Raw genomic sequence first — 71,581 nt, 5'->3', positions numbered from 1 at the left:
CTCACCTCCAGACACTGAGTGGTACTGGCAAAGGGCTCCAAGTGCCTGCCTGGAAGACCCTGCAGAAGTGTGTTGTTCTGCACCCAGTGCCCACAGAGCCCTGAAACAGGGAGGGGAGCAATGCTGTTCTTGGATCTGTAACACTTCATTCAACACAGACAAAAATGCTAAGGAGAAACAGGCAGTTCAAATTTTAAAAATAGCTTTTCGTAAAAGTGTAACAATTTCCTTTTTTTAAATTTAATTAAAATGAAAGTTTAATTACATCTGAGTAACTCAAGGCAATTTTCAAGAAGCTGGGGAGTTTTTGTTCACTGTTTTTGGAGTATTCAAGATTCAGCATCTCAGTCTTTTAAATTTATCTGGTTTCCAGTAAAAAATAATTTATGGCTACAACCATTTGATTAAATCGTGCTCTGGAGAGTTTACCTGCAACCAGTCCTGAAAGAGGTGTCTTGTAAGGTTTTAATTTTCCACAAATCCCACAGTGTTGGATCATTCATCCAACAACTGAAGTGCCTGCAACAGAATACAGCAAATAGAAAAGCCTACACTTCATGCAGTCAGAAAATTTTTTAAAATGTAGATAATTTTTTTAATTGGCTTCTCTCTCCAGAGAACACGGAAAGAAACACCAATAAGACCACTGCTGCTTCCCCAGAATTACACAGTCTTTGCTTTTGTAGCAGCCATAGCATCTGGGGAATGTTTTCAAACCCTGTTAAATAGATAGTGACCTTTTCTTTCTTGCAGTTTGATGGGTATTCCCCAAAAAAGAAACTAATTTTGATTTCTTGACATTCCTTCTGCTGTGTGCCCAGGTTACCCAAAGGCCATATCTACATGGTCGAGAAAGAAGGAAGAAAACAAACCTGAGCAATGCAAAGCTCTGAGGCTTTGCATTAACCCAGCTTGGAATGACAATGGCCTCTCTCCTGCACTCTGCAACACCTAACAGTGCTTCCCATCTTTGGTTTCTGAAATTAAAATCCTAAAGATTTTTGGCCTAGTTTTGCTTGCTCTTTCTGGCCTTTATTTCACTATGAGTCTTTATTTCCACTAACTTGAAACTGGAAGAAAATCAAACCATATGCCCAGACTGGAATGCAGGAATCCTTGCCTCTTTAAGAAAGGCTTTCTATTTCTATTCATGTTGCTGGAAGTGATTATTTGCTAAGGATAAAAAAGACTAGAGTTTTTGCATAAATGTAAATACTCATTTAGCAACTATAACACCCCTTTCATTTAATACAGGTTCAAAAGACGTTTTACCCAGAGGAAACTACCCAATAATAGTAGTGTCCAGGTTTCTTGTTCTTTCTTGAAAGCAGCTGTTCTAGGCTTCTTTTAGGGAGAGGCTACAGCTCAGGAGAGAATGCCAGCTCAGTGTCGCCAGTCTTCTGCTTCTTGCTAATAACTGGTGCTTTATACTCTGTCTTCTGTATTTTTCCTTTTTATTTCAAAGCAGGTGTATGTAGGTAGACATGGGATCCCAACAGGTCTTCCACTCTTTCCCATCCGTTCTCCACCCCAAATTCCATACTGTCAGAAAGTTGCCTTTAGCAATGTTTACTCAGCCACAGCAAGGAACAGCTAGATGGAAATAAGGCTGAGGCAGATGCCAGGGAAACCCAGCCAAAATCCAGCTCTCCTAACCACATGGCTGGGCTCTCAGGACAGGCAGGAAGCAGATGTACTGCCTGCAGTGGAAATGGGGCTGCAGGTGCGCTCATGAGCCCAAGCATGGCACTGGGAACACCACCACCACTCTGCAGGAATATCTCTACCAGAGACAGGTGCAGCTGCACCAGAGCAGCACCACCGGCTGTACCAGCACTCAGCAGTATCATCAGGCAGGCAGCATGGCAGCATCTCTTGTTTTCCACACCCCACAACATGAATTAGTCACATTTTTCTGGGTCTTCTGCAGGTAATCTTAAAAATATTTTCGCAGCCAATACTTGTTAAATTATGCATGGTGTTTACTTTCACTCCTCTGCAGTTCTGCCATCTTTCATGAATATGAAAAGGAGAGCTCTAGAGAGCTGTCTTTCTTTTGATGGCAAAATTTTCCAGGGTGTTCAGTCTGGTTATACAGTTCTATACTTGTGCTGCTGCTGATGTTTACTTGAGCAGGATTTCTTCAGTGAGTGGGAATCACCTGCAGGAATACAGGATAGGTCTGCACTGCCTGGAGATTGTTGTGGATGCCTGAATTGCCTCGAAGCACCTCAAAGAATCTAATAGAGCCCAACAAAATTAATGTTGAAGCCTCAAAAAAAAAGGCAAGGCTTTTTTGTAATGAGTAATGGCTGTCTGCTAGGGGACAGAGCTGGTGTTCCAGCAATTGTGAAGGAAGGGGCACAATTACAGTCAGGAATGTGAAACCTGTAATATACATTCTTTTCTTCTATTTTCCAAGAAAAACTGCCTGTAGCTTTCTCTTGGAAGCCCTGGTACATCTTCAGGACCTGGTCCTCAATATACAGGCTCCATGTCCTCAAATGTACTTGCTCTGGGATATGTGGGAAAGTGAATTTCCCAGCTCTGGAAGCGTTCAAGATCAGGTTGGATGGGGCTCTGTGTAACCTGGTCTAGTGAAAGGTGTCCCTACCCCTGGCAGGGGGATTGAAACTAGATGGTTTTTAAGGGCCTTTCCAACCCAATTGGATGATTCCAGGATTCTATGAGTCCATGAACAAACAGGTAGCATCAGCCCAGGAATGTGCCGGGTATCGTCCTGCTTTGCAAAACAGCCCTTCAACCACTTACGGGGCATGACTGAAACAGCAACTGAATTTTCTGCTGCTGGTGTAAAACCATGATAACAGATGTTAAATGAGATGCTTTTTCTCAGTTGTTGCCATACTGAAATTAAGAATGTGTCAGTCAAAATGAGGTCCAAAATCTGCAACTGGGATTCTCACAAACACTCAGAGCCAGCTTACTTAAATTAGATCAGGGCTAGAAATCCAAAATCCCTAATTGTCATATATTTTCTGAAAAAAAAATTCCAGTTTTCTAAAAGCAAGTGCACAAACTCCACAGTAATTAAAATCCTTGGGTTTTTTTTTATTTTTATTTTCAAAGAACTCTTTGAAAGAAGCTTCCAGCAAAAATACTTATTCTTAAGCAAGTAAGTATTTAAATTCATACTTGCAGTTCAAAATTCAAACTCAGAGTTCACCCCTTGAACTATTTAGAGATTCTGAACAAAAATAAAACTAAGTAAATAACACCCTCCTGAAAAGTAAATAAAATAGTAATATACAGAGTTCTGTTTAGCAGAACTTTCCCACAGTCAGCTGGCAGGGTGGAGCCCTCGGAGCAGATGTAGATGTCTAGCAACAGAGTGAAACAGGCACTTCCAGGACAAGATATGCCTTATCCCAGAGCAGCTGTCTAAAATAGATCAGACACAGCGCAGCTCCTAAAATACCTGCTCCTTTTCAACTTCGGAGCAAGCCTGGGTGGCAGGCGCTGACAAAGGAGTCTGGATGATGTAGGGGTTGTCCTTAAAGGCAGGTGGGGCAGATTCCAGCCAGGAACAAGATGGATCTCCATATCCAATCCACTGCAGTGGCACGCAGCTGTACCAGAAACAGGACAAACTCCACACCAAAGGCAGAGGAGAGTTTGCTGTGCTGCTCTATGTTTGGTCTCCATGTATTGATAATCTCTAACATTTATGATATTAATTAATAATTCATAGTATCAAACTATTATAGTGCCTTAAGTTAGCCACCGTCTCATATTTCCCTGCCTCTGGAAATACATCCCCAGGGACCATTTGAGGTCAGCACGTAGTCTGCCTGAGTTTGGCTGCTGTACCCAAGTGTTTCTCCTCCTCTGCAGTTTCCAGCCCATGTGCTGTGAGTTCACCATTTATTAGTCCCCTGATACCTGGTCCTCCACCTTGCTCTGCTGGATACAATTTGATTCCTGCTACTTCAGCCCTCTGGGTCACCTGATTGCCTCCCCACCATCTGTCCCTGGACCAACAAAACCTCATAAGTTTGTGTCAACACCAAATTTAATTGGCACCCTCACATACTGAGGTGATAACTGAAGGGCTGACCCCAGAACACATTTTAAAGAAGCTGTTGGATTCTTTTTCCCAAACTGTACCTTAAAAGTATTCTAGTTCTTAGACAGTCCCTGGCAAAGTATGCATTGTCATATAAAAAGAATAATTTTATGAATTGTTCTTTTTAAAAACAAATTCCATATAAATTACTTCAGTGTTATGCAGGATTATATCAGTAAAATTCTGTATTTGTTGTTTTATTAATGCATCAAACAGGTATTTCCCTATAGAAATCTTTCAGTATTGCAGTATGACACAAAAGTATTGTAGTACTGATTACTAACATCTTGCCAACCATCTCAGTATATTGAGATCATAATTATTTACCATTCAGCCTCCATAGCAACACTGAATGTAAATATATTTCCTAATATTCTTATAAATGGAGATTAAGGCTTTGCACATTCCAGCTGCGAACACGCCAGGAGAAGAAACAGGGACTCCATCTGCTATTGTGTTTGTTCAGTTGCCTGAAAAAAAATCAAACACCAATTTAAAGGAATACTGCAATAAAGAAAAAGGATTTTATTATTTGAAAAAATTCAAGGTTTTGGTCAGCTTCTGGTACTCTCCTAGTGCATGTAGAGCTCCTGCTGGGCAGAATAACAGCATCGATTTCTCTGGTTTTGCTGCAATTGCTGCTTTGTCCAAGCATATTAGTTGTCAGGATCAGGGTGGTACTGTCAGATTTCTGTCCGGGGTGTCCCCTGCAATGCCACACCTACCCTGCAGAGCCAGGCACTGCCAGTGCTCACCGTCAGCTGCTCGCAGCAGCAAAGGCAGCCTCACAGAAATGCTGAATTAGCATGGGAGATGGGAAGTGCTGAGTGCACTGAGAACAAACACTCATCCATCATCCTATAGGTCCAGCAAGGAGAGCCAGGCTCTCTGTTTCCTAGTTTATGCATTCCACCCTCTGTGTTTAACAAACACCAGAATCACATTAAGATATTTTATAAACCTTCCCAGCCCACCAGCATTATGTGAATTTTGGCTCCTTTGAGGAGGTGGCAGGAGGCTGTACTTTTAATGAGTTTCCCTGTGACTTCTGTCAGGAGCCGGGAACTTCTTGCAGCTTAGAAACAGAAAATCCAAAAGAGAAATTAGCTGTTAGCAAGAAAAAAATGGTACTGGAGTCTGTTTCTCTTCTTCCCTGCAGCTCTGTGCCAGGTTAACCCTTGCAGGCTCAGATGAGACACTCCTGATGCAAAGGGCTATAAAGGAGCTCTCAAGCAGGTTTTTGTTTCTCTCTCCTCTAATCTGAGTCTTTGCATAGCAAAGCAAGTGCTTGGTTTGGCAATGTGAACAGTACCTGGGTACTTCCTAAATGCAATTAAGAACCCAATTTAAGAACCATCAAACAGGCTCTGCCAATCCCCAGGAGGCAATGGTATTTAAGCATGTAAAGGCAAGATAGTTGTTTCCTCATCACATTCCAGAGATGGAATTAATAGTTCCAGATATTTGCCTTGACTGACAAAATCAGGAATAAAGCCTAACATATCCGGTCCCAACACTGGGAAATCTGACTTGTCTTGCATGCACCAGGAGGGTGAGTGCATGCAGGAGAAGCACGATGTTGTCACACATTAGGCCATTCTCTTTTCTTATTCTCTTCTGTGAATATCGTGAGGCAGATTAGGAATTTGCCTTGTCCTTTGGCAAGGTGCACCCAGATGCTCCCTGCTTCCCTCTAAGCACTGCTATTAGTGGTGTGTCTGATTCAGAAGCTGCAAGTAAGGTACAATCTGCAGCCAATGTGCTTACACTTTTGCAAAGAGAACACCTGGTGCACATTCAGGTATCAGTGGCTTCCATAATCCTTTCTAGGCAAGAAGGATAGTCAAAAGAAGTAACAGGTCTTTTCCATTTGGAGTATCTATAAGCCTGCAAATGGTGCTGCATTGATATGCTAAAATAGTACTTTGGGACATTACCAGGCATGACCAAGCAGTGGAGCAAGGTGCGGATGTGGCACCTTGTCACCACATGCAGTCTCATGCCTGGGAGGCTCCCAGGGAGGTGGCTGTGCCTGCCAGCTGCCTGCAGCCCGCTCAGCACCGTGCCAGGCACAGCTGAGGAGGTCCCAGTTCTGGAACAGGGTCAACGGGAGCTCAGGATTGCTGGGTGTTATAGATGGATAATGAGACGATTGGCTCTCGCAATTAAGGGATAACCACTGTGTGAATATTAAGAAAAGCTTTAGTGATGTATAGTTATGTTATTGTAGTTTAGATGTCCTCTGTTCTCCCCACAGTTCCCTTTCTCCTCCATATACTGTTGCCTTCAGACAGCCTGGGTTGTCTAGGACAGGTAGAGAGAAGGCATGCACTTGTGTCCCTTACCTGGGGCAGTTGGGAATGGAAAAGCTTGGTGCTTAGGCGGTGCAACATGACAACACCTGATCTCCAAGTTACAAGAAAGCAGTCTCCACCGATAAATGGCAAAGAAGAGCTGACTGACAGACTATGGGAGGGGTCAGGGCTGGCTGATGCAACCCCCAGGGGTATAAAAGACTGGGCATCCATCTTGAAGATGAACTGGCCATGTGGTATCCATGAGGCTAGTTCCCAGTGCTGCAGCTTTTTCCTTATGTAGTCCTTTGTTGTATTTTTGTTAAGGTTTAATAAACCTTTTCAAATTTTTGGAGTGAGAAGTTGTCTCTCACACTGGGCCACACTGTGCTCCATGTGGCAGATGTGCCTCTTCTCCTGCCTTGCTCCACTGGCAATGTGATGCAGGATTAATAACTTGACAGGTCTTTGCGAAAACCAGGTATTACAGCAGTGGGAGCATTAGAATGAATCACAAGAAAAGGTAATTTCCAGGCCTTGTTATGAGAAGGAAAAAGCTATCAGGAAAAGGGGCAGGAGCATGCTGCTGCTGCTGGGAGCAATAGGACAGCATGACACCATGACCTTGTTAGCACATCACCTTTCCAAAAACAGGAGTAAGGCTGGGGTGGGGAAGACCGAGCTCTCCAGTCTTGGCCACCCACATCTGTTTCTTGACTTGCAGTCCCTTGCATGCAGAAGAATGTGCCATCCTTGAGTTTCACCTCCCAGTCCACAGCCTTGTGTGCCAGTCTGCTTGCCCTTGTGATCTCTGATCAGCTGCAGATGGCCAGGCTCCTCAATGCCACTCAGCAACAGGGCTTCTTCCCTGTGCCCTGGCCACTCATGAACTTAACGTGCTACACATTAGGTCTGATGTGGTAAGATAAGCCCATGTGTTCACTGCATGGCCCAGCACAGTGATACCTTCCTGGTGGAAAAGAGGACACTGGCATGTCAGGGAACCAGGAGACTGGGCTGCAGTTAGGCAATAACTCATCTGGGGCAACCATTGACAGAGAAGCAGAGCAGCTGCATCACTGTAGCAAGGTTTGGTTAATTTCACTTGCTTAAATACTTCTCAGCACTGATCAGGAAATCACACATAGTTCATATATGGAGGACAAAAGCATCTTATCACCCTATGATTTTATGCAAACTAATCAATAAAGGGTGTTTGAATGGTAGCATTTCTAAATCCCTAAGCTGGATGCTGCAGGTAGCATCCCTGCAGTCTGATGTCAGCAGAGCCTTGTACTCAGCCCAAACTCCATCTGTCATCCTGTCTGTAATTTAGTCTAGCTCAAAAGATGAAACATCTTTTCAAAATTCATAACAGTTAGGGAAATGGAAATAGCTACATTTTTATTCAGCCTCTTCTAATATTTTTCTCTGGCTTTCCATCCCCTGCCCCATTCTAAAAGCATAATATCCACTAGGAAAAGCTCTTTCAACAAGCATCTCTTGATTCTCTGGCACTTGGTAAGGACAGACCTTTGCTATTCATTTCTTTTCACCCTTGACCAGATGAAGAATCGGATTTTGCTGTGGTTTTCTAAAAATTCAAGATTTCACTTGAGCACTTCCAGCCTTGCCCTCTAGACACTTATATGGGAAATATTTCTATGGAACCATTCTTTCAGCAAAAAAAGAAAAAAAAAAGTCCCTCTTCTTATTTAAGAAAGAAAATGACCTTTTATCTACAGTGGAGCAGGGATCCTTCCTTTGAGCTTACTCCTGGGAATGTTGCAAAATAATAATAGGATAATGCTATCCATATGCTCACATTTTTGTTAGCAGCCTGGGTGGGGCTCTGCATATTCAGCAGTGTTTTGCAGCCATTAATGAGCACTGATTTTGCTATACTGGGGGACAGAATCATGCCTCCCGTCCTCCCACCTGTCAGTACCTGTCATTTTCTAGCTAAGCTCTTTGAACAGCGGTGTGTTTGATTCTCTTTCCCCAAAAGCCCTCTCTCCCCGACCTGTTGCTTGGTCTTACACTAATGCCATGGCCCTGTCTCCATCCTTGAACAGCTGTCTCCTGCAAGCTCCATCTTGCCATTTACTTTTCTCTGGTGCAGCCTTGGAATGTCTTGATGCCTATTTTTTGCCAAGGTTGTCCAACCAGCCGGGAGTAAGAGTAGACACAGACCTTGAGTGCTGTCCTCAAGGTCCTGCTTTTATTATTAGACTTTGCTCACTGTTTGGCTACCATGTTTGAAACCCAATGTTCAAAACTGAAATGTTAGCTCCACCTCAGCCTTCCTATTACACAAACCAGGAGGAAATCTGCTGATCAGAACTCCCATGTACTTCTACCAGGCTAGGATTTCAGCTGGCTGTCTCTTTGAAACACATCTTTCAGTACTGGATCCTTGCCACACACTTCCGGGGAGGTCAGTCCTTGGGAAAGGTCACTGGCAGCTTCCAATGCACCTATTTTATTGTTTTTTGTGTTTCTGAGTTCCTGGACTGACAATGCACTGGAGCGCAAAGATAACCTTTGGTCTTCAACCAATACACTGCAGTGAAACCTTGAGCCAAAGTGGATCACTGGATTTTCATGAGGACGCCATACACAGAATCCCACCTCAGAGTAATGCAAGTTTAAATGTTAAAGAATGCAACATTTCTTTGAAGATGTCTGTCACAGCCTGCCACTGTAAAAACACAGGAACACACTGCCAGCAGTGGGACAAGACAGATGCCCACTGTGCCTGGCAGTGCTTGTGCAGACTGTGCAGCACAGAGCCCACCTCCGCTCCCCTGAGCTCTCACTCCAGCCCTGCCGAGGGAGGGAGGTGTGCTGTGTGCCAGGACAAGCAGTGGGATTTTGCCACATTCTACTTAGCTCTGTAGCTGAGACAGTTTAGAAAGATCTGGGTCAGGTTCAAAGGAAAAGCACTTTAGCAGTCAAAGCACTCTTTTTTTTTTCAGGATGCATTTGTGAAAACAAGGCATAATATACTGCCAGGAGAATCTCTCACCCTGTCCTCAGCAGAGCTCACAGACCCTGGAAAAAGCACAGCTCCTTGTCCTGCTAGGACGCTGTGGCTCTGACCCATGGAGTGCTACAAAAGAACCCAGAAAGAACAAAAAGAAGGAATACAGAGACCAAGTGCTTTCTTTTGTACTATACAATACCTTACTGGGTCGCTCTGTGCGAGTCACTGTAGCTTTCTGAGATTTTTTTCCTGTTGCTAAAAATGAAGCTGGTTACAAATTTCCTCACCAGATCCTTCCACTGGTCAGTCATGCAGCTGCATTAGCACAGTTTTGTCATCTTTAATGCTACATTTGCATACCTGGATCCTATGGCCCCTATTTACTTCTGGCTTGACCTCCTTGGTCCTATTCCCTTTGTATCCAGGATAATCACAAGCATCTGCTACCCACAGTCAGCAGCTTTTGCAGATTATGCAGCTTCTGAGAGAGTGTTGGCCTATTTTATTTTGTCAATATGAAGACAGAGGCTGTGTTTACCACCCGAGCTGCTGCAGTGCCCTCTGAGATCTATTCAGGCAAATGTGTGTCTCATGTTTTTGTACTCTGCTGGGTACAGAAATAGAGAGGGAAGAAAATTCTGTGAAGAAAGGACAAAAACTTAGTTTGCCTGCTATGGAAGATCTGTACCTTACCATTGTCTTGATACAAATAAATAAATAATCAACTTGGGGTGCTTTGTAGGATGACACTGCATTAGAACTGGGTACTTCAAAATAGCCCAGAAAAGAAGGGGGTCTAGACAAAGCTGCATGATGCTGGTGGTCTGGAGGGTAACAAACAAGTGAGGACATATGGACTGGAATCCCAATTTTGCAGGCGAAGTCCAGCTCTTGAAAAAAAAAATAAAAGAAGACAAGAGACCTGAAAGAGTGCTGTGACACCTGGCTGAGTCAAAACCAAAACACCCATTTATTCAGGACAAATTATCTTATTTTTCTTATTTTTTTTTCCCTGGGGGAAATACAAGGTAATTCCATTGGTAAGACTGGAGTTATCTGCAGATTCACTGGTGTGCATGGGCTCAGTAGCTTCCCCTGCTACCAAGCTGAGGGCTGTGATTATGAAGAGAGCAGTCAGCAGTGTGGAAAGGTCAGAGTTCACCTGCCAGAAAGTGATGATAGCAGGGAAAAGGAGATTTTCAGAATTCAGGTCCATGGGTAACTGGTTCCACACATATTTCATTAAAAGGCTTTTAGATCCTAAGTTGTACTCATTTCTGAGTAGCCCAGATAATCACACTTTGCCTTTCATATTTGCTTGCTTGCCAGGTTATGTGACTTGTTAAAAAGACCTTGCCTCTGAGGATTTCTGTGCCCACTATGCTGCTGCCCAAAATGGCAATATTCTTACCTGTTCCTGTAATGTCAAGATACATTTTTTTTCTCCTATGGGATAGAAGTAATTTCTGAAACCAGACATTTAAATACTCTGCTAAAGTGAATGCCAAATCTTCTATTCCTATTTTTATTTTCATTTTCCATATTGCATTTTTGTATGTAGCATCCATAGGCACAGCCCCAAGATAGAAAAAGGAGATAGTAGTAATTAAAGACAGTATTGTTACAGTATTGTGACCATTACTTATTGGCAATTTACATTTCATTTTCATGGAAACTCATTAGTAGTGATCTTTTAGACCGACTTCTGAAGGGTTGTCCCAAGCAATTTATGTTCCAGTGTCCTGACCCGACAGCTTTTGAGTTCCCTCCAGCTTTTAAAAGTTGGATTAAACAGCTAGGTAAAACAAACAAGAAGGTAATTTGTATCACCTCATTTTAGCCATCTGCAAAGCTGTTGCACCAAAAAAAAGACACACCCTGCCCAAACCCTGCAATCTCATTCTTCAGTGAAATAGTTTAGAAGATTGGACAAAATTTCACTTAAAAAAGCCTTCACGAAATACCTGAAAATAATTTGATGAGCTGCTGAAGCACAGTGTTTGTCATCTTATCTGTCTTGAATTTGTTTGCACTCACTGCCATAGATTTATATCAGAAATTTGCCATTGGAACAAGTGTCTGAGACAGATTACATGGGTTACACTGGTGACATCCTGTCAGCTGGGTCATTGTGTTTCACATCATAAACTGCAGATGTGCAACTGAGCAAGACACAACTTTTAATGCAGCCAGGATTACAGCAAATTACAACATAGATTCCCTATATAGTCTGCTACCTTAAAAAGAAACAATAAAAAATGGACTGTTTCTAAGAAATGAAGTTGTTTTTTCTTTGTAGAATTATCGTAACAGTGTGGTAGGTTGACCTTGGCTGGCTGCCATGTGCCCTCCAAAGCTGCTCTACCCCTCCTCTCCCCAGCTGGACAGAATGCAAAGACTCCTGGCTAGAGATAAGGACAGGGAGAGACCACTCACCTGTTCCTGTCACAGGCAAAACAGACTTGACTTGGGAAATTGATTGAATTTATTGCCAATCAGATCAGAGTAGGACAATGAAAATTAAAACCAAATCATAAATCACCTTTCCCCCCTTCTTCCCAGGCTTAACTTCACTCCCGATTCCTTCTCCCCTCCAGCAGCGCAGGCAGATTGGGAATAGGGGTTTTGGTCAGTTCACACCAAGACCCTGCCATGTGAAACCAATACAAACAGTGCCAAATAATCCAGTGAGATATGCACATGCTGATGTCCCTGTGCCCCTCAGCGTGCTTCTCGCCTCAAACTGCAGCTTGAGCATTTCATTTTTTCATTCTCACCTACCAATGCCCCAGACTCAATTCTTGTACAGATGCAGAATAAGAAACAACACCATTGGTTTTGACAGCTTTGTCCTTCTGATACCTTTTGTCCTTTTATCCTTTTGTCCACCACTTTCAGAGCTGCTCATCAGGTGTCCCCCCTGCAGGCGCCAGGGAAGAGCAGAGGGGTGCAGTGAACTCCTGCTAACCAAGGGTGCAGGATGCAATTTCACCACTGCAAAAGGGAATTTGGCACAGATTCATTTGCTCTGCTGAGAAGCATCCTCTATATATAATGCCAAGGCATGGCAAAAATGAATGGCTCTGAATGCCCTCTCACTTTGGAAGCCCCTTGTCACATCTCAGGTAGCCTCATTCAGTCTGAGGGTGGAGTTTCAGGATGGATTATTAGTTTCTTTCCCTCCTTCTCACTATGCCCCTTTGGGACTGCTAGTCAGAGATTTTGCAAGAGGACCTTTAATTTGAGATGCACTACAGAAATGTCAGATTACATAGCAACTCCCTGATGGAATCCAGTCCTCTTCCTCACACCTGCGGGAGTAGTTTCAAGCCCAGTAACTTGCTGGTGTTGTCAGCTGTTGTGGTTTAAGCCCAGCCAGCAGCCAAGCCCTGCACAGCTGCTCATTCACTCCTCCACCAAAGGGACTGGGGAGAGAATCAGAAGGGTAAAAACTGGAGAACTTGTGGGTTGAGATGAAAAAGTTTAATAGAGAAAGCAAAAGCCATACACAGGAGCAAAGCACATCAAGGAATTCATTCACTGCTTCCCATGGGCAGGCAGGTGTTCAGCCATCTCCAGAAACAGTCCCATCAGGTATAACAGTGACTTGGGAAGACAAAAATCCCTCCCTTCCTCCTTATTCTTCCCATTTTATGTAACTGAGCGTGATGTCAGGTGGTCTGGAGTATCCCTTTGGTCAGCTGTGGTCACCTGTCCTGGCTGTGTCTCCTCCCAGCCTCCCACTCATCCTCAGTCTCCTCACCAGTGTGGCAGTATGCAAGCAGAAAGAAATGGCCTTGGCTTCCAGTGCTGTCAGCCTGGCACCTTCCTGAGCTCCAAATTCTCCTGAAAATGTAAATGGAGATGGTGAGGATAAGAGCTAAATGCAAAAGTGGTGTCATTTTTTTGCATCAAGATTATAAAATGAAATAATTTTTAATAAGAACTTTCATTTGTTTGAAGATTAATTTCAACTATGAGAGACAATTACATTGTCGCTAATGGAATATTTTTCTTTAATCAGGAAAGAAAATAAACTAGCAAAGAAATTCTAGGATAACATAAACCCATTTAATTAAACTATAGCATTCCGTATTAAGTTTGTTGTGTTTTTTTTGGTTTTTTTTCTTGTGCTTGGGATGCTTCCAGCCAAAGATCTGACAATTTATAAATAAACAGATCAAGGTATTGCGAACATCTTTTTCCTTTCCAAGAGTGGATACAGAAACAATAACCTAAAAGGGAACAAGCACAGAATGATCTCTACAGCTGCTGCAAGGACTGCCTACTCAAAGTTGGAATTATGGGATTTTAATGCATCATCTGACCTTCCAAAAATGTGATTGTACTTACAATCTCCTTCAGAGAAGAAACTAGGGTTGTCTGCATTTGTTCCCTAATGCTTGATGTCCTGGATGTGAAGGTTTAAAATAATTCACATGGAAACTGCATCTAGGCATGGCATTGCATATTTTCACACAGCCCGTTGCTCCTCTCTTTAACATGTCTCATCCAAAAATAATGGTGCTAAATGGCACTAAGGAGGAAAAACCTTACACAGACAAATTGCTCGACTGCTAAAAATCCACTCTACCTGCTCACCATCTCTGCTCATTTAGCATGAACTGAAACTCACACAAAAAACCACACTTTTACTTCCTTCCTTTCTATTTCCTATAAGAAACATGAGGGCGAAAAGAGCTAAAGGCAAAATTATTTATTGCTTAAGATTATTTGGTGCTTTTCCAGAGAAGCAAAATTATTACTGAATGGACTCACTTTGCTAAGTTTTCTCTTATAAGGAAGGATTATTTGTACAGGACACTTGCAATGTGAATTCCAGCACTGAAGTGCTTACCCATGTGGATATAAAGCTGTAGAAAAACGAACATTATTGTACTTAATGTTCAGGAAACACAGTTGTGGCCTATCAGACAATGCAGCTTTATTAAATTGCATTTATTGGGAATAAAAGCGATTTGAAAAAACATGAGTGAATAGCAAAAGCAGTGTCCTGTGAGAGCTGAAGGACATGCTCAGTCTGATGATATTCTGATTTTAAGGTCTAAGTATCCATTTTATTTCAGCTGCTCCATATTTTTCTTACACAGTTCTACTGCAAATTTTTATTGGTTTTAGGTCTTCTAAGCTGCTACGAGCTCAACAGCATTCTTAGAGGGATTCTGATTCCTTTTCCCTTCCCATGAAAAAGGATGCTTCTCTGGAAAGAAGTAGATAGCATGTTTCCTTCCCACCACCCTTGTTCCTGTCATTGTCTATTTAATTCAAATTTGATTTATTTAAGGAATTTAGGAGCTGCTTAAATAAAAATAAATTAAAATGACATTCTAAAAATATCTAAATTCAAAATGAGGACAACTCATCTTCTCCTCCTCCAAAAAATACAAAATGCAAGTTTTTGCCTTGAGCTCAGTCCTTTCACTGTCTCCTGATGTGCCTGGGAGGCAGTCCACTCCAGCCCAGCCTGCAGACATCTCTGTGGCTTTGGGTTGGGAGATCTTTCAAGCCATGAACACCCTTTCCCTAAGGACCATGCTACTCTGGAGAGCAAAGGGAGAGTTTTGGCATGTGAGCATCCTCTCCTGAGCATCTCTGCTGCTGACTCGGGAAGGGAAATGAAACATTTCTGGCTTCCAGGAAAATGAACATCTTGAGTCTTGAGTGGCTTCCTTCTCTGAGCACGTAACTCTTTTTTGAAGAATTCTCACATTCAATTGATCAGCCCTAGTTCTATTTCACTCAAGACAACACCTGCCTCCATGTCACTGCACAAATATTGACTTTGCACTAATTTTTGAATAGAAAGTGGCAGAAATTTTACCCAACAACCAAACCGATTAACACTTATGCAGATTTCTGTCCCTCTTCAAGAGCCTTTTGCAATTTTTATGGGATTTTTGTCCTAACTCCTCACATTTCTCTTAGTACTATTATTACTAAAGAAAAGGAAACATTAGCAATCATAGTAATTGTAATAATAATAAAAAAGCAATAATAATAAAAATTATGAAGTCTTACATCTTCCAGTCTATAAAACCAGATTTCTCTTTTTATCTTCACTCATGTTCTGTTCTGGTTTTCCTTCTATCTTCTTCCACTTTCATGAATCTACTATCCCATTCGTTCCCCTTTCTGGCAATTTTTTGCCTCACACTGCTCTGGCCTTGTAACTTGCACACTGGCCATTTATTTGCTGCTCCTGATCTTTGTTTCTCACACTAAAAAGAACAACTCTTTGGTTCCTCTGGAGCCCTCTAAAGACCACTACTCATCTCACATGCAAAAATGTACAAAAACTTTGATGACAACAAAGCCTGAGTTAATATCTTCTTGGATCTGTTGGCTTCAGCAGACTTTCCCAACTGGATAAATGTGTTCATTTCAATATAACCATTAATCACATACTTAGAATTCTTTGTTGCTCAGAACCACTACCCAGCTGACTACGCAGAAAGAGCACTGAACCATGCAGGAGTATGGAAAAATAAAAGGAAAGGCAAAAATCTTATAATTATACTAAAATACTATAAAGCACTTCAATGCACACAGAATTATGTATTGTTCCTAGGTTTACTGGAGCTTGGTTGGACTTTGGGAAGAAGATATTGAACCAAATGACACAGCTGTATTTTAAAATATGTTAAAAAATAATTTGAATAATTTTGAAGTATATTTAAAAAGAAGAATCTATTTCAGAATACAATAGATTTAATTCAACATTTGCTTGAACTGATGGTGTCTGAAGATTAATCTCTGAAGTTTCCTTCTCACACAGCTGTGACTCTTACAAAATGTCTGAAGCACTCATGAGAAAAATAACAAAGGTTGATGTCACTTCCATATTGTTTTGTTAAATCTGGGATTATTTTTTTATCTGCTATATTGTGTGAAGCCTGTGTAAGCAAAATTATTCTTGAAGGTGGGTCAGCCTAGAATGCAGTCTGTGTTAGGTGTTCTTCAGTCTCCTCTCATTCACTTTATGAATAGCCAGGAAGAAGGAGAGCCTATTTATCGAACGTGCTCAGGAAAAACCCTCTTCATAAATATCAGCTAGAGAAAGGCCATGTCAGACCAGAAACCACCTTCCCAACAGAAATCAATGAAATGTGTTTATTTCCAACAAAAAGAAATATTTTTTGAAAATTCACACTTTCCAGTGAACAGCTGTTTCACTGGAAAATTCCTGACCAGCAGTAGCATATGGAAAGACAAGGTCATCATGACCCGGTGTTGTCACCTCATCTTCCTTGGAGGATTAATATGGATCAGTAATAACAGCAGCAGTCAGAGCAATTAATAATTGAAAAGGCACTAATGAGCGCATTGATGATGTCAGCAGAGTCGGAAATTTCTTACTCATTTCTTACTCATAGTATTTTTGCCTCTTTTTGATCCTTTTACACCATCCTGACCATCCTTTATAAATTGAATTCTCTATGATGATACTATGACTGCAAGTAGATTCCTGGCCATTAAAATCCTTCAATCTGTGCTTATTTTTTGAAGTTCCATGTAGTCCATTAATTTAGGGACCTGAGATTATCTTTGTTTTGTGTATTACTTTATCTGTCAAATATGCAGGCCATCAAAGAGGAGTGGTGACTCCTCTTTGGCACATTCCCTGTACATCTGTCTGTCATCACCCTTCAGGATGAGCAATCCTACCTGGTTAGGCCCTTTACAGTGCTTGCATGGCCTCTAGCAAGATCCACCTGAAACAGAAGAAAACCTTAATCTCTAAATTCATCTGCCATCTTTGATGTAAAATCAGCTTGAGCTGTAATCCAGGAAATCCTTGCTAGATGCTCAGGCTGATGCTCTTAATGGTTTTGCTCTGCTGAAAGCTCTGGGCTGGATGGTGTCTTAATGAAATGGCTGTGCTGCATAGGGGAGCTCCTGCCTCTCAGATTGACTGAGGGGAACAGAAAAGACCTGCCCTCGGGGTCACCTCTTGCTGGCTAACTGCAGGATAAGGAATGATAGGGCAAAGGAGAAGCAAGAACAAGTAGCCTAATTTTCACAGCTGCCTCATCTCTTCCCTTTGCAAAATCATTTCAAAATTACATTCTTCCTACATAAAATGTCTTTGGGGCTTTGTCAGGGATACTTTAAATTAGAATTTGCATTGTTTTTTGGTTTTCACAACTCTACATTTCATTTATGGCACCTGCAAAATGCCACCTGTGCTTGACAGGAATTATTCTGAATGCAACACACAGATCAAATGGAACATCTAGAGCCCTGAAAAGTGTTCTAAATGTATGCCATAACCATGAAGTTGAGAAAGGGATACACAGCCTGCAAATTTAAGATTTTCCCCAAAAATTACACAGTGGTCATTAGCAGCCATGTGCCTACTGGAGGAACTTCTGAAGTGCTCTGGGCTCCTGTGGAAGAGATGAGGGAATATAAAGAGAAGGAGCATCAAGCTGCAGTTTGTGGGGCTGCAAGCAGAAATTTCTGTTTGTAGGAGGAAGAAACTAATTTGTCAAGATAAGAAACAGTGTAGAATAATGCCTCTCTGTTCTCAGGAGCACTGGAGCAGAGTAGGAAGTGCTCTGTCCTACCCAGGAGGGCAAATGCATCAAAGCAGCATGTGGGAGGGAGCTGGGAAGGACTGGTGTGGTTGATGGCATGCCATCCAGCTCCAAGTGACCCACTTAAGGGCTGCACATTCCCAGCAAACATGACTAATGCAGATGAGGCAGATGGAATGCACATGCTCATACTAAGGAAGAAAAGAACTTCAATTATACTATTCCAGTGCAATAATCCCATTAAACAAAAGTTGCACACCAAGAGGATGAAAAATCAAAGCAAGGAGCAATTGTAGGTATGGCTGAAAGATGCCAAGCTGTTCAGGCTGGGATCCATGCAGGATCCTTCCAAGGACCACTGCAAAGATGTGTAGCTCTCTCCTTTGCTGATGCATGCCCTGCCTGCTGCTTAATCATGGGGGATTTTTAATCCTTTTCCAATGGCTATGCAGGACTTTCAATACTTGCTTTTTTCCAGATTTTCTGCAGTGTACGGACTCTTATCCAAACTTCAACCAGTCTTGACAATATCCAAGTCCAAAGCAACAAATGAGTATTTTACAGATGATAAACCAACTTCATTATTTTTGTTGCTGAGTAATGCATGAAGAAGATTAGGCCTGCAATCACCTATCACTGCATCTGCTTCAATTTTTTTCCAGAACACTCTGATAGCAAAATCCCGCCCCCCCAAAAAACTTCACAACAAAAACAACAAACAAAAACCCCCAAATCCACAGTGGTAAGTAAACTAGAAAGAGTAAAGAGCATATTTTTACACATAGACAGTGCAAATAGTTAATTAGCTGAAGCAAATGAATTAAAATTCAAAAGGCCACACATTCTTATTTCCTTTGAAGCTGTTCTTTCATTTTAGCTATGTCAGAAGTGCCTTTTATCAAGGTGCCAAATTCAAACAGAAAGAAGAAAATAGTTGTTGTTTTAATGATTTGAAAAACTTGTACATCTTTCCTTACAGAACCCTCAAGTCCATGCAGCTGCACTTTGCTGTACCTGCTTTCCCAGCCACCAGCCAGGAGGTGTTTTCAGTTCCTTGGTAGGAGTACAGAAACCAATAGGTGTAATGCTAGTGAGACCTTAGATAACAGTTACCAGTCACACTTACTGATTACAGGGACCGAAGGCTAAACCTGGAGCCAGGAGGCAGGGGTAGAACGCCCTGAGCTGCAGTCCAGCACCAAGGGAGCACAGGAGGGAGAGTAACACACACACCAGAATGGTGTAACACAGGAGGCTGAGTTCAGAGGGCAGCACAGCAATACTGCCCATTTTGGCACAGGACAAGGAGTCAGTGGGACTGGGATCAGACTGATTGTTTGGCAGCAGCGACGAGGGCAGCAGGAACTGAAGAATGGCTGGAATACACAGCATCTAATGAGGTCCTGTGAGACTGGAAAGCATTCGGGTGGCTGGCTGCTGCCGTCTGCCTCATGGGATTTGGGAGGAAGAGCTGTAGATGGAGATATTTTTGGAGTAAGCAATCAATTTAACGAAGCAGGATTCCTCCAGTTCATTGACTGTCAAGAGCATATATTTGCAAAGCAGTATTTCATCAACTCATATTTTACCATTTAAAAAACTAGAGCTTTTTGAGCATGCTAGACATTCATAAATATTTGGAGCACTGCTTGCCTATGAATTTATATCCCATTTACAAATTATTTAATTATTGTATTCCTATTCCTCTAATACAAGTAATTCCACTTTAATGTTATAAAATGCCACGTAACATGTAAGGTATTTTACATACCATGACATTTTAATGAATATATTCATGTCTGAATATCTAATAGGAAACAATATTTTTTAAAAATGCTTTATGCATTGACTGCATAACAAAATGTACTCATTTATAGTAGTAAATATTTATATTAGTATTTTATGGCACATAATATATTGATATGTGAATTTAAAACCAATATGTTACCCTAAATGTAAAACTGGTTTGATAGAGAAATCACAAGAACTCCAAGGTAAAATTTATTTTTTGAATAGGCAAATCTTCCTTAGAAATTTCTGAATTCTGAAATTTACTGAAGACTTGTCACCGTTGTCATAAAATTTAATTTTATACTGTTGAATTTATATAGGACACCTGACTTTTACAGAACAAATGTAATTATGCTTGTCCATTCCTAAATAAAAGGTGAGAATCTTTTTTAAGATTCTTTCTTTTTTAAGTCTGTACTTCCAGTGATGGCTGATCCTCACAAATTATTTATGTTGTAATCATATTATTTTTCATTGTGCATTAGCAGTAAATTAATGACTGGATGATCAGCTATTAAGAAGAAATCAAAGAATCTGGCTTTTGACATGTGGGGAAATGTTTTTTTCAGAATCCCTTAAGAATTTTGCAGAAAGGCTCTTTTCACCACATCTTTTGAGTTCCTTGTTATTTTATCTACCATTTATTATTCCTTTTGAGCTGAAAAAAAAAAAGCTATTCCATAGTGATGTTTTTTCAAGAAGTTGTTTATGTAACAGATGCACTTTTGGATTAACAAGTCTGCTTTCTGTCTTTCCTCTCTGCATAGCTTCACTGTTGCATCAGATTGCCTCTTTACCTGTATGGTGTCTCATTTGGATGAATTCTCCAGGCTTAAATGCTGCTTAATAACCAGGTGTTTCTATCTCAATGCAGATTTGTTCACCCAAGGGGCAAATACACATAGCAGTTCTAGGCTGTCATCTAGACCTGCTAGAAATCTTGACCATCTTTAGTGTCCTTCTGGAATCAGCAAGATATATGAAGAATAATATGAAGATATGTTGCTTCCTGGAGCAGCAGATTAATAAGAAAAGGTATCTTGAGGACAAACATCACATCTGCCCCAAAACAACAAAGCTGTGCTAAGGGAAAGGAGAAACACATCATGTAATATTTGCACATCTGCCCACATGTGGAATTTTGCAACCATGATAAAGTAGAATAATTCTGGAGCACCTGAAGAAAAGGGACTTAGGGAGCTAGGTGAAACTGGGCAGAGATATTATGCTTCCAGATCCAAACACAGGTAAAACAACCTACTGACTGTATGTATACTCTCTGCATTTCAGAGCCAGACACCACTGTGCAAAACAGAAGGAAAAACAATGCTAATCTTGCAAAATAAATATCTGGGCAATTTGTGTTCCAGGAGTTCTAGGGCACTCAACTTTGGCAGTACAAGCTGACCAGACTGCTTCTAATGTTCAGCTTTCTGTTCTTCACTTTGCATGTTGAAAATAGTGCTAGAGAATTTATGTGGATTCATTAAATGCACTCACTTATGTTTGAGATCATCCTTCAGACCTTGTATTGTCAACAGACAAAACGAGGCATTTCTAGAGCATAAGTCCTCCCACCTTCCAACAATTACAACAGCCCAGGTGAATTATAATGTATGAAGGCTCATCTTTCTCCATTATTAATGGAAAGTAGAGATACTGAAGTTGAGAACACCTGAAGTCAGGTGGAATTAATTCCACCTTATTTTTAAAGGCTTTGGTTACTTCACTCACCAGACTTCCTCTCCTCTGCTCTTCTCTCATACTTTGCAACTTCCCTTTATTTTTCTGCCTAGTTTCTGCCCTGCGTCCTTTTTCAGCTGATGTAGCAATACCACAGAGTTCTTAAGAATCCCAAGTCTGCTTTTTGCAGTGGGAGATAGAGAAAGATGAAAAGCAAAAGCATCAAAATAAAGCAACAAAACAGAATGACAAGCAAAAAAGTCAAAGCAGTTTTAGCAGTACCATCAGCTTTTAAATACTAGTATATTTTATAAGAAAACAGCCTAAATTAAGCTAAGATATGATTTGAAATGTATAGAGATTATAAGGCCAAATGATGCAGAAGCAGTGTGCTCTCCTGCAGAACGGCAAAATGTTATATTTATAACTGGGACTCAGGATGGCTTTCTAGAAAGTGACCTAATAAATAACAGAATACAGCCAACTTCCACTTCCCCAAGTATGAATGCTTTCTTTCCCTAGGCAAATCTGTCATGCAAACCATAGTGAACAATTTTGATTTGCCTTCTTCATGGACATTTTGGAATTAATCAGATGACATGTGAGCACTGTGTATGTCAGGCATGCTGTGCTACTGTTCTGGTGGTTTTAAACTAAAGGCATTACACTGCATTTTTCATAACGAAAACTTCAGCTGAGAGTGTTTTTCCAGCTTTTCCATCTAACACCCTTGAACATCAAATGTCAACAAGGCTTTTATGTAAATATCATAGAATCACACAATAGTCATCTATTCTACCCCTGCTCAAAGCAGGAACAGCTAGAGCAGGTTGCTGAGGGCTGTACTCAATTGGGGTTTGAGTATCTCCAAGGATTCAAACTGGTGTCCTGTGCCATTCACTTTCAGAGTTAATAAGTTTTCTCATATGTTTAAATGAGATTTACCGTATTTCAATTTGCGTCTGTTGCCTGTTGTCTTTTCACTGGGCACCACTGAGAAGAGTGTGGCTCTATCTTCTTTATTATCCCCAGGCAGGTGTGCATAAATATTGATAAAATTACCCTTAGCCTTCCCTTCTGAAGACTGAGCAGTCTCAGCTCTCTCAGCCTTTTCTCGCAGGAGAGACGCCCCAGTCCCTAATCAGGAGAGCTCTTTTCCAGAGCTGGTATGTATATCCCTATCTTACTGAAGAGCCCAGGACAGGACTCAGCACTACAGAGGCATCTCACCAGGGCAGACCAGAGGGGACGGAACACCTCCCTAGACCTGATGAAACCCAGGAGGCTCTTGGGTCCAAACTTTCCCTGTCTTCAGGGACCTGGAACTCCTGAAGATAAATCTTATCTGTGTAAATTGAGGCAAAGGCATTGTGCATCTTGGCCATTTTTGTGCCATTTGTTTGTCCTATTCAACACAGGGCCCTTCCTGCTGAGACACTTGTAGAAGCCCTTCTGGTGGCCTTTCATGTCCCTTAACAGATTCAACTCTGCAGGCTTTGCCTTTTCTAATGCTATTTTTGCATGCTCAGACAGCATCTCTATATTCCTCACAGGTTACCTATCCCTACCCACACCTCTTGTGATGCTTCCTTTATATGACAGTGTTTTTTGAGGAGCTCATTGTCCATGAAGACCTCCTGCCACCTTTGTTTGGCTTTCCGCAAATCAGGATGGACTGCTCTTAAGTTTCAAGGAGGGAGTTCTTGAAAAATCAGTAAACTCACCTGGTCCTCTCTCCACTGCAGGCTCATCTTCTATGGGATTCATCTAAGTAGGTCCCTGAGCAGCCTTTTACCATGAAAAGTGTGAGAGTTTCCCTCATAATGTTGTTATCTTAGCACTTTCTTATTTGGCTGTATATTCTTGAGCTCCCCTTCAGTCCTCCACTGCTGGTTTTGATCAAAAGTGTGCTTTGGCCATTGCAGCAAACAAGAACCCCACTGGTACAAACTCTTCCAGACACCCTCAGGACAGAACTGGTGTCAGCCCCTGACAGACTGTCCTAAGGATCTGTATGCAAGATACTCAGCCATTGACTCAAAGATCTTAAGAGGAATATCCTTACCTTTCCTTTTGACTCCTCTCAGCATTAGTCCCAAGTCAAAGCTACAGAGGAAGCAGTACAGGAGCAAAGAGAGAAAATGAGCCTTATACAAAAGTTTTAAATATGCACCATTTCTTACCAATTTACTTAATAAAGCTTGTTCATATGCCTAAGTTGCCATGCTTCAGGTGGCTTTTGCCATGCAGCTGATCAGCCTTTGAATGTCATCTACTTGAAACAAGATTTAGAAAAATGCATTGAGCAAAGCAAGTAGTGTCTGTGTCTGTGCTCATTGAAGGTTCATCATCTTCTGAGAAATCAGAAGGAAGAGAGGAAGGAAGTAGCTCTCCTGTGCCAGGTCATGCTCTGACTAGAGCTGCTAAGAATTTTTATTTGAAAGGTCAAGATCATAGATTAAATTTTTAATTGTCAATTCATTGAAAATAAATTGCTTGTCAAAAAGGACAAGTAAATTGTCTAAGCAAATGTTTCAGCTTGAGGTGTGTGTGTGGGACAAAAGTGCTAAAATTGACAAAGTTTTATTTTGATATTTTAAAATTATAAAATGAAATATTTGGCTTAAGTATGATTTTTAATTGCAAACATTGGAATTAATGCTAATAAAGAGATGGTGAAATAGTGAGAATAAAACTAAACAACTGAAGATGCTCTGAATGGAATGTTTGTAATTGCTCTAGCTGTGATTTTTTTTAGAGGGGGAAAAAGCAGGCAGGGAATTCTGCCCACAAGAACGGGTTATTGTTTTTCCCCCCTTATCTGGGATGCTATTTTTTTTCATAAGGCTCCAAACCATTTCCTTGCCTCACTGTGAGGCTGAATATATATCCAGGGGTGCTACTGTGGGCACTTTAATAACAACAGAGCATTCCGGCATGGCAAGTATACTCTCTAACTTTGGAAAAAACCAAACCAAATCAAACCCAACTCCAAACCATTAAACCTGGGAAGGTCAAAGAACCAGAGCAGTTTAAGGAAGTGAGCTCCCTCCTTTTATGTATAAGGTATTGGACACCCTTTAAGCAATATATTACTTACATCCTTATAAGACCAAAGCAAACCCCTGGATTATAACTATCCACTTTCATGGCATTAATTTTATTAAGTGAAATGACTAATAATACTAGAAACAAGAACCCCTCTGGACATAGTTTTACTACTAGTGTTAGATACATTAGCATTAGATACTGTCTTAGTTTTAAATACGTTAGCACCAATCACAGACACTACAAGAGACAAAGCTTCTTTTCCTCTTATTACATAACTAATTTATATATATTATAAAAAGATTTTTTTCTAATGTAATGATTTAATAATTCATCAGTTTTCATATACAGCTTCTTTAAAAAGTCTATTCTACAGTGAGATTTCAGTTAGCACTGTTGATTTTTTCCCAATAAAATTATTTCACAGTAAGTGCAATATTTAAAAGAACCCAAACCTGCAGTAAGTGCTAGCCCCCAGAAATAACCCTAAAAACACCAAGTGTGCTGTACTTGAGCTTTTAACTTCTGTACTACCTCTAAAGTAATTGTACATACATTTCTTCATTGTTTTCAAGACACTTGAATAATTTAGGTTTTTTTGCTCCAGTTTGTCAATACACACCATATCCCTATTTTCTCTAATTCTCCTCTAGGCCTGGGTTGTTTTTTTTTTTTTTTTTCCTTTCTCTTAGCTTTAATTTATACTTCTGTATCTGTGAGCAATCCATCTAATGTAAGGAAAAGTCATAATTTAGTCCCTAGACAGTAAAAACTATTGAAAAATGACAGATGTTAAAGGTTTATTGTATCAAAAAGTGTATAGTCTTATTTCACTTTTTTTCAAACCATGTAATTTTTCTTTGTCTTTTATTACAGTATGTCAAAGGTTACACACATTGTATTTCTTTAGTTTGCTGCTACCTGTGTTCCCTGAGGGAAAATTTGCACTCATTTCAGAAAAACAGAAGTAAGTACAAACCAGAAACCTATGAAACCTATGAGAGCTGTTCACTCAGCTCTGTGGGAGGATTTGCATGATTTGCCATGTGTTAGCTCAGCAGAACTTTCTGTGCTGCCTGTGGCACTGTTTCTAAACTATGACTTGCTTTCTGGGATGATGTGTTTTCCTTTATAAAACAAGTAGCTCCTCAAAAAGTAAACAATACATGGAAAAACTAACCAGCTCTGTGGTGTGTCATTCATTGTCTAGCCATGTAATTTGGAATAATCATCCAGTGAGAGCTGCAAGAATTGCTTTTAGCCACAAGAACGCAATCTCATCTTTTTAAAGGAATACTCTGGATTCTCTGTTTTCACCGTGTACTGATAAACCTAGCACTTCTGCACAGGGTTTCAGTGCTGTTTGAAGTTGTACCAAGGAAAAGGCCTTTCTTTGTGACACTTGGAGTTTTTGCTCTGTAAATAGTTCAGTGAGCATTCTCATTTCCAGTGACTGATGATAACTTCCATGGTGATTGCAGTTCAGCCAGCTACCAGAGGCACAAGTACACAAGGAGCACTCATATCATCCATTGCTGTAACTCAGTGCTCACATCTGCCAACAGATCTCAGGAGAGGGTAACCTCGGGCAATTGGTCCTTTGGAAAACACTCAGGGAGAGCTGTTCTGAAATCTGCCATGATCAGAAGGGCATGTGTAGTCGTAGTTTTTTCATACATTGCAGGTTTGCAGTGCTGAGCAGGACATGAATCCTGTAAAACTGAGCCTTTGTTAGGTGCCAAGCCTGTGCCTACTAGTCTGAAGGGGTGTCTAGGTGTTCAGGGAATCACATCCAGGTTCTTACTAAGGACCTTCTCCATTTTCCAAGTAGTACAAAAGAGAATGAAAGCAGCTTTAATGTTCAGTGAATCACCTGCCACAGTGGAGTTCTTGATCCGAAGTAAGCATATTAAGCTTCATGACCAACACATTTCTCTAAGCTAAGGCAGTGCTGCTTTAGCTTGGCTGTAGCCTGAATGCAGCACAAGCACGCTGAATGCTGTGCTTAGCAAGACTGAGCCTGGATCTCAGTGCCAAACCCATCTGTTGCAACAGGCAGCTACAGAAATACTGGTTTAGCCTCCTGCCACAGAATCAGTGCTTGACCTTCTTTAGGGCCCTCCGTGCACAAACCCAGAGCTGTGCTCTGTCCCTCAGTGCCCTCCAGGATTCTGGAGACAGCCTCTGCTTGAGCCCCCTCCACAGGCAACAACTGAGTCAGTGATGCAAGCTCTGGGGGCAGGATGCAGAAGGGAGCATCCCTGATAAGCGCTAGGCGCTGAGGGAGAGGTCATATTCCCTGCTATTGTATAGCTCCATGTGTAAGACACTCAACTAGCATGTGAGGGACCTGATTCGAACTCTTCTGCTGATTTGGAGCAGCAATTTGACCTCAAGTTGCTGTCCCCAGAAGACACATCCCAGCTTCTATGCCATAGGGCAGTTCTCCTAGTGTCTCTGTCAAGGCTCTTTGTCCCAGCTGGGAGAAAACAGTGTGCACTGTGCACTCAGTGACCACACCTGAATGTTTCTCACACACGTGTTCTGAGTCTTTTAAAAAAGCTTCAAGATGTAATATTAAAAAAAAACAAAAACAAACAAACAAAAAAAAACCCCAAATCCACATTTACAAGGAAAATATATCTATGTCAATATCTAAGGTATTCTCCGGTGCTTTTATTCCCATTATTCATGAAATGGCATTAGTTTGATGCTCTGTGCAATTCCAAGGCAGTACTTCAACTACCCAGACAGATCAAAACTACAAGTTACAGAGCATGCTCATGGGAAACACACAAAAAGCAAAGAAAAATATATCAGCCATTGAAACTTGAGTTTGACTAAAGTTTCTTTATGTAATTTTCATGACTGTACAAATGTTAGGATAAGTTGAACCATTTGACAGAAAAACAACTGAAACCATAAAGCTTGAATGTGCAGGCAATTCAGGTAAGAAGTAAATTTGTCTTTTCCTCTTTCCATACATCTGTGATGGGAGGTGCCACGTGGAAGCAGGAGCTGTGACCTTACATCGTGTCACTTGTCCCTTTCTAGCTGGTTACAGAGACTGCTTCTTACTGAAAAATGTTTCCATACCTGTTGTCCTTCAAAAACTGCTAAAAAGCCCTTGGTTAAGGACTTTAGTTTTATTTTGTCTTGTGAGAAGGGGCTGACTTACTTGACTAATTCAAAGCCCCAAAAGACATTTCTGAATTCTGGTTGAAAAGCATTTCCCTCCAACCTAGAGGTACGTTTCCAGCACAGACATGCTTAGACCTGTGCCCAGTCTTTAACTGTGGCTGTTGACTACCTTACACTTTCTACTCCACACTGCTGGCTTCTGCACATCTCATTTCCTCTGTGCCCCTTCACAGGGGTCACTGGGTGTCACCTCAGCGTTCCGCATGTGACCAGGTGGTAGATCTCAGAAAGACAAGCAAGGCCAGCCACTGCCTTGTGACTCACTTGTTTACAGCTGATTGCCACTTTAGCTGATTGAATAAAGGGAACGCCTGCAATGGCACGTAATTGTTGTAGCAATAACAGCAATCGACTGCTCATTTTTACCAAATGCCTTCTGTACATCTCTGCCCTCTTCATATTCCCAAGCACCAAACAGCTCGGATAAATAAGACATTAGTATCCAGTACAATTTTAAAAAGGTTGCAAGTGGGGGTACAGGTATTTTCATTTTAGAATCATGTGGCACCCCCACCTCCGTTTCTCCCTGTCACTTGGACTATGCTGTGCAATCCCTGTTCTGGATCCTTATTTTTCCTCCTTACAGCTTTGTCGTTTCAAACTATTTAAAACTGAATTATATAAAGAAGCCCACCTTCAAAAATTCAGTGTGCTGGGGAATAGGAAGGCATCCTTAAGTTCTCTCTATAAACTTCTGTCTTGCAGATGGGGTTTATTTGCCACAAAGACATCTGCTTTTGGGGGGCCGAGATTTTACTGCCAAACACTGGAACAAAGCTGGTGTGGCACCATAAGGAATAGAATCCTTTATAGTTTCCTTGTTCTTAATATAGAATGTGTTGCAGATCCTTGGCAGATCCACTACTTTTTTTTTTTTTTTGCTTTTGCTTTCTGTTGTCATTTTCATTATTTAGATAGATACATTCATGCTGCAGATTGCTTAGACAAGTAGATGGAAGAATTTGGTAAATTCCAAAGGACACACATTGAGTATTTGGCTATGTATCCTCAGCAAACAGCTCTTATGCCATCACACCATGTGTCTGGCCATCCCACCTAATTGTATTTGGAATCATTGGCTCCTTCCAGCCAAGGGGAGCTAGAAGTGTCAAAGACATTTACATTTCTGTATGTTTTGTGTAGAACACAGATACCTTCTCCAAGAATGCTCCATGCTATTACTGAAGACCATGAGCATGGGAGCGAAACTCTAGAAAGGAATCCGTTTTAGGAATGGCTTTGTTTGGAGCTCCAAGTCAGGCATGACAGGCATTTGCAGGCAAGTACGGCAAGGCAAAATGGGAGGGCTGGAGCTGTTGCTGCCTTTGGCTGTTCACTCCAGCCAAGGCAGAAATGGTCGAAACTCTGATGAACCACCACGGCGCTCAGCTCGGTCTTTCAAGGTAAGCTAGTACTGTCTGTGGTTTTGTGGTACCTGCGGCCTGTGTGAACACAGTTTACCTGAAGAGTAACTTCTGTTTATGCGCGGGTGCCTTCAGAAACCCCCGAGTCCAGGCTTCAGGCAGCACCGAAGCAGTCGGGCTGGCATCGCGCCCTGACCGGCGGGCGGCTCCGCCTGGCCCCGCTCCTGCCGGGCAGCACCTGGCGGGCTGGCCGGCGGGACGGCCACGGTCCCCCGGGCGGCCGCTACATGAGCGGGCGCGCGTGCAGGGGGTGGCACGGGCGCGTGGCCGGGGCTGGCACAGCGCGTGGCCGGGGGGTGGCACAGCGCGTGGCCGGGGGTGCCTGCGCGGGCGGCTCCCCGCGCGCCGCCGCTCGGGCCCAACCGCCCTCGGCCAACGGCCGGCGCGCGCGCTCCCGGGGCGGGCGGGCGGGCGGCGCGAGGGCGCGCGCACGCGTTGCCATGAGACGCGGGCGGCGGGGGAGGGGGGTTACGTGGTGACGTTAATTCTATATGAGCGCGAGCGGCGGGAGCGCGGGTCCTTTCACCGCCGGCCGCGCGGCGCCTCCGCCTCGCTGCTCCTGAGTCACCGCCGCCCGCCGGCCGCGCAGGTACCGCCGGAGCGCGGCCGCCGCCGCCGCCCCGGGCTGGGGCTGTGGGGGGCACGGGGGGCGGCCGGGGGGCGCTGGGCCCCCGCTCTCTCGCGGGGAGGCCGCGGATGCCGGCCCGGCCTAGCGGGGCCCCCGCGCTGGCGGGACGCGGGGGCCGGCGGTGCCCGTGCCACAGCGGCCACCGGCCCGCGGGGCGGCTGCGCCCTGCTCGCCCCCCGGGCCCGCAGCGAGCCGCGCTGCGCGCCGCCTCCCGCGCGTCCCTCCGCCGCGCCCCGCGGAGCGCCCGGGCCGCGCTAGGCCGGGGCCCGTGGCGTGGCCGGCGCTGGGGGGAGGCGGGTCGGCCCCGCAACACGTGGGCGCCCGAGCGGGGCCGCGCCCGGCGCGGCCGGGGACCGGGAGGGCGGCGGGGCCGGAAAGCGGCGCGGGGAGGAGCGGGTGAGCGTCCGGCCGGGCGCGGGGAGGGCGCGGGAGGGGCTCGGTGCCGGTGCGGCGCGGGGCCCGCGCGGTGAGTGCGCACATGGCGGAGCGGCCGGTGGCAGCGCGCCCTGGCCTTGTGCCGCCTCCCGCGCCGTGTTCCCGCTGCCGTGCGGAGCCGCGCGCGGCTGTGCTGTGCCGTGCTGCTGCCAGGGGGACCCAGAGATGCAGCCAGCGGCCGGGCAGCTCCCGCGTCCTGCCTCTGCCTAGGGGGGTGTCCGGGAGTTCAACATGTCGCTTCTCCGGGCGCCTGTTAGCTGGGATCACCCTAAACAGCGTCCCCAAGGAAGGCTGAGAAACTACCTGGAGGATTTAGTAATTACAAGTGGAAGTGTTTTCTTTTGTTGAGCATTCATTAGATGTATATACGTATAAAACATACTCTGTTCCATATTGAATGTTTAGGGGCCTTACACTGACAATACTTGCGAGACTTTCAGTGTTGAATAAAAAGCCGACCTCATGTGCTTGCAGAAAAAAACACAAACCTTTTTTCAACAACTGGTATAGTAATAATACAGCAACACCTTCCACATTTTCCAAGCTCTCTGCAGTTAGGTATGTGTTTGAACTCTTGCTGAGATACATTTAGAAAGTATCTCACTCTAGTGAGAACATTTCGTGTTCTCACTCATTTTTAGAGGGTAAGAGAACTGGACTTGGTGTCTGCAAGGTATGACAAATACTCTGCTCAGCGCCTCTTGGGATTTTAACATCTGCTGGTAGATGCTACATTAATCAGGCAGGAGATAGTGCCTGGTAATTTTAATTACAGTCACGAAATGAAACTTGAGAGAGGACTTAAGGCCTAAGGCTGTGAACTGCTGAAGGTAGTTTTTTTACTAACAAAAATGTTAGTAGCTTTTTAGCAGCCTTCCTGCTGAGCCCATTTTACAATGGTACTCTTTAAAGAATGAGAGAAGCACTGTACTTTGATTGAAGCAAGCTGAGTGGTTTCCAGTCTCCTGTAAATCCAGAAGTTACATTAATCCTTAGAGGAAGATAGCATTTAAAATATACGTACATGGAAATTTAAGTGACTTGGATGCTTCCTAGCAGACAAAAGTTGAGGCCACTCAGGCTTTGAGTACCTGCAACATTGATGTAAGTGCTTAGTACAGGCCAGGGACACCTGAGCTTGTGTGTGTGTGTCCCACTTAGTCCTGTGAGAGCGATACATGTTAGCATGTACTGCCCTCCACTTTTACTGTGCTTTGTGACAAGTCTTGCATATCATGTACTCTTCGTTTCTGAAGACAGTATTGCAGAATATTGGTCCTGTGCACATGTGGTAGATTGGTGTTTTTCAGAGCTCCTGGTCTTTCTCTGACTTTGACAAGACTAGGAAGTGAGTGTTGGAAGCACGCAGAAGTACCCTGCTGCAGCTGTGCTGGCAGCCCAGTGTTGCAAGAAGCGCCAGATCTTCTGCAGCGCTGCCTTTTACACATACACAGTAATGCTCCCACCAGCCTGCATCATCTACCCCTGCCTGAGAAACTATTCCTGGGAGCAGCTGGGGGACTCATTACGATGACCTGCTTACTGAACACCCTGGAAAGGGGTGGTGTGGTTTTTTTCTTAGCTTTGAGCATGTGTGCACAAGTGAAACTGAAACCAAGGTGGTGTGGGCACGCTGTTATGAACCTTTGTTAACAGTTTTCACAACCCTGAGTGAGACCTGGATCTTACAGGCTGAGACCGTGTCCTCTAATACAGAATTCCAATCCATGAGGGAGCTTTAGCTTACCCTGTACATTTGATAAAAACCTGCTTATTCACTAGGCTCCTAAACGTTAAAGCAATGAGCTTGACTTCTGGCAGAAATTGTATTCCTTCAAGGAGTAAAATAGCTTGAAGGTATTAATTTCAATAGTGAAAAATGTTGGGGGGGGGATAAGACAAGAATCTTCTATTTTGAATTTTGATTCAATCCTTTGGTGAAAGCCAGTTTATTCCAGTAAAACAACAGGTATAATGAACTTGTCTCTGGTATCTTCACCTTTTTGCTAATGTAGTTGTAATGCAGTTCATATTCAGGTTCTTGTGAAACACCTGCATGGCATATCTCTAGCTAAGGATCTGATTCTAAAGGAAACTGCAGGAATTGGACAGGTTACAGAAAATGGAGATGCAGGTGTTCTTTCAATGCCTGTTTGTTTTTCTGCATCCATATATACATTCAGTGCAACTTAAGCTCTGTGATTTTCCATGAGCTGGGAGTGCTTTGGTATTTGTGAGGTGCAAATAGCCATTTACACAGAAGACAGAACTTTGCAAATGGAAATGAGACTTTTTAATGCTGGTTTTATTTTAGCACAGCTGAGGAGTCTTCTCAAGTGCTCTGGGCAACTGCATTCCTTCAAGCTTCTCCTTAGGGACGTGGCTAGTAAATAATAGAGTGGAGCTTCATAGTACGTGTTTAATCCAAGGAAAGGTTGTGATGATGGGTTTAATGCTCATAGGTCAGTTTTCATTTGTAAATTGCTTGGCGTTCAAAAGTGATTATAATTCAAGCTAATTCAATCTAGCTGATTCTCACTCAGCTCAGAGGTTAGTGCATTTCCTCATCACCCAGCATTGTTAATCTGGAGAGTAGGTCTGGTGTCATAATGTATTTGTCTAGAAGACCAGACATGCCTGGAAGGCATCACTGAAGTTGCTTGGGGATTCATTTGATGACCTTCTGAAAAATTAAGCTATTTAGAAGCAACGTGTGAGGGCTGTGAGGGCTTCCTATACTAAATGATTGTATTATTTTTTGAATCAGCAAAGTTAATGCAGAAGTAAAAATCCTAATTATTGATGTACTTGTGTATTTAGTCATAACTTACACCTTAAGTTTTCAGGAAAACTTCACATATTGCAGATTAATGCTTCAGTTGTATTCAGTAAAAAAGTTTACTAATTTACTTGTGATGCTCTAGAACTACTTCAAAATATAAATAATTTAAGATATGAAGTTGTATTTTCCTGAAAGATTAATCTTTTAAATGAATTTGCATCATCTGCTTAAATGAAGTCATTATCTGCATCGTAACTACTTGTCAGAGGTTAAACTGCAGGTCTTTCCTAGATAGAAAGCTGTTTGGATTTGAGTACTGGAAAATACAGATGCATTTGGGGGCTGTGTGATTAAATATACTTCTGTACAGACATGACTTGCAATGGTGATGTCTCTCAGTTTAAATCTTAACTTGCCATAATGAATAGACAGTTTGCACATCGACAGTTTCACCTTGTCATTGAGGACTATAGAAGAAAGTACTGCTAGTTAGTTGCTCCTTGGTAGATTTTTGTGTTCAAAAGGTGGAAGCCAGTTTTAGATACAGAAACTGGGTTTTGGATGTACCTGTAACTTTGAAGCATTCAATTGACAATTTTACATTTATTCTTTAAAAAACTATCACTACCACTACCAAATTACAAACAGGCGATGAAGAAACCTTTGCCCAAAACATGAGAGATACTAGAATTTAGCCAAGTGTTGGAGATTTTGTTAGGAGATTTTACAAAGTGGGTGCCTGAAATCTGGAATGGACAAACCTCATGACTTCTAAGACCCAGGATAGAAATATAAATGCTTGTTATCTTTTCTGACCATCTGCACTATGACTGGTTCAATCCACTACTTATTTAGGTATTGTTTAACATGCAGTGTCTCAAAGGACAGAGAAGCAGTTCTTTCGTATTTCTTGTGGGATGACTTGCCCATGAGGGAAAGTTTTGGTTTAGTTTAGGTCCTCGTTAAAAACCTGGTAGACATTGAAAAGTCAAGTTGAGAAACACAGGGAGGGTACATGAAAAAGAATTGTTCATATTGAAACCAAATTTGAATCAGTTCTTTTTGAACTTGTTGTTTATGTACGTATTTTTGTGTCATTTCTTGTTGCTCTTTACTCAAATGCTATTAGTATAAAATGTGAACTGCTTCTGTTGGCAGGCCCTTAACTGAGCTGGTTCCTCTCTTCAGCGTTGAGCAGTGGATACAGTATTTTCATGGAGGATACATTACTGAAGTGCAGGATGATCACATTTTGTAATTGTGTGTTTTAGTCACCGTGCATTCATCTCAGATCTTGCCACTTCTGCACGCTGAGTAGAAGTCTTCAGTGGACTGAGTGCCATTATATGTGTCTCTATGTAGCAGGTTTTTGACCCTTTGAATTCTAAAGTAGTTGGAATTGCATCTTTTTATTTGTTACTTTAGATTTCAATACTATTTTGCCTCACTTGAGTCACCCTTTTAAGCAGTTGTTAAATAGTGATACTACAGTTTTGGGAATAACTCATCTTTGAATGTTGAAGTATGAACTGGTATAGTGCTTTATGTTGTTTCTTGGCTGTGCAAGGTGGCTTTATCAGAAACATACTTGCTATGCTTCAACTGGTGAGATCTTCATGACACAGCCTCTTGATTCTTTTACCACCATCTTCAGTGTTTTGCAGGTATCACGTACTTCTGTAGTGGTGCCAAAGGCGAGATTGAATGAAATTCACAAGAGAATATTTCTGAAGAAAACTTTGTAAACAGTGTTCAAGTTCCATGGTTCAAGTTCTCTGTAGCCCTACTACATGTTTACCACTGGTTTTTAAACTGCAGCTATATTCATTTGAAACTGGCTGAAACCATAACCATGGGCATTCTTCTGTTAGGTCTTTACTGCCCTTTGTAACACCTCACCCAATAGCCTCCAAAATGTGTTAAAGTTGTGGTTGTGTTCTTTTTTTAGTGCATGCTAACTTGTTAGTTGAAAACTGTGTGTTTTAGAGTTGGTAGTCTAGTAGTGGCCTGGCTTCCATGGAAAAAAATACTGAACAGAAGCTAGCAAAGAAGTTGCTAAATACATTTTAGGAATTTCAGTGGCTTCTTGGTTAGTGAGTGAATTTAAAATTGCATTCATCAGATGTTCTAGCAAAAAGCACACTTCTGAAGTGTGTACATTTTTTTCAGTATTTTGTAATTTTCTTTTCACATAAGGATGCTTAGATGTTTTTGAAGTCAAATTGGATAAAAACTTAAATGCTGCAGCTTGTGAGTTTTGCAGATAGCAATGTAATTGCCAATATGGTTGTGTTTGATTGTGTGGTAATCTAGGCAGCCAGTGAATGCTCTTTCCCATTGTTTGATGTTGTGGCACGCACAAGTTTAGTTTTCATTAAGCTGTTACAGTGCACTCTGCTACCTGAAGAACTTTGTTAAAACACAATTTTTTTTTATTACTTTGCCACTCTTTAACAAACTGAATACCTGCACCAATATGAACTGTATTGGGAAATATTGTCTTAGGAAATTTCAAATATTTTTTATGCATAAAGACTTTGATTTCAACCCTCTAGGATGGCTGCTGTTCTTCCCATTATCCATGATGGAAAGTAGAACCATAAAAAGCTATAGTAAATTTGTTTAAAAAAAAAGAAAAGATCCTTGTTAATTTTTCCAGGTTTGGATTTAAACTTGTTACCTCTCTAATAATGAAAGATTGTTCTTAATATAAATTGTTAGGTTTTCTGCTCCAGAATCTTGGCATTCAGAACAAAGGCAGTATTGTGTGCTAATTACCCTATTTTTGGAACATGGTCACGGAGTTCAGGTCAGTAGCATAGACAAGCATGCAGATGTAGTTTAGTCCTGATTTTAATTTGTAATTTGGTAGTCCATCTCCTTCTCAGTATGGAGGCTCTTTTCTGCTGAAAGAGTAAACAGGCACTATCTAAAATGCAGTAAAAATACTACAGAGAGAGGAGTTCAGTATTTGTTGATTGAATCCTCATTTCCTGATAGAAATTCAGGGGAAAGCTTACAATGGTTTCTACATGAATGAAGACAAATCCTGAGGTTACTAATAGCTGAGTAATATTACTTATATATATGTGATCCCTCTGCTTTGTTTTGCAGAATTTTTTTTTCCCATCAACTGGCATTCTCATACAAGTGTAGAGCACTTCTGAGTTGAAATGTGGAAAATGGGTTTTCATGCTGTAACAGGTATACATGTAGAGAGGCCTGCAAGGACTAATGAAATAGTTGCATTGGCAAATGAAGTCGATGCCTTTACCTCAGGAGTTACTAGGGAGTGCAAAATAATACCACTTGAAGGGGAAAGAGCAGTTTCAATTGTGTTGTGTTACTTGGTTCAGTATTCTAATGTTTTTATAACGTTTATTTGTTCTCTACAGCCAGAATCAGGATTTTGCCATATTACCATAAGTGAGTTGTATCAGTACAGCGGCACAGTAACTTCAAACTTGCTTAACCCTTTTCTTGAATTGTTATAAAAGGTACTTGCCTGTGACAGCCTCTGTCTCTTGACCCTGCTGATACTCGTGTAACTGAAGGTCTAACACTGTACAGAGAAATGCTTTGAACATTTCTAGCTTTACTGTCATTCAGACATTAATGAAGGAGATATAGGGTTATGCATAGCTAAGGAAAAACTACAGTAAGCTTTTGCAGCGGGGTTTACTTTCTCTGACTTGAAGATGATTTGGGAGACAAACTGTCTGTTCCCTTTCTGAATGGAATGTATCTCTCATGTGATGATATGAGTGCTTCCCATCTCAGATATTTAAGCTCATGTGCATAGCTAAAAGTTGTTCTGAGTGTGTTTCATGGAACGCTTCTTCTTGTCCGAATTTCTTACCTTTTCTTCTTTGTCAGGACACCTTACTTCAGCTTCTGCTGAAGATTCCTATATATCGCCATGCCAGGTAGCATCTCTGCTGTTAACTGTGCATGTCTTTTGCACATAGTGGATGAGTTGGTGCTAGCACAGCAAGTTGTGTCAAAATGAAGGGATTTGAGTTACTGAAAGGGTTCAGTGTCACCTACTTCGTGTTACTGTATTGAGGCACCTGGATTCCTTGTTTCCACTGATCATTAGCTCCTTAGTGTCTTTATGCAGAACTTAATAGCTTTTATATTAGTACTGTGTCCTTTATTGTATCATACTCCTGTATTTGGACAGTTTTAATTATCTATTCTAGATTTGCAAATTTAAATAAATTTTGTCAATTTTTGCTCCTACATTACCAGTTAGAAATCTTTTGTTAATAAAATAACTTTGCGGCGCTAATAAAGGAATTGTCTCTGGAGAGTTCAGTGGCTGATAAAGTCTTTCATCATACAGATCTGGTATGTTTATGTTCTAGCACTGCACTACTCTGTTCATTTGATTGAGAATGATTTTCTTTTTTGGACCTTCAGCTTTCCTAAGAAGGCATATTTTTTCCTTAAGATGAATTATATAATCTGTTTAATGTATTTATCTGCTGTGTTAATCATAGAAACATGGAATTGTTTAGGTTGAAAAAGGCCTCTCCTCTAAGACTGAGTCCAGCTGTTAACCCAGCACTACTGTGTTCATTGCTAAACCATGTCCCCAAGTGCCACATCAACACATCTTTTGAGTGCTTCCAGGGATGGCAATTGCAGCACTTCCCTAGGCTACTTGTTTCAATGCCTGACAACCTTTTCAGTGAAGAAAAGTTTCCTAATATCTCATCTAAACATCCCTGGCATAACTTTAAACCATTTCCTCTCATTCTGTTGCTTGTTAACCTGGAAGAAGAGACCACTCCCCACCCAGCTACAGCCTCCTTTTGGGTTGTAGCAGGGAATGATGAGGTCTCCCCTCAGGATAGTAAGATGCAACATCCCCTTGTTTCATGACCAGTTTTCATGCTAGTGGAAATGCATGCATAAATTTGATCTCACAAGTATAAATGAAACACTCTGTTTTCTGCTTTATTTCCTTTTAAAATGACATTTTTAACCTGATGCATTATTCAATTGCTTCTTTTTGGAGAAGAGCTAAATTTTCCTCCTAGTTACTATTGAACTGTATGATCTTCTCTCTCATAACAACATCCCTACCCTGTGATTGCTACCATAGGTTCTACTAACAGTTTGGAATGAGTGATGCATTTTTTGGGTTGTAGTACCAAGACAATCGAAGTGTGAAGCCCTATACCATGTACTGTGCACTTATAAACAATTCACTCAGTTCTCACAGAATTGTTTAGGTTGGAAAAGACCTTTAAGTTGCCGAGCATCTGAGCTCTTTAAAGTTACAAACCTCTGTTAGATGTTTTGAGCAAAATACCCCAGACAATTATTTTGAACATGTGCAAAGAGTGTTTTCAAATAGATCTCTACTATATTTTAATTTTTATTTTCTGTATTTAATGATGATTATGTAAGGAAAAATCTTACAAATTGTCCTGGAATTTTAGGCAAGAACATCAGTTAGAAGTAACTTCATGTGAATGTACTACTCTTGAGTTTCTTAGTCTTTAGTGAGAGTTGAACTTGGCTGGTATGATGTCATTTGTCTGGCACCTTTGGTTTTTGCACACATTGCAAATAGTTTACTAGACTTAATCCTGATGATTTTTTTAAATACAACTAGCTGTCCTCCTGTGTGAGCAATTTGTCTAGAGAAGGGGAGGAGTGTTTCCTGAAAGGGGAGGGTATGGGTACTGTTGTGTTCAGTATGGGTACTGAACAGCTGAGATGTGTTGTCAGCCTGCCAGCCTTGGGGCTTGTGCAAAAATGCCGTTGTTTTGCTGGAGGAACTGTCTCAGGAATGTCTTGCTGCCTCAGCTGACTATTTCACCTCACTGTGACCTGTCTTGCTGAGGGCGAGCGGATGTCCGGGTAATCTAATAGTGGTGTGCTTACTTGGGACGTGCAAAGCTGATCTGAAAAAGAAAAGGCTTCTCACCAAAGTCTGTGTTCTAGCTGTAACATGGCTGGTGCCTCTGTGCAAATTCAGGTCAGTTTCTGTGTGGATAAAGGAGAGATTAGGAAGCATTGAACACTTGTAGTTTGTATTTCTATCTTCACTTATGCAAAATCACTCAGTGAAGAAAAGAACATCTATGAAAACTGAAAGCTCACTAATGACTTACTTGAGGATGAACACATGAACATTCTGCTTGTATCAAACTCCATTTCTTGAAAAACATGATGGTTTAACAAGATCAAGTGTCCCTTAAGCTTAATGAAAATAGCAAATTGTCACACAGGTTTGATAAGTTTTAAATTTCAGGGGGGGTTTATTAGGTTTTACTAATTCTGCAGGATACACTCAAAACAAATGGGTAAGCTAGTGCTGGATTAAGTCTTCCAACCTCTCCATTTTGATAAAGAACATGCTTTCTTGTGATGGCAGGCAGGCTTAAGGTACCTGTATGAAAAAGGTTTTAAATGTAAACCTATAGGAAACTTGCACTGTAGCTTGCTTTTCTGTACTTTTACTTTCTTTTTGTAGTGTGAACATCCTACACATTCTCTTTCAAGCCCTGAAAAGATAACTGTTGCTTTTCTTCTGCATATTTTTACAATGAGCAGCAAAACATTGTAAGTAAAGCCTGTGGGCGCCTCTGTATTTGACCATAATGCAGTCTACTGCATTCAAACAGTGGCTGTAGCTGTTCAAGTAACAAGGAAATAGAATATTTTACTAGTAAGGTTTTTTTGCATGCTGGCTTTATACAGGGATGTAGACTACCCTTTATTTGTGCTCATAAGCCTCTTCATGCAGTCAGGAGGCCTAAGATTCCTAGCAGTATCTTAGTCCAAAACAATTACCTAGACACTGAGGCTTGAAGTAACCCACCAGGTGTATCCAGGTTTGTTATAATCCTGCATTGACAACTGGTGAACTGATATCTCCCTTGGCACTACTTCAGGGAGTGATGCTAGTGGTTATGTTGCTCACATGCCAAGGTGTAGCTGCTGTTTATGCAAGTAAATGCACCTATGAATGAACTGGGAAGGACAGATGTGTCTTACGGAAAGTGGAGTGATACGAGTTCTATATTTAAATATTTAGTGCTGGGGAGATACTGCAAAATAAATACTGCAGTGATCTATTAGAATGTTATTGATTGTGGTATGTAGTGTGTTTGAAAGTGTGAAGAGTAGACCAGGACCTTGAACTGGGCATTGCACAGAGATAGTGGAGGTTGTTTGTTCTTAAGGAATGCATTTTCTCAGTGCTTTTCTGCAGTGTTTTTGTTTCTGTTTGGGTTTTTTTTAGCCAGTAGAGCTGTGTTTGCAGAGAAACTTATGGTTGTTGAAGTAAATGACAGTAAACAAAATGTGATGCAACTACATCTCTTCCATGCTAGTGGGTTGCACAGATTAGCCTAAATGTCTGCCAGCGTAGTTTTCTTGGCAGTGCCTTGTAGTCTCCTTACTCAAGAACAGTTGTCTAGAGCTGGCAGATAATTGTCATGACAGACACTAGTATCTCCTCAGTTTGCAGAAGAACTCTTCCAACTGTGTACATTCTGATACCGCGTTGTGTAATAAATGGAGGGAAGATTAAAGCATGGGACATGAAAAAGACTGCTGCAAGGAGAATAGGAAAAATTGGATGAGAGAAACATACTAGAGGGAGGCTCTGAAGCTGACAGCTGCTTGATACAGTCTATTTTAATTTAAAAAAAAAATCTTTGAAGAATGTTATTCAAAGTCTTTGAGTAAACTGGGCCATAATTTGAAACCATATGGTGCTTGCAGGGGTTGTTTAAGAGCCAGGAAGCAGAGGGTGATAACTGCCCATTGCAGTGAGCAGAGGGAGGCAGATGCCAGTCCTACAGGGTGCTGTTGCAAGATGAATGCCTTTAGCATGGTCAGAAATTATCTTGGAAAGAGAATGAACAGTGAGAGGATGGATGAAAATTTGTGATGACGAGTAGTTGTTCAGAGGTGAAAACAAGGGCCAGTGAGGAATTCAGTAACAGGAGACTGCTGGTGAAACTTTCTCTACTACACAGTTGCATAGTATAGAAAAAGCTTTAAATTGATCTTTGAGCTGAATATTGCAACTGAGAAACTTGAGTGATATCATCAGTTTACCTGTATGGTTTTGGGGAAAATGAGGACTAGCTTCTGAAATAAAAATTTGTTTTGAATTGTCAAATAGCTGGACTTCTGATCCAGTGTGTTTTTTCTGAATGTAATTAAAAGCTACAAGTGTTTCTGGGAGAATTATGTCATTGCTTTTTTCCAAGGTACATTTTGACTAATGGCCCTTGTTGGAGGTGGGATGGGTATTTCTTAAAGTTTTTAGGCATTATTTGGTCATAGCCAATCTTATCTTCATTTGGGAAAAAATGTTTAAATGAATGGTGGAAGTTGGTCTCTTTCAGAAAACCTCTAAGGTGTTTCAGCTGCTGTTTCATCTAGCCCACTGACTTGGAGAGATCACAGGGTTTGTGCTGCCACTGGTCACGTTTTTTGAAAGAACTACCTTTTGTTTTATGGAAATTAAAGCATTTTTGATAGGGAGAACAGAGAAAGGAATTGCTGGTCTCTGCAAGGAGCATCACTGTGTTGCATTTGTAGAAAAATGTATGAAAGGCAGATGAGCTATGCATCTTGTGCTCTTTTGCACAGCAATACTATCAGTCTCCTTGAAATGGTCCTGCATTAAAAACAAATTAAGAGGAAGTGTGTAAGGAAAAAGCAGTATATTTTTCATGGCTACAATGTTGTGTACATCAAAAAGAATGCTAATTATTACATTGCTCAAGTAAAACAGGGACCTGTATGTGAGAGTTGTAGTTATAGTAGGCTTTCTGTTTCTGTAGGTCTTCAGTGCATGCTATCTTTGAGAATGGTATTCAAAGGAGAGTCTTTTGAATTGTTACAGGGAACTGTTACATGGGTAAAACTGAAATCACGAGACAAGCAAATGTGATCTGCATAAAATGAGTCAAGAATATTGCTGTAATTCCTCTTACTGAATTGTTAGATGTTCTTTGGTTTATAGCAGTGCTGCCATCCTACTTATTAGCAAATACTATATTATTTTTCTGAGATAGATGGACCTGGTTCTCTAGTTTTTCTGCATATTAGGGAATTGAATGTTTTTGATTACATTCTAGATCTTTATTTGGCACTATGAAATTGTGGTCCTAAGTGAGGACATCAGATGCCTTCTTTCCATGTAATTCTTGGGAAGCACTTACGACACCAGAAAAATATATTTAGATTATTATATTTACATAAAAGGTGGGTGTTTATTTCTAAAGTTTAGATTCGAAGATGTTTCTTCATATTGGCTGTTAATGTCCGGATCTTATTGGGATTGTGCTTTTGTGTTACACTTTGGACAAATCAAAGAGTTTTCTTTTTTTCTGGAACACATCTGTCCAATGCTGCTAAGATTCCCATTTGAATGCATTGTAAGGAGTTGAAATTCCTGAAGGAAACTTAAATTTGTTTAGCTTACATGAGAGCAGGTAAAATAGAGACTCTAAAGCATTGGTTTCCTTGCTTTCTGGGACAGCAAATTATTCCTGGTAGTTGGAGCCTGCTGAATTACTGGCAGATGGTAATAACGGGACAGTGTTTTCTTGTGTTATATAGTATTGTGTTAGACTTCAAGTTACCTAAAACATCTCTTTGGAGAATAGACTCCCAAGTACTGGTTTGCTGGTAGAAAATGTTACTCATTTTATAATACATTTGAGAACATAGGTTCTTCATGGCAAGATTTGCAATAGTCTCAATATTAAATGTTTCTAGTTACCATGTATGGAACATGTTTATGATTTTACTGAGCTATTTAAGAAAATTGTGATCATTCTGAATATGGGAATTAGTCACATTAAATAGCCTGGCACCTGGCATCATTTTTTTTGTAAAATGTTGCAATATTCTGGCTATTCTGAGGAATTACTTGGAATTTGTTTTGTAAAGTTGGGATTGAAAATAAAGCCACAAAAAGGCATCTTCATTCTTAAATTGTTCTAGCTGTAAGTATGTTCTGTCTGTAATCACATGCTGGAAATGAGTAAACAGTTATCCTCAGGTTATATTCCAGTTTTATACTTAGGACTAATTTTCAGTCAGTGGTATTAGTACAGTCCTAAGATCCAAAACTGAACATGGCGTTTTGCTGGTACTTGGTACTTCAGTTTATGTGAGTAGATCTATAGGTTCTAAACCAGAACAAAGTTTTTCAAAATTTCTGTGTTTTAGACAGAGCTCAAAATGTGCAAGGGAGATGTGCCAGGCTTCAGACTGTAATATATATTTATCATGTTTCATAAAGCTGACATGATTTGTGTTTCTTTTAGTATTATGCCATGTGTCCATAGAGTTTATAACTGAAATGTAGTGCCACTGTTCTTACCTGTTTTTTCTTTTTTTTCCCTAGTGTTGTTTGAAGTCTAGCAGAATGGCAGACATAGACAAGTAAGTAAAATCTGTCTATGATTTTACTGAGGCTCTGAGTGTGTCCTGTGCTGTACTTGACATGGCTGGGCGCTCCAGATACTGCATAGGCAGGGTCTAGATACTGACCTTGAGCACTGTGGCAAGACCTGAGGCTTGTAAAGCATGTGGGAGAAAAGCTTATGTTGCTCATGATAAATGGGTTTGTGATCTTGATTGTAAGTAAATAAAAAAGTGGAAGAAGGCATGAGTCAACTTCCTATGTTAGCTGGAATTCTGGAGGGGAAAAACAGATAATATTGCCCATTCCTATTGTTTCGCTCCATGTAGGCTTTTTTCTGTACTTTGTGTGCTCTTATTTTGTGGCATTTTAAGTATAGTGCAGGTGATCCTACCTGCAGTTCTCAAGGCCTACACGTCTTAAGGAAGACATGTGGAGCAGGAGGCTTTGACTGGTTGATAAGAGCAGGAGATGAAGGAGTTTTTTATAAAAGAGAACTTAGTAATTCTGGGAAGTTGCTAATTCTTGAAACTGTTCTGGGATTCTCAAATGTGAAATTTCTGTGAAGACAAATGTGGCTTTGTTTGGCTATTAAGATTGCTTGTCATAGGTCAAAAGATGTGACAGTTTGTTTCTACCCACATAATCTCTAGTTTGAGCTCTTTAAGCTCCTTATAGTATATTATAAAATTAATTTCTTGATGCTGTTATTGAATATTTCTAATAGCAAAGAACAGTCTGAACTTGATCAGCAGGATATGGAAGATGTTGAAGAAGTAGAAGAAGAAGAAACTGGTGAAGATGCCAACAGCAAAGGTAATGTTGAAACCAAGAGTTTCTAAACTTCTAAATCCATGTGCTTTCTAGTTAGTGTGTTAAAAGGCTTTTACTGCAAAAAAAAGTGTAAAACAATTCCAGATGGACAATTGTGTTTAAGTTCTAAAGCAAGGACTTTTTTTTTTTAAATGGAGTGATTTTTAATAGTTGTTTGCAGTTACTCATTGTAGTCATGGTTAATACCACGTTCAGGCAGTGCTGGCCACCTGTATAATTGGAAAACACAGGATTATTGTGGATATGTAATAGGATTATTTCAAAACTGAAAACAGTTAAAAACGTCACACATGTGAAGCTTTGAGTATAAAAAATTAATGTGTGTATATATGTGTATCTCTTACTTTTGATTAGTTGCTAATAATTTGCTGCTGAGTTGACAGTGAACAGAACAAATCATGCTTAGTGTTACCACTCTTAAAATTAATAAATCCTTTTTTATTCCCCCTCAACAAAAAACATAAGTGCATATCAAAATACTTGTTTTGTCAGTGCTGAACAGTCTTACTCATGCTTTGTAGTTAAAGTGTGGGGGCACAGATGGAATCTAAAGAGCAATTAGCCAAAAGAGAAATAACTAATAATCTCTGCAATAAAATTACTTGGACTGCTGGTAGTGCCATGTTACATATTTGCTTGAACAGAATAATAACATTAAAATAGAACATTTTGCTCAAGATGTTATGCTTTGCTAATCTATGAAAGAAGTGTTTTCAAAAGTGGATTGCAAAATTTTGGGGAACACATTCATTAGCTGAAGTAATTAAATGGCATACAGTAATGAAATGGTAAGTATTCAGGTGTCCCACAGGAGCCTAGAGATGTGTATTTTCAGTGATTTCCCAGCTATCTTAGGTGAGAATCAGAACAGAAATTATACTCTAGGAATCCTGGATGGAAATCAGATTTTATAAACCAGAAAGATGTTTTGGTAATAGGGAGACTTCCCACAGTTTTAAACAGTTCTTCTACATCTGTAATTCTTGCTTGTCTAATTTTCTTTATTTTTATGCACAATTTCTTTCTTTCTTTCAAGATTGGTCCAAGAGATGCACTTTGTCCTTACATAAATCTTCTTTTTCAATTTAGCTCGGCAGTTGACTGTGCAGATGATGCAAAATCCTCAGATTCTTGCAGCCCTTCAGGAAAGACTTGATGGTCTTGTAGGAACATCTGCAGGATATATAGAAAGGTACAGCATTCGTTTAGTATGAGCAGAGTGTTAAAATGGTTCTTTTGTTTTCTGAACAGTGTTGTCTGTAGCATTAGTGATCATAAACCACTGTGCTGCTCAGCAGAAAAACTAATATGGTCTGTCTGTAGTGCATCTCAGAATTGAAAAGTTTTTATTTGAAGTTTCATGAAAGTGTTAATATTTACAGTGGCTGGTGTTTTCATCTGCAGTTACAGTATGGCACACTTCTTCTGCTCCTTGGACTCTCTTTTGTAGCTTTGCCTTGGTCATGAAACATCAGTTATTTAAACTACGGACAGATATTTGGAGGCCTGGTGTCTCTAATACAGCAATTTTATGCTTGGACTATAAGCATTAGTTGGTACAGGAATGTTATTAGCAGCACTTCATGTAGTTTTCTCATGTATCAAAACTTGCTATAAATTCTTGCCAAAATGTTCCGTAGTTGATCTGCATTTATGAGGCATGCCATAATTGCTTTCCTTTACACATTTGTAATACAGTGGCTCATTTAGCAAGCTGGTTCTGGCTCACTTTGGGTCAGACAGTGTGTTTAAAGACAGTGCTACCAGCTGCTGTGCTCAGTGAAACAAAGCAACAAATTTTGAAGATGAAATTTCTAAATGAATAATAACTCAACTGTCTTGAACTTTTTCATAAAACCAAGCAAATTAATGGTGAGACCTTTCTTAGTTGTACTCAGTGCTGTGGTTTTACTTTGTTACTCATTAATAATATAGAACTTATTTTTAGAAGGAAGATTTATTGCACAAATTTCTCTCATGATTTACCCAGGTGTTTAGAATAATCTGGTAATAACTGTGGTTGAGCCTCAGTTTAAGAGCTTGTGCTAAGGATTTCAGTTGCGTTGGTGAAATTGGCTGCAGCTTTGATTTAAACTTTCTAAATCTTAAAACAGAGTGTAAAATGTGTTGTGGTACAAGTTGGTTAACTTGCAAGGGGTCTGGTTAAGGGAGAGATCAATATGTGCTTAAAATGCAGTGTTAGTAACAGTTCTGTCACTGAATTTTTCAGCTTGCCTAAAGTTGTTAAAAGACGTGTGAATGCTCTCAAGAACCTTCAAGTTCAGTGTGCACAGATAGAAGCCAAGTTCTATGAGGAAGTTCATGAGCTGGAAAGAAAGTATGCTGCTCTCTATCAGCCCTTATTTGACAAGGTATTTTAGTGCTACTCTGATTTGTACTTTAAAGCTTCATCTAAAATACAACAGGGGAATATAAAAACCAGAAAACTTACTCATGTTCCAAATTACTTTGGTCTCATATGTGCCCCTTCAATTCAATTTATGCAATTTTGCCATCCAAGTGAATATCAACTAATATTAAGAGAGTGAAAAGTTAAGTCTGTTCCATAGTTACCAAAATGACTCTAATATATCAAACCTCATTTTAATTGAGCAAATGTCAGATGGTACTGTAACTTTTCTGGGACTTTGGTGTTTATTTTAGTGTGTTGAAAACCTCCTAACTGCTGAATCAATCTTCTAGAGCCACAAGAAAAGGTAGATAGTTAATGTATTACTAATTGTGTAATTTAGGATTAGGAATTTATTGGTTAGGGTATTGCTGATTGCAATAACTAGAAAATTAGAAAATATTCTTGGTTTAATCTTCCAGCGAAGTGAAATCATCAATGCCATTTATGAGCCCACAGAAGAAGAATGTGAATGGAAAGCAGATGCTGACGAAGAAATTTCAGTGAGTATCTTAATCAGTTCTCATCAATATCTCAAGCTTTAGTATGACACAAGATTTATTAAGTTGAAGTTTTAAAAAAATATGTTTGTAATGATTACTTGCTATTAATGATGATGCTAATTCTTATTGGTTGCTTAAACATCCACGTGACACTGGTATCAACAAAGAACTGATGAACCTTATGATGAACCTCTTAAAATTAAAAAAACGCAATATTTTTATTTTCTCAAGGATGAAATGAAAGAGAAAGCTAAGCTTGAAGAAGAAAAAAAAGATGAAGAAAAAGAAGACCCTAAAGGAATCCCTGAGTTTTGGCTGACAGTATTCAAAAATGTGGACTTGCTCAGTGATATGGTTCAGGTAGGCAGTGATCTGGCTTTGTTTAAAGTTGCATTGGTAATTAATCCAAGTGTTTCTAAAAAAGCAGTGGAAACACCATGATACTTGTTATGTATTGGAGAGCAACGATGGAGCCATTACTTGGATGCCATCTCTGGTAACTTTTCAAGTGAGAGTACAGAGCACTGAAATACCTCCCTGCTGTTTTATTTCTTGAACCAATTCTACGATCGTAATAAATCTTTGGTGCTTATAGACGTGTGTGTGAAAAGCGTATTAGACATGACAAAAAATTGTACGTGGTGTTTGCATGGGTTTTGGTTGTGTACTGAACTGGGGGCTCAGTAACAGCCATTGTTGCCATCTGCTGGTCATGTTCATGGAAGTATATCAGTGTTGTAACAAGGTTTTCTTTCCAAGTCAAACTTGTTCTAAACATGGCTTTTTATCTCTGTGAGGCCTTAAATGTGCGTGTAATTGAATGTTATGAAAATTAAATACACTGTGTTTTCTCTACAGGAACATGATGAACCTATCCTGAAATACTTAAAAGATATAAAAGTGAAATTTTCAGAAGTTGGACAACCTATGGTTAGTTTGACTTACTAAACAAGATTACTTTTATGTTATCTTAAGAATTATTTGTATTTTAGCAACATGGTGCCTGATAGCCAATTGTCTTGTGGAAATCATGAGAAAATATACAGCTGCTGCTTCTGAGAAAGCAGTACAAGGTCTAGTGCTAATCTTGCATCACCCTGTGAATGAGTGTATATTAAATTTAACCTTCAGCTTCTGATGAGATTTGCCTTAATAGCTGATAACTTAGGTTTCACCACTGCATTTTGATACCTTTGGGTACTTTTTGTGTAATTGCTGTAATTTCATATATTTCCCTGGCAGAAATCAGACAGTTTTTAAAGTTGTAATATTTTAAAATTTAGAAATTCTCCCTATACATTAGTAGCAGGAAATCTGTGTGCTGGGAGATCTGTCATTACTGCAAGCAGTATAATAACTAGAAATTTCAAGAACAAGTAAATGGAAAGATTTGAAGATTTATTGTACAACTTTGGAAAATTCTAGAATAAGTTATGCATGTATTGGAGAAATGTGTATTCTGTTGCATGTGTACTGCTTGGATTTAGGTGTTTAAGAAGTTAAAGGTGTTTGTAAATAACTAAAGTTACTGTTCTGCACTTCTTTTTAAGAGTTTCACATTAGAATTTCATTTTGAACCAAACGACTACTTCACAAATGAAGTGTTGACAAAGACGTATAGAATGAGGTCAGAGCCAGATGATTCTGATCCCTTTTCCTTTGATGGACCAGAAATCATGGGTTGTACAGGGTAAGTGCTAATAGATAGCTTTAAGGCAATATAGCAGCTTTTTCCTTAGTATTATCCAGCTGTAGAGTTTTACAGTGTCTTGGGGAGGTGCTGGAAAAGATACTTCCCCATGTAACTTGGGAACAGCTAGGTTTGAGATCAGTTTTTTAGCTGGTACCAATAACTTCCATACAATGTAGAAAAACACATTATTTGTATTGCATAATTTATAAGCATATATATTATATAGGCATATAAATTAAAAATATAGTCAGTATTTGTTTAGAAATACTGTTCTGCAGTCAGTAAAGGTGAATTGAAAGATGGATGGTGGTATCTTTTAGTAGGCATGGATAGCTTTTGCTAGAATTTGATTGCTTCTTTTAATATTTTTGTATTTCTGACACACAGCATTTTGGGGAGCTTATTCCAGATTTACTTTTTGTATTGCAGTTGTCCATTTTGTTTTATAAGCGTTGAATGTTTGCTTTTGAATTTCTATTTGAGAAATGGAGAATAGTCATCATAATTCCAGGTTACTCTTTTTAAAAAGCTGTCTGCTCCTTTTTTAGTGAAATCTTCTGTTTTAAATTAGTTAAATAATTTTTTCTTCTACATTTCCCTTTTTTTGTGAACTGAGGGATGAGAAAAAACTATGTTATACATAATTATTCTTATAAGTACACTTGGGCCTGTTCAGTAACTTTTGTGAAGTCTCCAGTGTTCTGACTGCTCTTCTGAGTGATAACAACTAAGTTACAGTCTATCACTGCATAGTTGGCATTGCTTTTACTCTTAAATTAATCTTCAGTTGCTCATACTGACTTATTTGCCTCTTTATTTCCCAGTCACTTAACATATTTTGCAAAGTCCTGTAAGGTTTAAATTAAAGTGTTTGGGTAGCTTTGATTAAACTGTTTTGTCTTCCCCAGTTTGGACTGATTGGAAAATCATGAATCTTGACAGAGTTTGGTGTGAGATGCCACTGCTTCTGTAAAAATCAACTCCTAGTCCTTGTTTTCTCTTGTAGCTAGGATAGCCCCTTCTTAGGATAGTCCCAAAGCAACTTGCTCAATTTCTTTGAGTCTGTAAAAGAATCTAATCAGAAACTTCTGCAAATGCAGTTAGTTTCACTGATGTGACTTTTTCATGTACTTGTCACCAGAATGCTTTGACTGTTAGGGAGGCCTGTAGGCATGATTTTGCTCTGTAAGCAGGATAGAGTTAAGAAACCCCAAAACACCAAAACCCAAACAAGTGAATATAACACAAGAAGACAGAACCCTCACAAACAACTCAAAATTAGCCAAAACTTATATGCTTGCTTGATGCATTGTTTTAAGGACTTACTGGTTATAATGATAGGTGTGGTGAACTTTGGCATATTACTAATGTGCCCAAATACCACATTGCTTTGTAATGGATAGGTGGCTCTAAAAATGGTGCAGTACTAGTTGTTGATAGAAAACTAGGCACTATTTGGTAGCTAATGAAAATTAGCATTTCAGAGACAGAGTGGAGAAGGAAAAACTTCTGAATGGAAATAATTCAAAAATTAACCTGTTACTCTTGTTCTCAACCGATAAACTTTTGAAAAGATAGGACTGAATAAATACTAGCTTAATATTTTTGCTTTTCTGTGTCTTGCAGTTGTGATAGTCTCAGTAGATACTGGTAACAAAAGGAATGGTATTAAGCTGCAGGTGGTTGTGGGTTTTTTCCCTGTCATTTTTTTTTTTAAATTTCCTCTTTAGTTGCCAAATAGACTGGAAAAAAGGAAAGAATGTTACTTTGAAAACCATTAAGAAGAAGCAAAAACATAAGGGCCGTGGAACAGTCAGGACGGTGACAAAAACTGTTTCCAATGACTCTTTCTTCAACTTCTTCAGTCCTCCTGAAGGTAAGCTGAACACTAGTTTACATGTTATAACTTTAGATGTAGACTGTATCTCACTCACTTATTTCTTCTGTTTTTTTCCCTACAGTTCCTGAAAGTGGAGACCTGGTAAGTTGGCTTATTTAAAGAATGATTATGGAGTGTTTATGGAATTTTAGAATTTGTTTAACAGCCTCAGCTTTAACTGCTTCTGTCTTCAACTGAGAATACTTATGAAGACTAGTATGTATTTGAGTTTTCTTTTTCAGGTGGAGTGTTTGAGTTGGATGGTAGAGTTTAGTTTAGTCAACTTTAATAGTTTATGCTTCCTGAAAGCTACCTTGTGGATTGTTAACAGTTGTAAAAATGTAGTGCTCTACATTATTAATCTGCGATCTAATGGGTGGTGTAAGTCTCTCCCTTCAGGTGTTCTTTGGGTGATTTTATCTAATGGCTGAATGTATCCAGTTTGTGTTTTATTCTGTTAAAAATTTCTCAAGCTGTTAACTCTTGAAAGTAATAAAACAGCAACAGAAAACTGCAAGAACTGCAAAACTACTTTTCTGTGTGCTCACTATGGCAATAACCCATGTTTTTGTGAGGAGAAAAACTAGCAAAAATACTTAACAGTAGGGAATATATTATGCAGTTTGAGTGAGATATACGAAATTAAAGCTTCCAGAAGCATGCTGTTAGAACTCTTATTTGGCATGGACACCAAAAGCTGTATGTTCATAACGTTTCGAAAAATAAAACCCAAAAAGAAAGTAATTGCTCAGATGGGAGACAGCAGAACACTTGGTATGAAAACAAGAGGAGTGAAAGTCTAGGATTGCATCAGAGAGCATTTTCAGGTGTTCAAGTGCTTCATTAGTGGCTTTGTCTAATGGGACTCAAGAAGGACATGCACTGCAGGAATCAGAAGTAGGTTGTAAAATCTTTATTGTGATAGGCTCACCTGGTTATTGTTCAGTTATTTAAGAGTATTGTGCATATGAACTGAAAGTTTATGGGAGATATTAAGTAATCTTTATACTTGGAACAAATGAAACTCCAGAAGTGTATATAATTAGGCTTACTGAAGCAGCAGCTCTTCCCTGTATGATGTAGGTGGGCTGTTCAAAGTGTCAACCTGCCCCTCAGGTTCAGTTCTGTAAAGCAGCTCCTGGAACAAAAAAATCAGTAATGGGATTTGTGTAAATCTGACCACATGAAAACCATGTAACTTGTGTGTATATGTCAGAAGTAGTTACCATCTCATAGTTTAGGAAATAATATTGTTTTATGCAGGACGATGATTCCGAGGCAATCCTTGCTGCAGACTTTGAAATAGGTCATTTCTTGCGTGAACGTATAGTGCCCCGGTCAGTACTGTACTTCACTGGAGAAGCTATTGAAGATGATGATGATGACGTAAGTATAATGTTCATTCAGAGCACTAAAAACCTTGAAATAATGCTGTTCGAGGACCTTGGGTAATTTCTTACATTGGTATCTTTAGAAAGGGATGTTAGCTGCAGCAGAGCTTCCTAGATTGTTCAGGAAGAGCAGCATAAAAATAATTCTTCTTTGAAGTAGTGACTTCAGAGTTTTGTAGCAAAAGCAGTGGTAGAAGTTGATCATCTAGAGGATGTCGTAGTGGCATTTTGTATATAAGGCATTCCTAGAGAAGCGTGCCCAATACTTTGTGGAACTGTAATGAGCTGCCAGGGAACAAATTAGACTTTATCTAGCTGCTGAGCCTGTTCTTTGTGCTTACAGTGACATCGGGCTATGAAGTTTTATGAGATTCAAGCCTCATCCTTTCAAAAGTACTCTCTTATTAAAAAAAGAAAATCAAGCTAGATAAACACATTCAAAGCATGCCAAAATAATCAAAGCAAGTTCTGCAAAAGCTTAAGTGTTTTAAAAGAGCTAAGCTTGAAATTGTCAAACCACAAAGCCTCAGAACTTTATACAGGTATAAAACATTTTTCCTGTTGCTGCCTCTGCTAAACAAGGACAGTTTGAATGATTCTGAAAATTTATTTTTAAGACAGCACGTATCTAAGCCAATAAGATGGCTTAGATACATGCTGTTTTAAAAATAAATTTTCAGAATCTAAACTGTTGGCCCTTGTTGCGAAGGCTTGGCTGGGGCTGTGGAGGAGGGAGGTACTGACAGGACTGGTTGCTTTGGGCTCCGCTGTCCCCTGCCGGCCCCAAGTGGCACCGCAGTGTAATCAGCCCCTCCCGGGCTGCATGGAACGGGGACAGTCTGCTCTGCCAGAGCTCACCAGGGGAAGTTGAACATTGCTCGTGCTGGTGCAAAAAGTGTTTTAAATCTGACAGACACAGGAGCTTCTTGGTTCAAATTAAAAGAGGCTAGGTTTAGGTTAGATCTTAGGAAGAAATTCTTGACTGTGAGGGTTGTGATACACTGGAACAGGTTGCCCAGAAAAACTGTGGATGTCTCATCCCTGCAGATATTCAAGGCCAGCTTGGATGAGAACTCTGGGCAACCTGGTCTAGTGGAAGGTTTCCCTGCCCATGGCAGGGTGGTTAGAGCTTGATGACTCTCAAGGCCCCATCCAACCCAAACCATTGCCTGATTCTCTTAAGATCACAATATGGAATGATCTCTGAGATCTACTTGAGTTACAGATGGCTGCATTTATGACGCTATCAAAACTATTTATTTTCTTTTCTAGTATGATGAAGAAGGTGAAGAGGCAGATGATGAGGTAAGATGACAGATGCCCTTGATTCAAATAGTTTACCAGTTGTAGTTTGTTATCTAGAATAAGAGTTTCTTTTGTTTTTGAGTGCTCTGGACACTAAGAATTACTTCTGAAATAAAAAATTTGGTGGATCTCAGATAATTAAAAAACTCAATAAACAAAACAACCAGCAAGACAACAACAACAAAAAAACCTCAAACCAAGCTAAGACAACCTTTAAGGTATCTTAAAAATTAAGCTGCCACTGATGTCAAAAGATACACATTATGGAGGATAAACTAATACAATATGTGTAACATAAAGTGGTAATGAATGTCTTTCTGAGTACAATTTAATTATAATTTTCATGAAAATGGCTCCGGGAGTTGAATGTGGATAAGCTAGAGAAATATTAAGTGTTTTCTTTCAGGAGGGAGAAGAAGAAGCAGATGAAGAAAATGATCCTGATTATGAACCAAAAGTAAGGAATTAAAATGAATGTTTAAAATTTGTGTATGCATACAGACATTTAAAATTTTATGTATGTTGAGTCTTGATTTTAGTTTAAGTATTAAGCCTGTAGTTCCTGTGGGTGAGCATGTTTTGTTTTGAGGCTGTTTCAGGCCTAATTCTGACAGAGTAGAATTGGTAGAGAAACTTTGTGAAAGTTCTTTCTCCAGGAGTCATTTTGTAAAAGTAACTTCTGGCTTTGAGCACTGAGGTTAGTCAGGCTTGGTTTTCTATACACTTGTCTTGCACCAATTTGCTGCTTAATGATGAAAATTGCAAAATGGTTGTAAGGACATGGAGAGAACTGTGTTACCCAGTTTCAGTTTTTGGGAACTTGCTGCAAGCTGGCTCTGGCACAGGTTTTCCCAGCAGAATACAAAATATGCTCTTTTATGTTGAATAAATGGCAAGTCTTTCATTGTTTGAGGTAGCAGAAGTCAAGGTTCAGCAATGCATCTACAGCCAAGTCCTAAAATGTGAACAGCTTTCTTATTCCATGGGAAGGGGAAAATCACAAATCAGGCTGGAAAAATAATTGTGAGCCACTCAATTAATAACTTTTTAATAGCTGAGGGAAAGGTATATCTGGCCACCTGAAAGCATCTGATGTAGGTGAAAGTTGCAGCCATGAAGTCTGTGAAGTGCTCCAAAATGCCTGCTGTTAAAAGGCCTTGTCATTTCAAATGAGTGTTTTTCAGTAGGAATGGTTTGAGCTACTATCAAAGTACTGTTGAGAAAATTACATTAATCTTAGCATTGTAGATAGAAAGGTAGGGTATAAACTTATGATCAAAATCATCACCATCTTGGTGATGTTTGATCTGCTATAGTGTATTCAAATTGGTTCCTAGTCAAGAAAGTTTTGAAATCTAAATGAAACAGCTGCAAGTTAGACTTACTTCCACCATTTCAGATTGCTTTTCTCAGTGAAACAGAACAGAAAGGGCTAGACTATGCTCAGTTTTAGAGCTGCTCAAAGGCTGGAGATAGTAGTGGTGCTATAGCAGTGCAAGCTGATCTCAGGCTGTAAGCCAGCTGAATTTATTGAAGTGCTGTGGCCCTAGAATAGCCATCCAGACTAAGGAAGGTGGTGGGGTAAAACTGAACTTCACTGCTGGTGGAGTGCAACTGAACTCTGCCCCCCAAAAAAACCTTCTTAAATTCCCGTATTACTGTGACATATTACTGGCTGTCTGTTTCATGAGCAGAAGTTTTCCATGTTAGAATTTTTAACCACTGGAATTCATTACAAAAGATGCTTCCAGAGCATTAGGAACTGTGATTTGGCATTTCATTGCATTGCTCTACAGTGTCTTCTGGCATAAGGCCATGCTCTTGTTACCGCCCATAGGAAGTTTCTTTTGTCTCAAACTGTGAAGAGGGTCTGCATGCTTCCTCTGAGCTGGGCTGTTTGTTACTATGTCTCACTCTTCTCCTTTTTCCAGTGACAGTGTCTTTTAGAGTACTTCACCACACTTAGTTCTGAACAGGTTTTTATTCTGGATTGTATCCTGATGTGCCAACAAAGCCAAAATAAATGAGTGTGGATATTGCTGCATCCAAAGACAGTAGTGTTGCTAATGCTAGACAATTAATGCAAGGGAAAAGATGGAAGAACTTTGGAAGAATATTGCAGCTTGAGAAAAGCATGCTTAGCAATACTGATAGTTCTTCTTAAATACTGTTTCTGTAAACTGTATTTCCTTTTTTCTCAACAGAAGGATCAAAACCCAGCAGAATGCAAGCAGCAGTGAAGCAGTGTGTCTGTGGCCTTGAGGATTACCTGCACTGTAATAGCCTAAACACAACTATTAGTTACTTACAGCCTTATGTTTTGTATCTTGGTAGAATTAAGTAACCAATTTGTTAAAAAAAGAAATCGAACACTTAAGAACCAGTTTAAAATGTAGGTTCAATCTACCTAGCATTTTAACAGTATAATTTTCTGCCAATATGTAGAATGCAGTAAATGCCCTAAAGCATGAATGTTAATTCATTGCTACATAGTTTGGTTCTTGTGAAGTCTTTGTCATGTAGCTATTAGACTGCAGCTGTGAAGATGATCAGAACTGTTAACTGAGACCAATATTTGTTTAGAGAAAACTCTCTCCTGAAGAACCAACCAAAGTATTTTTTCAGCCCAGTAGTCTGAACGGGTTTAAGTCTGCTTGCACTAGCTGTGCCTTCATTACTTTGTTATAGAAATGGCAGTGACTTGTACTAACTTGGAGATGATGATGCATTTTGAATTTGACTACTTGAGGAGACTAGTATAACTTGTTTAATTTCCCGATGAGACCACATTAAACATTCATAACTGTCAGCTTGTTTATGCTATGGGTTTTGTATTTTATGTGACATAGTGATCTACAAAAGAAACCTAGTCATCATATTAAGGTTATTGTTTACCACAGGGGTGTGAATAAAACCTAGTATTTTCAGAAGCTAGTCTTGTTTTATTGTGTATCTGCATGTGTATACTGGTAATGCATATCTTACATGCTGCAGCTCATGTTTTACTAGAAACAAAAGCTGATAATTACTGAAAAGTAAATGATACAGCATTTGAAAAACAAACACAACAGTTTGGAAAGTTTGATCCATTCTTTGCACTTGCAGTGTGATACTTGTGAATCTGAGCTCAATGTTTCAGTGATTGGTCCACACTGCCATTTTAGAGAAGACAAGTTCGTAGAAGTGGGGCTAGATCTGATAAAGGACTTCGGTATTGCTGTGCCTGACTCTAAGGCATTGCCTATTAGTATGAAATCTGGAGTGAAGTGCCTTGGATTTTCAGTCTGTGTAGATGGAGCTAGGTGGTCCTGAGCAAAGCATGCCCTGCAGCCAAAGGGAGTATTGGAAACACATGGCTGTATTCTAGTTTGTCCTCACTGTATCAAGCATCTATGAGGAAACAAACCCAAAGAAATTCTGCTTTCTTCACCTAATGTTCTGTCGTGCTTGTGTTTGTACATTCTGGTTCATACTTTGTCCATATTGGATATTTTTGTCAGTTGAAACACATGGGCTAGAAGATCTTTCTTGTCTTGTTCTTACCTTGCCTCTAGCCTAGCAGTGGAGGTGCTTGGTGAGATGTAAATTTAAACCTACTGAGCTGAAAGAGGCTGAGAACTGATGTATTCTGAGTTTTTCAGTCAGTAGCATGCTACTATACTCCATGCTGTCTTGTCCTTCACACATCTATATATATATATATGTATATATATATTCAAAGCCAAGTAGATGGCTTTTTCAGGGATAGAAGAGTCCTTGTAGTGTTGGAAATCGATCTATTTCTGCAGTAGCTACTGGTCTTTTGTGCCACTTACACACTTAGCCATAAAGGTTTTAAAAGAGCAGGGCAAGGAGGAGGCAATGACAAAGTGAGGATAGGGCTGATGGAAGAGTTTCTGTAGCATGTCTCTTGCCTGGAGGGTAAGTAATACAAAATGAAGTTTATCCCAAGTGCCCTTCTAAATCCTCAGCCCCTCTCAAGAAGATGTGGGTCTAGTGTCCTCTGACTAAACTGTTTTAGTTTTGTTACTGATTTTTCTTTTTAATTCCTTGAAGGCCTAAGTCCCACACTACTTCATTTCAGAATCCCTGTCAGGCTTCATCTCCCTCCTCTCCAGGTATCCGTAGATTTGGGAGAAGGAGCGCATTATCTATAGCTATATGTAAAGCAGGACCATTGAAGCTGTGATCTTGGATGTTTTTTAGGTAACACAGATCATAGTATAGAAAAAGCAGTTATGAAAGGTTAACAAACACTCTCAGTAGCTATGTGTTAAAGTAGATGTGGTTGTGGTTTTTTTGTGGTATCAGAATATGCTTATCCTTTATCCTTTATCCCTGACCCTGCCAGGTGTTGGGGTTTCATATGGTCTCTCCTCTAAACATCTCCCAGGATTAAGTTTAAACTTGAGGACATGTAGAGACCAAACTGTGATAGTATGTTCTGAGCTTGAGAAGTCATTAAGGCGGGGCTTTGGGGTTCATGCCTCTGGATATGGGAAGTCTCTGAAGTCCTTACTTAGATCTAGCCCATTTTTGCTAACAGCATCTGGTAATTGTATTTTAAAAAGAAAATGAACTGTTAAAAGTTGTAAGTTTCAAAATTCATTACTTAACAAATTTGGCTTGCTCTTTGATTACTTTCTCATTTAACACCTTCATAACATACAGTGGGATACAATATTTGAAAAGGGGAGTTGTTAGATGCACACCTGCAGCCTGCAAGATCCAGGGTCATGAATACATCCTATTGACAGATTTTGGTAAACTTCTCTCCAGATTAACATGCTAGTTCTAAATCAGCAGTTCTTGTGCTCTCCAGACTGCAGCAAAAAGAAGAATATAAATGAGGTGCCAGTTCTTATGGCATTGGTTAAATTAAAACTGTTCTGGTGCTTACTGTAGTTTTGTTATTAATGACACTCTTGTTTAGCAGTTCTGAAAGGCAGTATGTAGCAGGAACATTAAACTTTCAACATTGATTGGAGTGTTGTGACTCATTCTTTTCACTTTTCATTTATACCAGGTGTAGAGAATCACCTCCTTTAATATTTGAGGAGGGTATGTTACCTTGTTAACAGGTTCTTGCTGGGAAAATGTGTCACTGAAATAGAAACTGCTGTCTTTGGCAGCAGTTGCAGAAATGCACCATAATTTAACACCTGTGTAAATAGTGTCTTCTGTCCAGTTTTGTTTGCTGTATAGAAGGGAGAATTATTTTTGGGGGAAAAGTGGGAGGTTGGTGAGGAAAGAGGAGAATTGAGACTTTGGATGAAAGGGAAGGGTTTTCTGGGCTTATGCTTGATGGAAAGGGAGGTTTCTTTTCAGTTCTTTCATAGTTCTTTTAGCAACCTAGATTAGATTACAACTGAAGAGTTTGCCTGTCTGATACAACTTTTTTCATGTTAAAAAAAATAAATTACAGCATCCTGAAATAAAGGAACGCAGATTTAAGCTTAGCATTCCAAAGTATTGCTTTTTGGAGAAGACTGATGTCAGGTGCAGTTAGAAGTGTTGCCTCGGATTATATGAACACTGGGCATAGCAGCACTGCTTACCAGTGTCTCCTAGATGCTCAGATTCTCTTCTGGGTTATTGAAATTGATGTTCCTGAAACTAATAGCTAATACTGTAATTCTGACATGTTTTGCTTTTTAAGTGGAAAAAGCCAGCAGAATGTAGAAAAGTGGAGAGAATTAATGCGCTTATCTTCAGGCTGGTACTCAAAACTTTCCGTGTATTTCAGGGCCCATTGTTGTCAACCTTATTGGGATATTAATAGGAAATTTATATGCAGATGAATGATTAACCTTTCTGCTAAAGGTTTCCTATATCCAAAGGTGTCTATGCAGTAGGTGTTTATCAAATGCCTTCTGTTGGGCAGAGGATTGTGCTGTGACACTCAGCAGCTTGGGGAAGCAAAATGCTACACCCCTCAGTACAAAAGGGCCTGATAATCAAAGCATGAGCAGCCTTGATGGTCTGCTGGGTTGGGTCTAGAGCCCCATGGATGTTTGAATAGATAGACTAAGCTCTACAGCACTTTCTCCTTTTTTCTGTACAGATGTGGTCTTCTCTAATCCAAGACACAGTTCAGAGAAATTATTGCAACCACATCTCCATTTTCATTTCTTAATAGCTGCTCAGTAACTTGTTTGAGGTTTCCTCAAGATTTCAAGAGGATATTGAAATAATTGACTTTTAATTGCTAATGCTTGCTTAAATTGGGCATAAATTATCTACTAAAAATAATAAGGTCTTACTCTATACACTAACAAGAGGAGGTGCATGTTTGTCCACATGGCATTTGTCTCATTTGTCTTAAAATCCTCTTGTCAGACCTTTGCTCGGGCCTGGTGGTGTTCCACGTGTGGTGTGGTGCTCAGCTTTTGTAGGAAAATCAGAGTGAGTAAAGCAGACAAGACAGGGTACACCAAGCACAGGCAAGCCATTTATTCCATATTTTTCTGTGCCTGTGTATGCTAGGGACAGGCACACAAGGTTTGAGAGGCTATGGCAGAAGGGCTCTTGTGTTCACAGGTGTCTGCCTAAAGCCTGTGAATTGTCAACACAAGTTGGCTCTGCAGCTGCAGGAGGGGCTTGAGTCCTGAACTTGCTGTTATGAGCTTTGCTTCTGTGTGCTCAAGTGTTGGCAAATAATTGCTCAGATTTACATTTACCCTGTAGTGGAGAAACTGTTCTGAACTCAAAGCATGTTTTACTGCAGTGGTCAAATCTGAGCAGCTTAAAAGCTCCTTTACAGCCTAGTTTTTCTCTACAACGTGTGAGGGTAAGTTGGAGTATTTTTGGAAAAACACTGCCTTGGAAGTGCAAAGGACTGAAAAAGCTAGGCTGGAGAAGCTGCTATGCCAATAGCTGATGAATTGCCTACAGTTTATTTATTTGGTACTGCCAAATAAATGTTTTTAGGAATGCTAAGGCCTGGGGCAGTGTGGTTGTTAGTTATGGTAAGTGTTTCATTTATGCTTCGTTTACTGAGGGGTATATACAGGTATCTGTGAGATGGAGTTGCTGACAGGAAAAGTCTGCACCCAAGGTCACATTTTTAGACTGCAGTATTTCAGGTTTGACAGTAGGAGGCATCTTCACATCAGCTATTTCTGGAATGGCTGCAGAACCTGCCTAGTATTCACTGAAACTTCAATAATGGTAGCAGATGTGAAGCATTTCATATAAATGCAGTGGTTTAAGTATGTATTTCGAGAAAAGTAAAATCTCAGTGTGATATTGTAGTGTGCCTAACTGTTGAATGTGGTTTCTCAAAATAGTAATGTAAGAAACATTTGCAGAAGTTCAGTTTTGGCTTACATCGAGGAAAACAGTTTGTTATCCTTTCCTGGCAAATTCTGCACAATATTTTGTTCTTTTATCATGGAACTGTCAGAATTTCATCTTGCAAAAGTCTTGCAGCTTTTGACTGGTCTGGATTTTTTTGGTCCAGCATAGTGTGTTTTAAATGGCTGTTAATATTTGTTGGCTTATAGAGTACAAATTTAAATGGATGTTTAGTGTGTTTGCTTCTGACCACATGCTTAGGTGAATTTCACCGGGAATAAAGAGTGCTGTGTGTCTGTATAATAGAGTATGTCCATCAGTGTTTGGAATTGGGTTCAAAATCTGACATTCAGTGCTTTGCATGGAAAGGCGAAGTAGAATGAATTTAGTCTCTTTCTCCTGTATGTTTGATGAAAATATTTGGCCTTGCACACTGGTCTCCATTTTTCCATATGATTAACTGCAGTTTACTGTCAGTACTGAAAACAAGAGAAAAAGCTAACCTTAAATTATACAGGCTGTATGTTAATGTCCGTAAGTGTTACAGAGCAGTGTTGTGGGGTGGGGGGGAGAGTTTTTTGAATGCTGTTGCAGTGTAGCATGTGGCACTCTCAAATCTAATGCGAGTTTCCACACTACTGGTTAGTGCATTTACCTGGAATCAAATGGCTGTTCACTTACAGCAGTGCCACAACAACCAAAATTGAACAGGTAAGTTGTTAGAAATTGGTCTTCTGTAGGTTTAGCCTGGTGTCCTGTGCCTTACATAAACTCAGTATTTTGTTAAGCTGCTCTGTATAGGTGAATGCATTTTAACCAGTTTGCTTTAGTAGGAGAGTTTCAAAATTGTGTGTCACATGAGCAGAGACCTCATGGAGGAGGAGCAAAGAAATAAGTGCAAAACACAGGTGGAAAGGCAGGAATTCTCTTACATCGCTCAAGCTGTTTTTGAAACACCTTGTATTTGCAATCAGCTGGAGATAGATATATTTGTGCAAGGAAAATTAGGTTCAAATGGCAGTGAACTGCTGGTGGAGGCAATTGGTGAATGGTGTTCAGATCTTTTGAAAATTAGCATGTGCCTGTGTTAAAATAGGCATAAAATGTTTGTGGGAATGACCTGTATCTTACAGTCCATCCATTCAGCTGGAAGGAGAAAGGACTATTCTTTATATAAATGGATGGTTTAGTATATTGATTTCCTTTTCCAGCTATTTTGTGACTAGTCAGGTTGCCTTTGTTACTGTTTTCCAGTTACCTCAAAAAGGGTAAACCAGCTAAATTTTAATTGCTTTTATTGCCTTACATTGTTTACCCCTCAGCAATTTATCAAAATTACGTTTGAACTTCAAGAGGAAAAGATTATAAGAGGAAATCCTTTTAAAAATGTTATCAGAGATAAACTCAATTGAAGCTATCATAATTTTTGATTTATTTCTCTAATCTCTTGGAACACAGCACATGCTGCAGCATGATCTGCTTCCTAGCTGCCAAGATTGATGTGAAGAGGGTTTTTTAATGGCCATGATAAATGTATGTTTAAAAACAGTGCTCTCAGACATAGTATGGAACTTCTAGCATTCAGTTTACATTGGCTTTGTCAGCCAGCTTCAGCTATGTGGGATTTTGATTTACATCTAATACATCAGAGGATTAAGAATTAAATAGTTTCATATTAACCTCAGGTCACTTTACTTTTCTACTCAAATTTATTCAAAAGCTAACCTCGGGGGATAATCCAAACAATAAGCAAATGTGTGGCAGCAAAGCAGAGTGATAAAAATGCTCCTAGCTGCTTGCCAGTTTGGAGGTTTTTTTTCCCTAGTCTGCTTTTGCAATTTCCATGTACTGAGGTCCTGCTGTTTCCTTAGGGCAGTGGTACAGATGTCTTTCTTTAGACATTAAAGATTTATTTTATACATACAGTTGAAGCTGCTTCTCCCCAGACCAGCATAAGGCATCAAGCTCTTGTACCGGATTCTTTCAGGCTTTCTTTTGTTTAACGGAGCGATGATCGCTTAATTATCAGGGTTCCGCTGGAAACTGGCACCTTGTACTGGGCTTGAATCGAAAACACGCGAAGAGGGCCCTTTACCGCTCTTGCCTAGGAGGCGGGCTGAGGAACTACATTTCAACTAAATAGTGCGGGAACACCCCGAGGAAGCAAAGCAGCGCTGTCGGGCGTTTGCCGTGTCCTGGTACTCTCTCTGTATTAGTCTAGCGCTGGTTACCTACGGCGGGGAGCCTTCCCTCCGCAGCCGTGCTGTGCCGTGGCCCCGGGCGAGGGGCGGGGAGCGGGCCGGGCTCGCTGTCGCCCGGGAGCGCAGCCCCCGCCGCGCCCCCGGCCCCGCTGCTCTCCCCGCGCCGGGCTTCCCCGCGGCCGGCGGGCGGGAGGAGCCGCTCTTTCCGCTGGGTGTCACTCTGGGGTGGGAGAGGCGCATTCAAAAGCGGGAGGGGAGGGAAAAGCCCGCCGACAACCCCGGCCGCCCGCACCGGCAGCGCCCGCCGCTCGCCACGCCGCGGCACGGGCGGCAGCCGCTCCGCTTCCTGCGGGCCGGGGCGCTCCCGGCCCTCCGCCTCGGAGCCGGCGCCCGGCGGAGAGTGCTCGGCTGGTGCCGCCTGCGCTCCGAGCTCAGCCCCTGCGGGCGGAGGCCGTCTAACCCTTCCAGAAGGATGCTGGAGAGCGGCTGTAAGGCGGTGAAGGAGGGCATGCTGGAGAAGAGGAGCGACGGGCTGCTGCAGCTCTGGAAGAAGAAGCGCTGTATCCTCACCGAGGAGGGGCTGCTCCTCATCCCCCCCAAGCACCCCCCGCCGCCGCCGCAGCAGCAGCCGGCACCGCCGGCCGAGCCGGCGGCCAAGATCAAGGAGCTTCACTTCTCCAACATGAAGACGGTGGACTGCGTGGAGCGGAAGGGCAAGTACGTGTACTTCACGGTGGTGATGGCCGAGGGGAAGGAGATCGACTTTCGGTGCGCCCAGGAGCAGGGCTGGAACGCGGCGATCACGCTGCAGATGGTGCAGTACAAGAACCGCCAGGCCATCCTGGCCGTGCGCTCCACCCGGCAGAAGCAGCAGCACCTGGCGGCGCCCCACGGGTCGCGGCTCCGCGGCGCCTCCAACTCCGCCTAGCGCAGGTACGGACCCGGCACCGCGCCCGCCGCTCCGGCACCCGCGGGGCCGCCGCCTCTTCGCCTGACGGGCTGCCCTCTGTGCTCTCTGTTCACTGCAGGTTACGGTCACGGAGCGCTTCCGAGAAGAGCGACAGAGCGCGTTCGTGGCGGACCTGCTCCAGGGGCGCAGAAAGTGGGCAAACGCCGGAGGTGCAGGTAGACGGGAGAGAAGCGGCTCAATAGCCCGAACCTCAGCCAGCTGCTGCTGCTGCTTTGCCGCCCTCGGTGCCGAGAAGCATTTCAAATCCATTATTTATGAACCTTGGAAAGGATCCTTTGGTGCGATGGGACTTCTAGGAGACATGATGTACTGTGACTTTATTTTAATGTATTTTATTTTATTTATTAGGATTGTTTTCTTTTGGTCTTGTTTTGCTTTTGATTTTTTTTTAAGGCTTATTTGCAAGACATTTCTGAATGTAGGCCGTATCAAAAAAGTAAGGAAAAAACCAATATGCATGTTAGCTCCCTGAAAGAATGGAGAAGTTCTGGGTACTTTGACTGTGTGCAATTTGACAAAAAAGTTATTGATTTTTTTTTACCCAAAATACACTATATTCCACCAGCATGGAAAATGTGATGTGTGTTTCAAAATTTGGCTGAAACCTATTTTCTCTAATAAGAACAACAATTATAGTCTGGGGCTTAATTGTTTTTTTTTTTTTTAAATATTAAACGTGGTGGAAGATGATAAAAAGTTATTCATGCTTGGCTATTCAAAAAAGCAATGTTGCTTGTCATTCTGAGATTAAAACCAATTTGTTTAGTGTATGAGCGGAAGGAATCTGACCACCTTCTTTTGTGATACAGGAATCTGAGTTGATTCCAGCTATCTGTGTGGTGAACTTGCTCCTGGGCTGGTGGGCCAGAGCTGGGAAGTGTTCATGAACGTTTCTTAGCGTCCGAGTTCAGGGCTCCCTCTGCACGCTCAGTTTTCAAGTGATCTGCACTCTCAACCTGTGTTGCCTTTTCATGGCGTTTTTTTTATGTCTTGCATTAAACCAGTCCATAGTTTAAAATTTTATGTATGTTTTAGTGTGCAAATGGATTATTTTGGTCACAGTTTTTATAAGCTGAAAGTTGCTCTCTAGCTGAGATGAACTAGATTAATTTTGGTGTTTAGCACTGTCAGATGTTGAGAGAGGCGTGCCATCTTGCCTCTAAAAACGTTGATGAAGCCATGAAGTTGGAAAACAAAGGGCTAATTGCACAGCTGGTGTGTGTTTCTCTGCCTCACGAAAGTCAGAGGGAGTTGGGCTGCCGATGCTGGCGGGAGCGGGTCGGAGCTCCTTGCCCAGTGCAGAGGAGGGAGTCAGGCACGGGCAGTGAGCTTTCCAGGACAGGGCCCTTCTGACGATGGCTGGCTTCACCTTGGTGCTGCTACCACCCAGGTTCTCGGGTTTAAGTGGAATGGGCAGGCTGCAAGTGGGACAGAGCGATATGGCCCGTTATCTCTGATCCAAGGTAAAATGTCAAAGCCATGGAGATATTTATTTTAGCTAGTGTGGTGAGGAAAATGGCTTCTGGCCCATTTACAATTTGCATTGATATAAACAAAATCTTTTAAAGCGATACATCCAAGGCTTTTTGTGTAAATGATGTGTAATTTGACAGCAAGAGCCTTACATTCTCAATGAAAGCTTATTTCTTTAAGTGTTTAAAGCAAAAAGTTGAAGTGATACTCAAAGGGAGATTTTAGAATTCGCTACAGTGTACGTCAGTCCCTTCCTCTGCACTCTAACATTAAGTTCAATCCTGTAAGGATTAAATTGAGATCTGTGTTAGCCCTCATCTTTGTTCCTTCCCCCAGGTGTCAGGGTCACATATCTAGACAAGTAAAGCTTGTTATGGTGTAGAATCAAAGCCCTGACGATATTCTGTAGTTACTCCTGAGCGCTTCTTTTCAACCTGGCCCTCGACAAGGCTGCGTGGTGAGCTTGGGGTGGTAGATGACAGCTGTCCTAACAAAGTCACTATTTGGCGATTAATTGAAATCTAAGGTGCCCCGCATCTTCTAGGATTAGGTTCGCTGGCTTGGCAATCATAGTACTCAATTTCCACCTCTCTGTACATCTGCCATTATCATTCTGCTAACGCTTGGATGTTAGAGCTGCAAGGGGATTCTCTAATGAGCTAGTCAAAGACTCACAAAATAGACTGCAATTTGTAATTTGGCTCCTCTCTTTAGAGTGATTAACTACAGTTTACTGAGAAACTAATCCACCTTTTCAGGTATACAGACATATTGCTGATCTCACCTACTAGAATACATTTTAGCCTACTGAAGGATAAATCTAACTGATGAGAATTAATTCCTATTTGATCAGAGACACATGTATTTCTCTGAGAGAGGCAGTTATTTTTGTCCTCAGTGGATGCAAGCCTCTATATGCCACAAAAGTCTATGGATGTAGTCTAAAGCTAAAATTTTACTGTTCTTTTGGAAGTACTTGTACTTCGAAAGCTAAAGATGATAATTTTATTGAGAAAATTAACATGAAGGTATGAGGAAACTATGTTCATTTCAAATTTGCTATTCTTTTTCACTGGTTCAAGGTCAATACCCCACTTTTATGTTTCTTGTTTTAAGTTGGTCTGAAGGATGACTGAAAACCTTTTGGACTGATGTAGTTCAACAAATTTTTGCTGCTTGTCATTACCTGCTGTGTTACCAGTTAAAAAAATTTGGTGTCAGCCAGCTTCCTAGTGTGAGAGGCAGTCAGGTCAGAAAATCTACCTTGATACCTCCAGCCTGAGTGGGTGGGATGGGTGTAAGGATCAAACTTTTTCCATGTGTCTCCGAACTGTCTCCTGGAAACTGAATGGGAACAAATTGGCTGGGGTCCCCTGGGGACAGTTGGACCATGTGGCTCATGCCCTGTCAGTATAAATAAGGCTAAATTGTCTGATGGGGACAGTCTGACAACTTTCTCACGCTCTGAATTCCATGGCGTGTGGGGTTTTTAGGGCTTTGAGGTTTTTTTTGTTTTGCTGTTTTGTTTTGGTCTTTTTTTTTTTTTCTTGACTGATAGTAATTTTAGACCAACACATTTTTTGATGTTATAAGAGGTACTTCTGGGGTTTTTTTCATCTTGCCCCTCTATTACTGCATAGCCTTCATTTGAACATCTGGATTTAATACTGTCTGTTACCGCGTTGTAAACAATGACTATGAAAATAGGTTCAGCACATCATGCTCCATCTTATTGGAGCTTTGCAGGTAAATAAATTAAGTTGTCCTTCCTCTTCCAAAAAAAAAAAAACCACAAAAGGAAATCTGAGAGTATATGGCTGAAGTAAATTCATTCAGAATAAACAAAAATGCTGGTAAAACACACACAGGCAATGCTTGGTATAGATAACAAAAGTGGAGACTGTTCATAAAAAGGACAAAATTACTTGTTATAATTAAAAAAAAAAATGTAATCAAGGGGCAGATTTAGCAAAAAAATCCAAGCTCTGGTGACCAAGACAATTTAGGAACTGGGGAAAAGGAAGATCAAGTGGATGTTGTTTCTGTGACATCCTGAAGTAATTCCTCTTTTTTAAGGTTCATGATATTCAAATGCCAGCTTCTGAATTATAGCTGCAGTGATGTATGAAATGTTTTCTAGCATATTCTCTTGTGAGCAGAAATACCAGTGTTGTCAAAAAAAAATTGTGTGTAAATATGACTCATAAATGATTTCTCAGATGTGATTTATTTTTCATATTTTTCAAGATACATTCCATTTCAAATAAAGAGGTATCTATTGAAAGAATTCTCAATATGTTGGAAGAATGGTTGTTTCATGGGCTATTTGTGATGATTAAAGCCTGGTCTAAGCTTTTCCAATGACTTAAGCTTAATCTAAGAGCCTAAGAGGAATACTTTGAACCTGGGTAGGTACTCTCTGAAGACCCACTCAGATGCTCCAATTAATCTTTATATATGTAGCACCATTATGAGACTCGGAGTCCTCAGTTTTGCTTCTTGCAGTGTGTGATGTGTGAGCACCCACACCAAGTATAGCTGATTTCTGTAACACTCAGTGTCACAGTTTATGTCCAGCAGGTCTTTGGGGCACAGAATTCAGGCTCATCACTGTTGCCTGTAAATGCCTCGTTCTGTGTGACATTAGGAGTCTAAACTCTAGTATTAAATGTGCCTTGTTTCTCTTTTTTGTAGATCTTAAACAGTATGATTGAATTTCAAGTAACCTGAAATTAATCCAGAAAAAAACACTTCCACCATCTGGCATAAACTCTGACCTGTTGTTTTCTAGCTTCATGGGAAAAGAAATGAGGTATAACAAGAAAAATGTGCTGCTTTGGGCTCTCTGTAGTGCTGCAGCTGCTCAGATGTCTTGGACTCCCCTGATATGTATTTGTATTGCATCAGGTCCTCATTTTCAAGCATCTGCTGAAGGTGTATTACTTTCAGGGACACAGTGTGCATTGATCTAGACATGTTGGTGCTGTTTGCCTTCATTGGGGAGATGTCAGTAACCTCTTCCATAAGAAGGCTTTTATTGTAACAAGTACAAGTTCTCTTTTCAATAGAAAACATCCCCAAATACAGGCATTTTAATTTAATCTTGATATGCAAATTATAGCTTAAAGATCTGACCTCTCACAAGCACTGGTGCTCAGCAGCTTTGAAAAGTCAGTTAAGCATCTCTAAATTTATTTTCTATTCGAGGACCCACTGTTGCTTACAGCTGTTAAAGGTATCCCTTATAAGCTTTTAATAGCAGTGGTAAGTGTCTTTGTAGGGACATAATATAGTAGAAGTAAAAAAAGTAAAAGTTTTATCATTTGTGGTTGTTTCTGCTCCAACACCAAGGGTGATATCTTCACAAAAGTACATCAATACATGCTTCTCTGCTTTAACTTTTGATTAAGAGGATGTGAAATAAGACTGCTTATGTACTTATGGTCCATTGAAATGGTCCTAGAAATCGGCCATTATTTTTCTAACAAGGAATGTTACCTTATTAGCGTTTTCTCTTAAGTTTTCTCTCATCTGAAGTACAGTGTGGGGTACAGAGAGAAAATCTGGATCTGATTCAGAGTTCATTGAAATCAACCAGAATTTTTCCAGACTGGGACAGATGTTGGCCTTTTTCACAAATGGTGGCTGCTTCTCTTTTGATTTAGAAGCCCCAGGAATGAAACCCCAGAAGCAAGATCTTTGCCCATGAAGTGTGTCAGTATTGATGGTGTGTGATTAGGGTAACACATTCTGTCCTTTCATATTTCCCAAATAAATGATGAGGCGAGGAAGATGAAATAATGCCTATGCTTTTTGAGAAAAACAAAATACAAAAGAGGACCAATCTAAATGTGTGTGTGTCCCCCTTCCCTCAGATGAAATCTAGACCAGAATGCAATTTCACTGAATTCACAGCACAGCTGAAACGGAACAGTTTTCTTTGTAATTGAACCCAAACCAGAATTCAATGAAAGCCTTTACTCCTGAGTGCTTGTTTCTATCTGGAACATCTCAGTCCTTTTTAGAAAGTGCCAAATTACTTTCCACACCTATCCATATTTTTTAAAGTAAAATCAACCATCATAAAGACTTTCAGCTTAAGTCTTTTATAAATTTGAAATAAGTATTAAAAAAAAAGTTATGAACAGTACCATGGGTGTTTGTTATGTTTTTTTCTGTCTTTCCAGTGTGGGATTTTTGATGTGTAAGGTAAGGACTCTGGTACACACTTCTCACAGTGTTGCTTTGTGCCTTCTGTGCTGAAGATGAGCAGAGGTGCCTTTGAGCCTGCAAAGAGCTGAACATCCTCAAAATGTCCTGGCACCCAAAGGAGCTGGGAGCTGCTTGGGACCTCAGCATGAGGCTCAATTACTTGTGAAGTCTTGGCCCAATTGTACACACCAAATTGACAAAGAAAGGAACATCAGCTCCTATATGAAGCATTGGGAAGTGAGGCTGTACTGCCAGCTGGTGTCTGCATGAAGCTCGTGCTCTGCCTCAACAGCCTGGTTGGATTGTAGCACCTACAAGTTTTCCTCAGGAGACTCATAGTAAAAGACAGGGATGCTTGGGGTTTTGTTGGTTTTGTTTAGGCTTTTAGAAAAACAACAAAGTAGAGATATGTATCCCAGTACAGGCTTATCACAGGAAATTTAAATTAGCCACTTTAAAACCAGCCTTTCCTGGTCTTCTCCTAGATATCTCTGGCTATGCCAGCCACCAGTGCAGGGGAAATGATTGTTGGAATGGGGATTTGATTTACCTTTTGTGTTGTATTATGCCATAACCACAGTGGATTTTGCATAAACGATATTTCTGATGACCCTGCTTCCTAATCTTTGCTTTGCAATAGTTTGTGAGCAGCCGTAGTAGATTAACTGAACCAGAAAATATATATAGAATGACTAACCATTATAATGAAGCATACAGCCCTCTGTGGTCAGCAGAATATTTCAATTGAGACAATTTACCCCATGTTTTGTAAGGCTTCCAATGAGATGAAGAAATCACTGCTTTTGTTTTTAAGATCTTGTCTGTGTTTTGTAAATATTTCTGATATTTATGACTGTACATATGGCTTTGATTGTAACTTGCAGGAGGCTCAAGAGCTGGGCTGCATACCATCTAGGAGGAGATTATTTCATTATTGATAATTTTTGTCGGGTTTTGAGGCTCAGCCTTTAGGACCTTTTGCACCTACTGTCATTTACAAAGGTAAAAGTATAGCGGTGAACCTGCAGCTCGGAGAACACATATGGCCTGTGCTTGGGTTGGGTGCCAGAGCCAGGGTCCTTTGAGGGAATAGCTCTCCATGTTGCTGTGTGCTTTGGACCTGGGCCTGGGATGATAACTCTCTGTACCAGCGATAGCACCTCTCTGCAAGGCTCTCAGCCCACTTGTATATCATATCTCTGTTTTGGAGAAGAGGAAACTCGGGACCGGAGAGCCCATGCTGCAGCCCAAGGTCATGCCTTGGGAGCCAGAGAGCAGTGTTCCATCCATAGCCAGGGTCCCTGTCCCTGGGTGAGAAATGCTGCCTTTCCTGTGCTTGGTAGAGGCCTTCCTTACAATCCCCTGTGCATGCAGTGTCCAATCCCCCTGCCAGTGCCGCTTGGATGCTCCTTGGATGGAGACCTAAATGGGTGACTGCCATTTAAGTTCCAGCCTTAAAGATTCATCATGTTGCAGTTACTTGCTCCTTGGAGACAAGAGCAAGGCAGAAACACTTGGGCTTAACTTGGGATTTAGCAGAGTCTTGGACGACTTCAGATTATTAAATCAACTTCTGGCTATTCCCAGCACTAGGCATTGTGCAAACAGGGTACTAGGAACGAAGGGATCTGTGAATTGTTCCCTATTTCCAGAGCCACTAAGCTCCTCTATTTACTGTGGATTACGAGGACAAAGAGAGGTTATCAGCCCCATAATAACTTGAAAGGACTCTGTAGATATGAATCCAGTGTTAACGCAGCTTTTCTAACCTGATACCTGGTTTGTCAAAAAAACACAAAAGAAAATAAAGGGATTGGGGGGAGAAATAATTTTCTTTCTCTACTATTCTGCTGTCATTTAACCATTTCACTCAGAAAGGAGCTTTGAGAGAAATCCTTTTAGTCAGAGACACTTATCCCAATCTTGTTTTTCTAGCAGGAGAAACCAAAACTGACTGGTGGACAAAGCTGTAGTAGCCAACCCACTTATCCTAACTTGCTGCTGGAGTGTGGTGGGGCTGTGTGAGTGTATCTTTGTGTGCTTTCACAACAGCTCCTTCAACCATCTGTGGACCTGAAAACTCCAT

At 40.7% G+C, this 71,581-nt stretch overlaps 2 protein-coding genes across 3 annotated transcripts; both read left to right on the top strand.

Annotated features, from left to right (window-relative positions):
- The first annotated feature begins 29,541 nt into the window (after positions 1-29,541).
- Positions 29,542-58,325, top strand: NAP1L1 (nucleosome assembly protein 1 like 1). 2 transcript variants are annotated; one of them, XM_064419558.1, is made up of 15 exons: positions 29,542-29,661; positions 43,311-43,348; positions 44,056-44,144; positions 45,252-45,354; positions 46,393-46,534; positions 46,995-47,075; positions 47,307-47,435; positions 47,934-48,005; positions 48,626-48,765; positions 50,499-50,644; positions 50,730-50,749; positions 51,911-52,033; positions 53,311-53,343; positions 53,750-53,800; positions 55,548-58,325. In XM_064419558.1, the coding sequence occupies exons 2-15, from the start codon at positions 43,332-43,334 to the stop codon at positions 55,581-55,583; spliced, it is 1,182 nt and encodes a 393-aa protein (XP_064275628.1). In that variant the 5' UTR covers positions 29,542-29,661; positions 43,311-43,331; the 3' UTR covers positions 55,584-58,325. The 2 variants fall into 2 exon arrangements, with proteins under 2 accessions (XP_064275628.1, XP_064275627.1); XM_064419557.1 differs by lacking the exons at positions 29,542-29,661; positions 53,750-53,800.
- Positions 58,326-63,163: 4,838 nt separating this feature from the next.
- PHLDA1 (pleckstrin homology like domain family A member 1) lies at positions 63,164-67,570 on the top strand. The gene is made up of 2 exons (XM_064419559.1): positions 63,164-63,773; positions 63,869-67,570. The coding sequence occupies exon 1, from the start codon at positions 63,313-63,315 to the stop codon at positions 63,766-63,768; it is 456 nt and encodes a 151-aa protein (XP_064275629.1). The 5' UTR covers positions 63,164-63,312; the 3' UTR covers positions 63,769-63,773; positions 63,869-67,570.
- The last annotated feature ends 4,011 nt before the right edge of the window (positions 67,571-71,581 follow it).

This window comes from Passer domesticus, chromosome 5 (genome assembly GCF_036417665.1).
Source record: "Passer domesticus isolate bPasDom1 chromosome 5, bPasDom1.hap1, whole genome shotgun sequence".
NCBI classification, from domain to species: Eukaryota; Metazoa; Chordata; class Aves; order Passeriformes; family Passeridae; genus Passer; species Passer domesticus.
The sequence above is the reverse complement of the archived record's forward strand: the minus strand, read 5'-3'. Positions and strand labels throughout refer to the sequence as shown.

What these genes read in the sequence shown, in the direction of transcription:
- PHLDA1 (XM_064419559.1), top strand. Translation starts at nt 63,313, where the DNA reads ATGCTGGAGAGCGGCTGTAAGGCGGTGAAGGAGGGCATGCTGGAGAAG.
- NAP1L1 (XM_064419558.1), top strand. An exon ending in TCTGCAGGATATATAGAAAG is followed by an intron (nt 45,355 to 46,392) that starts GTACAGCATTCG and finishes TGAATTTTTCAG; the next exon opens with CTTGCCTAAAGTTGTTAAAA. An exon ending in ATGCTGACGAAGAAATTTCA is followed by an intron (nt 47,076 to 47,306) that starts GTGAGTATCTTA and finishes TATTTTCTCAAG; the next exon opens with GATGAAATGAAAGAGAAAGC.